Below are 72,089 nucleotides of genomic sequence, written 5' to 3'. Positions count from 1 at the left end.
CCTCTTTTTCCACTCTTACATGTGTTTTGGCATGTGTATTTCTACTTTTTGTGTGATATTGGGCTCTGGAGCCACACCACTCCATGAGCCCCCCTTTTATGCGTGTGTTACACAGGGTTGTCTTTGAGACTTTTGCTCTCTTAACATTTAGACTTGGCTGGTGGTAGTGGTATCTACCTTAACCTTTCTACCGCAATTACACTATATAAACATGGTACCGTTTAGGCTATTGTACTAGCCTCAAACGTAAACCCGCTTGCCCAAATACTTTTTATTTTGGCTCCGGTCAGGTTTAATCGCCATTTCTTTTTGTTAAAGTCCTTCTTGTGTTTTACTTTTTGCACCAAACCAGGTTTGCCTTCTTTGTTTGCCGACCTTTGGCGGGCTTCTGTCCAGAAGCCCTCCTTTGGCGTCTGGGTGTCTAGGTGGGCTGAATGTGAGGGAGGGGTTTAGTCACCCCTACACAGGGTCTCCTTGGAGACCCAAGTCGCACTTTGTGTCAATTGGCTAAGGTGGTTTTCCGGGCCAGACAACCCCCATGCTGAGTGATTGACAGCCAGGCTATGTGAATGGGAGATTTTGGCATAAAAGGCAGGACTTTTGGGCTGGAAGTCAGTCGCCACTGGAACTGCAAATAACCGAAGTGAAGCAGAGAAGAAGACGGCTGCTGCAACTCCCGAGTCCCGGTGTATCCCTGCTGCAGTCCTGAGATATCTACCCTTCAATGACAAGAGAAGATCCAGTCCGGAGTCTTCTTCCCTTGAACCTGGTGGGATCAACCAGCTCACCCTGCACAGTCAGATGATCCTCTTTTTGGTTAAAATCGCTGCACACATCTGTAGTGGTCCGGATAGCCATCTGAAGAGCCTCTCCTGTATTAAAGGAGTGCACCTTTTATTCACCGTTGCTTCACTGCTCCTGGCCTCATCCCTGGGTAGTGCAGATTGCTCCAGACGTCCTCCTTCTTGTCCCCACGACTGAAGCTCCAGGAACCATGAGTCTGCAGGAAACTACCAGGAACAACTGCCTTGGCACCAGCTTTCTTCAACAAATAAGGTACTGTGTCCGACTTCGAGGAATTGGGGTGAACCCTTCCTCCTCACCAAAGGCTTGTCCTTTCCTTCCTTCCCTCTTATAACTGTTGCTTCCCTTTGTGACAATATCTAAGAACTCCTGGCAATCTCGAATCGCGACTGTTCAAATCGTGTGATCCTCAGCAACAGGAATCCTGTTCCACTTGACACTGGCGCAGGCCTATTGACTTTTATGCACTTGTTAGAAAGTGTGCTCTGATTCTATCTGCCTTGACAAAAGTATTGCCTATGATTTTTATCCCCAATTCCCTTGTGTTAATTCATGTGCTAAGTGTGTTTGACCTCGGTTATATTTCTTCCCGTGGGTACGCTTATCTTTAATAAGACCGAACTGTCATTACTGTCAAAAAGTGATCGCATATGTACTCCCGGTAACGTCTTTGTTACATAACACCGGTCTGACAAATCCTAAGGTACTTACCTTGAATTGTTCTGCACAAGGGGAATTGGTTGTGTGTAGTATATTTGAAGTGTGGTTTTATTTTACTAGAAGTGAAGTGTTTTGTGAACAGATGTTTTAAAAATAAATGTACTTATATTTTTTAACCAGAAACCTTGAGTCAGTGTTTGCTTGAGTCACAGTGATTGTAGTCCTGTGTGTAATCTCTGCTACTGCTCATTTGCTGTTGAGGTAAGTCTGGCTGCTCAGCCATTGCTACCACTCTTTCTGTGTAGTACCGGCTTGTACCAAAGGTGAAATTGTGTTACCACTTGTAGTCTTAATTGTGTGCAGTGGTCCCTAAGGGCACTGCATATGATTCTGCCTAACACTACTCCCTCTACTCTCTCTCTCCCATCCTACCTTGCTCCATCCATTGTTCTTCACACTCTCTATTTTCTGTCCCTCTGATGTCCACACTCTTTCTGTGTTCTTCATTCCTCGCCCATCTCGTCCAATCTATCTTTCTTGTTGCCGGGGGGGTAGAGACAGGGCAGCAGCCCGTCGTGTCTGGGCCCTAACTCGTCCCGTTCGACCTCCAGCCCAAAGCTGAGAGAAGTCTCTATACCCTTGGCACAGTCGTGCCACTGACCCTGTCATCCACTCTATTGCCTCCTCATATCCCTCTTTCTCCCTATAGCCTCCTTTGCCCTCAATTCTCTCTCAATCTATCCATGGATTCTCTAACTCCTCTTTTTTTCCCCCTTGTGCTTTCTCCACTTCCGAACTCTATCTCTACCCTTTTTCCACTTGTTCTTCTCTTACTTGCAAGTTTTTCTTCCCATCTAATTCTTCCTCTTAATTGCTCCCAGTGCCAGTTTGGTTGCCCTATGTGAGCATTTCCAAGTGGGTTCTCATAAATCAGCAATTACATCAACACAAGTCACTGGTGGGGAGGTGTGTTGAGGCTGCACTTCAGAAGCAGTACCTAGCATGTGCCACACTTTTTTCTCCGCATTTCCCTTTCTTTTTTATCTTCCATACTTCCTTTTTCATCCACCCATTCAGACCATCTCTCATCCACTCATCACCTAAATTTGCTATTCCTCCATCCATCTGTTCACCCGTCCATTTATCCATCCTTCTATCTTTCCACCCCAAATCTTTAATCGCCCAATCCATTCCTTCTGTCTTATTTCCCTTTAATGCATACCTCCATCTCATCTCCCACCATCCAACTCGTTTCCCACCCATCCATGGATTTCCAGCCACCCATCATCCATCAATGCACCCCTCAATAATGTTTTGTAATGCACTAATTATCAGATACCAGTCCCTAAGGGTGGGGCCAGGATTAGAACCTGTGTTGCGCTGCATTGTTTTGCTTCCAAGACAACTGTTTTGCCCCTGAGCTATCCTCCTGGCCACACCTTTTCCTTCAATCCATCCTCCTTTTATTTCCAATCATCCATCCATCACACCTCTTTTCACCAATTCATGCATACACACACACAAATTATACCCTTTTCCACCCAAATGTCCACTTTCCCTTTTCCTACCCACTCATCACGTATTCTCCTTTCTACCTCTTACATAACCATGTATTAACCGATCCATCCATCCATTCTCCCTTTCCATGAATCCAAACCTTCACTTTTCATCCATTCTCTCTCTCCTTCTTTCCTCCCTCCCTCACTCCCTTGCTTCCCTCCCTTCCTCCCTCCCCCTTTCCTCCTCCTCCTCCCCTTTCTTCCCTCCCTCCCTCCCTCCCTCCCTCCCTCCCTCCCTCCCTCCTTCCTTCCTTCCTTCCTTCCTTCCTTCCTTCCTTCCTTCCTTCCTTCCTTCCTTCCTTCCTTCCTTCCTCTTCCCTGTTCTTCCCTTCTTTTTCATTTGTCTTCCTTCCCATCCCCACCCCTTCTTTTCTCCCTTCTTGCTTTCACTTCTCCTGTTTAGTTTTCTTTTATACTTTTTTCTCGCTATCTCACTTGTTTCCTTTGCCCCTACCTCTTTGTATTGCTCTCTTTCCCACGTCTCTCTACATCCTCTCTGTCACGCTCACGTTTATTCCATTACTATCACTTAAACTTTTATTTTTGTTTGCTCCCTATGCTCCCTCGCTCGTGTTTTCCCTCTCTACTTCCCAGGTATACCACACACATCTACACCCTTCTGTGTTTCTCTCGCTTTTTTGTTTTCCACTCTCTGCTTCCTATCTCAGTCTTCACGTCCCCCTGTATCCATCAATGTGTCTTTCTCTTAGCCCTCTTATTTCGCCTGTGCCCTGTTCTTGCTCTACCTTTCCCCCTCTCTCTTTCCTTTAGCTGGACCAATTCGCGTTTTACAGCTCAGAGGCCATCAATCTTTTTTCCTCAGTCCCCATGGCAACAACCGGACACCACAATAACACATATGAACAACCCGTACAAAATCCGCACAGTGGCGATCCCTGCAGCACGAGCCACAGGATTCCTGACTCTAACACTGGCAACAAGTGCCACCCACCCAACGGGTTTGCTTACACAACTATGTTGTTTTTGATTCAACCGCCGCAGCATTATCAGACAAAATGGGCACTGCAGAACACAGATCCTGTCTTCCTCAGAGTTGGAGAGATTTTCCAGAGTTGGACTGGGATATAAAATAGGCCCTGGCACTTATAACAAAGTCCCTCAAATGCAGGCCCGACTCCAGAATGCTTTATCTGGGAGAGCCAGTGTTGCAATCAAGGAGGGCCCAATTGCGTTAGATGCAGCTGTATGAGTAGCCTACCCCCAACCCGCCCCCCCACCCCGGGGGAATATGCTATAGGGGTGCAAAAACGTCCACAATACACATGATATATTCTGTTTGCATACAGACTTTGTTAACAGTACCTCAAACATTATGAGGTTATCAGGTACTTCACGGTCCAAACAAACCACGACAACCTCTGTATTGTATTTAAGTTGGAAGCCCTTAGGTAGGTATGCATGATAGGAAGAGCTGAAAGTGGTATATCAGCTATGGCCTAGTGAGTTTCTCTCTCTCTCTCTCTCTCTCTCTCTCTCTCTCTCTCTATCTCTCTCTCTCCGACTCAATGTAGCATTTTCAATGGAATTACTGCTGCAGTAATTCCGCCAGATTTTGGTGAAAAACTGTCAGATTTACCTCCAGCTCATGCTGGGACTAAGGGGTATGCAACTGCATGACGGAGAGGTGGAGGAACAGGACTCCATTGTGGGACTTTGGGCATGACAATATTGAAAGGGTTTGCTATTATCGGCCACACCACATCGAGTGCATGTCATGCATATAGCCACACCGTAATGTCATGCTTCAAACAGGTTGGATTTTGTCTGTGATTGCTAAAAGTTTTTGAGAGAGGTCTCCCTTTGCGTGGCAGTGTAAAGGCTTAAGTGCTGCTGACGATATATTCGGACATTACTCTAAGATTTGCTTTCAACCATCTGTGCTGCTAATCATGGTTGTTCCTCGAAAGAAAGTATATGAGGCCCTGCCACTCCTGACGTTTCTTCAGTCTGCTGTTCAAACGGTATCACCCATTTACTGCGCATCTCAACATGTCACAATTTTACAACCCAATTTGACAACATATATATGTGAGGGGGTGGGTTCATTTAATAATAAATGTGGGGATACAGATGGAGGCTGCAGGGTCTCCCCCCACATATACATGAGGTGAAAAGGGGCAAAGAAAAAAAAGTAATTCAACTTTTTGGGATGTCCAGTAAAAAATGTGCAGTAATCCCATAGATCCGTTCAAACTACTGGTCAGAGGGCTTGTGTGTTGCTGATGTGTGGGTAACCAGGACATTTTTGTCCCTGATTTTGGCATGTCATTATGGATCATGCATTTAGCTGCTTACCATCCGGAACAAAAGTGCCGTGTTAGTAGAGACAATAAATAGAGAAAACACGATTGGTATTGTTAATGTTTCATGGAAAACATGTATGACCAGTCCTTTAAGTGGGCCAGGGCTATGCAGGGTGGAGCCCGAGCACTCAACAAAAACTGTTCCCGAGCCTGGGCATTGTCGGGTTCCCTGTTAGCCACAAGAAGCCCACATTGTTTTTTCCCATGCACGTTCGGTATGGTTTTCTTATGCACGTTCGGAGTCTCATCCTGAGCTCGCTATCATGTCTCTCTGCCTGATCTCCCTGTCATGTCTCTCAAAAGCTGCCCATGTGGTTATCCATCTCCTCCTGCCAATCCTCAGTGATCTCAAAGTTCATTTCATTGACAGTGACAAGAGAGTGACTAACCAGGACCATTTTAGATTTGATTTTGATACATTTATATAGTGCACTTAACAAACTAAATCATATCTGGGCGCAGAATGGAAGTGGTCCGAAACGAAACAAAACATCCTGCGAAGATGGAAATCAGATCATTACTTAAACAAGTGGGCTTTTAGGGCCTTACAAAACTCAAGGAGAGGTTGAATGGCACACATCTTCAGGTGGAGAGTAGTTCACAATCCTGGTCCTTAGACTCCAAATCTCTATCGTTTAGGCTGTGAGTAGGTTAGACTTCAGCAAGGATTTTTGGACTCTAAATATAAGTTTCACAGTTGCATTTTCTGCTTTTATTCAAGCTATGGAGTTGAGTGAATGGAATACCTGAAAGCAGGCCATTACAATAATCAAGTTGGGAGTTCACCAGCACCCCGACCATAGCTGGATGGTCAGCAACCGGATTGAGTGAGAGAGCGTGTCCCAGGATTCGCAAGGTACCAAAGACTCATTGTACCTTAGTGCTAACCTGGGCTTCGCTCCCCAGATTTTCCTGCTAGGTACATCCCAGTTTTTTTTGTTGTTGCAGCAAACAGATGATTGGAGCCCATGAAGCAGGGAGGGTGTGAACGTCCGCTATGATCGAGAAGATGTTTAGGTCAGAACAGCGCAACCTCTGTTTTACTGACATTCAATTGGAGCCAGTTGGATTACATCCACCTCCTGACTTCCTCCAAACATAGTTCAACCCTCTGGAAGGCCTCATCCACCTTACCAATTGTATTAAACACCTGGGTGTCATCCACATAGGAGTGGGAATTGATCTCATGCATCTTTAATATATCCATCAGCAGGAGCAAATATAAATGAAAGAGAAGGGGGCATAATGAAGATCCCTGACAGACTCTGCAATTCTTTGACATGGAATTTGAAATGAACACTACCAGTCTCACTCGTTGTTGCTGATCTAAAAGGAAAGAGTCAAACCATTTAATGGTTTGATCGGAGATGTTTCCAGTCTCCCTGGGGCTACTAAGAATGATACAACGCCGAAGAGAGATACAACTTGACCAAGAGGGATAGTTCTCCCCGATCAGCCAACACAAGGAGGTTGTTCCACACAGCCATTAACGCTGTCTCCATACCGAACCCCGGCCGGACACCAGACTGGAGAGTGTCCAGTAAGAATTCCCTCTCTACATGGTCCTGCAATTGAGATGTATTGATATTCTCCAGTATCTTGCCCAGCCAAGGTAGTCCTGCCACTGATCGATAATTCTTGAGTTGACCTGGATTAAGATTAGACTTCTTTAATATAGGGGTACCATGGCCTGTTTTAATTCACGGTGTACTGACCCAGATGACAAGGTCCTAATTATAAATGGTGTCATAAATGGCCCAATCTCTGTAGCCAGCCGTTTTGCCACCCTTTCTGGGATAACAAAGAATACATCATTTGTGGCCTTCAGATTTGCCAATAGAGACAGATCAGTATCCTCAGAGACTACAGAGATAACACATGCTCTCTTCTTAGAAGAATTTGAAAATCCTCCACTCCTGGAGGTTCCTTACAAAAGCTTTCTCCATTGCGGTATTGTTGACAACTGTTGTAAACGGTTTCCTGCATCAACTCAATATTTCTTTGAAAAAAAGCATTACATGCACTTGCCTGTTCCATGCAAAATTCCATGGAAGAGAATAAACATTTTGGTTGCACAAAGTTTGATATAACCGATTTCTCTCGGTTGATTTTTTTGCCACTTCTATTTGTGTAATCAAGAAGTCCAAAATGATTCTCAAAATAGCGTTTTTATATTCCTTGTTTGCCTGCTTTGCCCTATCATTAGGGATTACAGTTCTCTGTTTCCTCCACTTCTGTTATACTGCCCTGAGATGCTTAGGCAGTGAAATGAGATTTGGGGTAAACCAGTGTTTGGAAATTCTTCTAGATTTTCTAGACCACAACAGGGCCACTCTGGAACAAATATTGCCCATAATCTCTACCCTCTTGTCAAAAAAAAGTCACAATACTGTGAACGAACTATTTCATCCTGGTCATTTTTTAGCTTATTACTGGAGATGTTATCAACATCTTTTGGCATGCAATACTTAGAGGAGGAGGTATCACTGGTAATAATGGGCCCCGTTGTGGGGTGATCCACAGTGAACAACCTTGCAAAGTGGTCAGACCAAGGAACAGTCAAAGTGTCAATTGGTTTAATCCTTTCACCTCAGCTCAAGATTGAATCTAGACAATTCCCCCCTGACCGCCTACGTGAGAGCAGGACACTTCCAAGGGTTTCAGATCATGGATAAATACAATATCCCAGAGCCCCTTTGTGTCTGCTGTGGAGCGGACATCCATCCAGATGTTGAAGCCCCCAAGGCACAGCAAATCTCTATGCTTACTGCCTATTTCTGTTAGAAACTGACCCAAGTGTTCCAGAATGATTTTGACTGGTCCCAGAGGACAATAACCAAATACAATTTTTAGGAGGAGGTGGGTGACGTCCATACAACAAGATGACCGATCCGTGTGGAGACATCCCACGCTAGCGGCTCCATTTGTGACAGTTTTTGAAATCACTGCCACCCCGCCTATTTTGTTACTACGAGTAATAAGGCATATGGAACAGCCTTCAGGTAGCAGCCAATGAAAAATGGCCTGTGAAGTGTCATTAAACCAAGTTTCTGTAATGAACATGATATCTAGATCATGTTCCTCAATGCAAATCATGTATTTTGTGTGTGTGACACACAGCGGACCTAACATTTAGCATGGCCGCCTTAAGAGGTATATTAACAGATCCTGGTGGCTCCCCACCCTTCAGGTGATTAGGTTTCTCTAGCCCAGGTTGCATATTTTATTTAGGAACTGGAGTGTGATATCTACCCAATTGCTGTTTTGCTCCAACAATACAGAGTTGTCATAAAAAATCTGCATGGCCTCCCCTTTTCAAGGGACAGAAAAATGTAAAGACTCAAAATCAGCCGCACCTACCTTTAAAGTCCCAAAATCCACTCCACTTTGGGCAGGATCCCCCAAGCCCCCTCTGGCCTCAAACAGGATAAACAGGCTTCACATCAGTGCTTCACGCATATTTTAGAGATGACCATGTTGGTCCACTGCATTGATATGCAGACACGGATTACAGCCTGGTTCTTACGCATACTGTTCAGCACACACATTTCAGGGTTAATGGCTTGATCAGCCTGTTGTTCTCCACTCCCTCGGGCCATTATCACCTCATTAACCTCAAGCAAGGCTATTGCAAGTGTTAACAGTCTACAAGAAAAGCAGGATTCAAGACAGCCACCACTGTGGCTCAGCTGTGCTTTGCACACCCAAAGCATTGCTCTTCCGCCTTACTTTACCTATTATTGATACAGAAGCAAGTCCTAAATGATTTATTGCTGCCTGTGCCAGCAGTTGTCAACAATTCTGTTTGGATCTGATGAATTGATCCAATAATGCACCCCGTGCTAATTGCAGTTCATTTGATTTGTGCATTCACTATTGCACAACTTGAATAGAATTATTCTCTTTCCCTGCAGAATATGTTGATCAAATGCAACAAAGGTGCAGGGCGTACTGCTAAGTTTGAGTGCTACCACATTTAAGAAGGTAGCTCAGTGTGTTTAGTAGATGCTGCAGAGATTTGTGTTAATGTGCTTCATCATACCTAATCCTGATGCGGCCAACTCAGACCTTCCTCCGTCTGAGTATATTTTTGTGTATATATATATATATATATATATATATATATATATATATATATATACATATATATGTATATATATATTTGTATGTAAACACTATTGATAGTAACATGTAATGTGAAACAAAGTAACATAGCATGAAACCCTAGAAACATTAATTTGCAATTTGCCGACTGGTTGCCAGCAATGCCATTTCAGAACAAACTAAATGACTCAAGGTATATGCTTGCAGGGTCACGTAGTTTGTTTGCCTAAATCGGTGCCCCACTTCAAGGCCATGAAAATCACTATTTAGGCCACACCCAACATTTAGGCCACACCCCCTGGGTATAGCCCCTCCACAGTTTTGAATCCCATTTACAGCACTGCGTATGACTCCACATTTGCCTTTTTGAGTTTCAATATTGCCTCCATGTCTGTTTCTATCATTGTGATTGGCTGAAAGACAAACATCCTGACTGTGATTTGGTTGCAATTGGTAGACTCTGCTGTAAGATTAATGGCCAGTCAGTCAGTCAGTCAATACAACTTTATTTAGGAGATATAACCCATAAAAGTGCACATATGTAATCTAATGTTGTATATTAGTGCACATGATAAAACAGTATTCCAAAACACGTAATAGAATATTAATCAATAATAATCATAAATCAATATTAATCAATAATGACGATAAACAAAATACACCGATTAATAAGCCATCCTATAATAGACAAACATACTTTTACCCAAGCAGCAGATGTTTAGGGCAACAGTCTGAAAAAACATTCCAGATTAAACAATAAGAACTAATCTGTACAATGAAAAAATGTAAACAGCAAAGCATATAATTTGTAATATATAAATGATATACTTGAGACTTCAGAAAGCTATGCCTAATAATCTTGGGCGTCCTGGGTTGTCACTACGGGTGCACAATGTATTAGATCTATGTCGGCCACCTCTGTGCCATCACGGGGAGCTCCTTTTTTTACAGTACAGGCTCACCATGTCCTTGAGTGCTCCGGGACAGCTGTGGTGCACCTGGAGAGGAGGGGACGCAGGGGGCACCACAACGTCACGTTGCAGGGCAGACAAACGTGCGCGTCTAATTGCACTTGTTGACGCTGATGCTGAGTCCCATTACATGGAAGATTGTTAGAGACATGAAAGCACTTGGAGGTGAACAGGAACTTGAAATGCAGCAGGTATTCAACACTGGGAACTAGTGTGCGAGCCTCACTCACCCTGTTTCTCTACATATTGGTTCAGAAGTCCCGGGCTTTAGAGGCAGCGGTTAGAGGCAGCGGCACCGGGGTCACCATGCCCTACCCAGGAGAGCCATCTCATTGGTTTTCCCCCCTCCGCCCACCAGGAAAGCATTTTGCTTTTGGAGGGGAGTTGGTTCCTGGTTACCAAAAACAGACGACAGCTACACGAATTCCTTGAGACCAATTGAGATTAATTTGTAACACCTGAAAAGACAGCCTCACTGAAGATTGTTAGAGACATGAAAGCGCTTGGAGGAGAACAGCAACTTGAAATGCAGCAGGTATTCAACACTGGGAACTAGAGTGTGCGCCTCACCCACCCTCTGTTTCTCTACATATGAGTCCCATTATATGTTGCAACCACGCAGGACTCGATTCTGAAGTGGGTGTTAAGTACGGAAAAGGTCAGATAAAGCGTTAACAACCTTTTACGTACTTAAGACCTATTCTGAAGGTGGTACATTCCTCCGAAGTCTGAATGAATGCGCCACTTTCGGAATATATGTGGCGGTTGCTAGGATGGTCGGGAAACCACCCTAGCAACCGCCACAGTTGGTAACTGCCATTTAACACCACTATTCCTGTGGCACCTCCTTCACTTTAGAATGTGCCTTAAAGTGGCGCTGATATACAGTACCACTTTTGTGCCGGTTTGTGGAGGAGTGCCACAGGAAGCCACTCACAGTGCAGGTGGGTGGGTAAAAAGGGGGAACAAAAGAATGGACTCATAGTTAACAGTGAGATATTTCTTTACTCCTGGAAGACATGGATTTCCAAAGTGCTGGTCGTTTACAGTGATCTTGCACCTCTGTTTTGCCATAACACTTCCTCGACAGAACCTCTAAAGCAGAATGGAACCAGCAGTCTGTAAAGAAAGAAACACGGACATGGTCTTGAGGTAGCCTAATATGAGAAGACGCACATGTGAATGAAAGAAGGCAATAAGAAATAGTTGCATTAAGTAGCATTCCATAGGTATATCGGATGAAGGGATCAAGAGAACACACAAGTCGTCACTATCATTCAATGAATTTGCCATGCACAATAGGAATGATGAACATAACATGTCAGGATATATTGGGTTTCCCAATAAAGAAAAAAAGGATACAAATACGGGTGCCGCCGTGATCTCGGTAGCACTTTCGGAAAATAAAGATTTTCTCGTTATTTAACAAAAGTGCTGCTGAGATTTGCCCTTCCGCCGTTCTCTCCACAAACAGGCGGAATGCAGGCGGTGTACTGTTGTGCACTCCAAGGGTACCCTGGCCCACTTATGAATAGTGGTAGAGCGTGGGCGTCCACATTTGGTGCAATGAAGCGTGCTCTTTAGCACGCTGACTTCGCCAACATAAGAATCAGGCACGAAGTGTGTCCAGGAGTGACCCGCAGGCAACCCCTTATCCTGCGATTACTCCTTTGTCTCCTTATAAGCAAGACCCCCTTATGCATGTGTTCAGACATTTTACAGTGATGGGACCCTCACAGTAGGTTGTTACCTAGGAAACAGGTGTCAACTTAAAAGTCTTTCAAAGCAACATAAAAAGGCTCCCTTTTTACAAAGGTTAGTCACGCAGAAGACGGGGTTGCATTATATGGATACTGAAATGTTCTTAACATCATGCAAAACAGCAAGCTGGAAGATTGTGAAAAATGTAATCTTTATCAAAGCGACCTTATTACCCAACCATTTTAGTGATCCCTAAACTGATAAATGTACACAGGTGCAAAAAGAAGACATTTTTAAGCTCGCAACATTTTTCATTCTTCTGCTACTTCTTGTTTCCCATTCAGTTACAAAACTCTGGGGGGCCCTTCCCCTGGGCAAGAGCATGGTTCAAATAACCTGTTCTCTGGTATGTATTCCACTCAGGAGGATCTACAGGTTTTCCACTTGGGATGTGGCAAATGAAGGTACAACAATATTCTTTTGGCTTAACATGTTTCCCTATAGATTTACATATTGTACGGTTGCTTTAATGTAGGATATATTTATTTTGCAAGTAAACCCTATCAGATCTCTCAACTTATGGCAACGCGTGAGAAGACCATCCAGTCCTGTTTATCCTACTTTGGAATCTGCGACTTGTATTTTTTTCTTTCCCATTTGAAATCTAGGAAAACTGCAAGTACCAGAAATACAAGCAAAAGTTAGACTGGATCGTTTTAAAATCATTTTTAATTTCAACCTAGCACCTCATTTTATTTTGCTGGACACTATGGTATGACTACCTCATATTTCACAATGAATCAACCTCGTAATATAATGACTTAAACTATGAGTACTAAATCTCATCCTTAATGACGTATCTGGGACAACATGGGGTTGTACTTCCCCTTTAGCAACTATCATCGGGACAAAATGGGGTTGTACTTCCCCTTTAGCAACTATCTGCCAAAAATGCTTTGGTTGTTGGTATCAATTAGTAGCATCAGGAGTTCCCATGTTCACTCTTACAGCTCCTTTTTATTGTCTTGAGTATTAGTAGTCTGTCTCCTCTTCTCAGATATGAAATGAGATCAGTATTGCCTCCTTGGTAGGTCTTAGGACCAAATAGGAGCGCTTTTTCAACTGCAAAAAAGTCCTTGTCAAACCATGGCATACGGTTTACGTTGATAGTCCTTAGCGCTCTCTGAGATATCGTGACATGCGATTTTGCAGGCTTAATCAATTTTCCATACATTATCAGTGGATCATAGTCAATTTGTGGGTTCTCCCGAACACTTTCAGAACAGGCAACTAGTCTGTAAATAAAACGGGAATATCAGTCTCCATAGATAACTTCGCCCAAAGTACTCTCTGATCATTATTTGAAACAGATATTTTATTTGGGGTTTGTAATTCATATAGCCATTCATAATAATTCAATAGCCATTTGGAATTTGAAATTGTTAAAAGCATTCTCTGTGCCTGTTTGGAAGTTTCTAGATTTGCCGCAATTGTTGTGAGAAAATGTTTAAAATGTTTTTTAAAAAAACCTGAAGTGTCAATGAGATTGAGGTTTACACGTCTGGGTTTCCCACACCAGTATGCTAGTCCCTGAGCTATGGAGCCACCTGTACCCCCTTCTACTGGCGTTAGCGAAATTGAGGCAGTATTTGAATGAGCAGAAGGACAGGTGTCACTACATCTGTGGGAGTGGGGAGTCGAACTATCTAGTGTGAGAGAAACTGAAGACGAGGAAGAGAGGGAAGAAGGCATGTTGGCTTCCTTCACAGTCTTGTCACACCCTCTGCTGCTTTTATAATGTAATTCATGTGCAAGCAGCGTGGGTTGCTTATCGTGATGGTGAATTCGTTGAAAAGCTTCCACTTAATGAAATGCAGGCAGCAAAGCGTGCACCTTACAAATGAAAGTACATACAAATGTGAAATTCTACAGTCACAATGCTTTGCTTTATAGCCTAGGACGTATCCCCTCAAGAAAAATAAAAAAACACTCTGGTGCCAGCTCCGAGTAGTTGCAACCCAGACGCATTTCCCATGCAGCGGGCAAGTTTTCCTCAGGAATTACAGAAGGTATATCCGCAACGTTGGTAGGAAGTATGGAGCATAACGAGTATGCAGAAGGGGCGTTCCTACCAGTGATCATTGAACATCTATTTAGCAATTTCTTCATATGATATTAATTCAATACATAATGGCGTCACATCCACAAAACTGAGATTGTTAAGTGCATTATTGGTGTCTTGATTTACTCAAGAGCATTTAATTTTTAGCATTAAGTCTCAATCAAAATACATTTTTGCAAGTAGTCCTAAATCGACCCTGGACTACTTGCAAAAATTAATTTTGTGACTTTTAATCACGTTTGTGTCTTCCAAATTCAGAATTACGAACATACAATGTTGTCTGAAGTATTTTATATCCCAGCACTTACCTCGAGAATATTGTCTGTGTGTAAACATGTGTTGAACTCTTCTAAAAATGATGCGAGATTATTGAGACTTATGCTTAAAATTAAATACTCTTGAGTATTCTCCCACCTATTCCCTGATTTTCCATTCAGGTGGCGAGGGAAGGGCAGTGGCTTCTGGATCCCGACCCTGGGGTTGGACATGCGAGGGAGGATTACCTGGGTGGAAGGTCAGAGGGGATTGAGAGGAGGGTGAGACAGCGTATTCCCCCTTTCCAAATTACACACTAACCCACTCTCCCTCAGTCTTAATGGGGTATTTCCAATCACACCCCATCTCCCCCTCCTCATTTCCAATAAGTACTGTGACAAGGAAGAGCCGATCAGAAGCAATCAGGATTACCCATAGAAACAACATAGGAATACAAAGTGAAGCCTGCCATGTAACACCTTTGCAAATGTCCCACTAAGGTCAACGTTACGGTAGAATATCTGGCAAAGTTCCCCAACAAGGGCATCAGATCAACCTTTTTAAGAGCCAGACTAAACCTGCTAAAAAAAAATGAGATCTTAGCAATAAGAGGAATCACCACAACTGACTCATGTCGCTTTGCAAGAGAGAAGACATTGTGGAAACAGTAAGGCACTTACTTTTGACGTGTAAAGGCACAACTATAAACAGACAGATTCACATGGGCCACCTTTTCAAAGACTCTTTTACCCTCGACGAAACACATTGGTGGAACCAGCTGATGAGCGGCAAATCAACGAAAACAGTAATTGCAGTTGTAAGATATTTCCAAACCCTGGGCTTGGATAGCGTGGCTAATGACACTCCAGATAAGGACCAAGAAAATAGACTTGCAGATGAGTCAGGATATCATTACCAAACAAGAATTGTACTCACTTATTAATTACCAAGAAAAATGTTTCATAAATCTTGTAAAATAAGACAATAATAAAAAAATTAAAAAATTCCACTAATAGAGTCAGGCAAAGTCAGGCACTTTATTCTGACTATTCACACCGACTCCCCTTGACTCTTTGCACCAGTATAAAAGGTGTGGTTCTGCCCAAGAGTATGAGCAAGCTGGAGTTGCTATGGGACCAGGAGAGCCAAGGATTAGGGAGCTGCAGTGGGAGAAGCCTGGAGAGTCTGGAGGAGAGCGGTGTGCCGAGATACTGGCCCAGTGTGTTTGAGGGGCTCCCGCGTGGCTAGGGAGTCATGTCTCAAGAGAGCCGAAGTGAGGTAGACTGCGACCTGTTGGCTGAGCCCAGAGAAATGCTCATTCCCCTGGGATGGGTGTCGGTCCCAAGGATGTCAGAGGGATAGGTGTTTCCCAAGGAGAACGCTCACCAGCGCTGCGCTTCCTGGTGAGTTTCGTGAAAGTGAAGCCTGAAACTCGGGAGCGTGCGGGTGGCTGGAGCGGGAATGGAAGCAGACAAGATTTGTAAGCAGTAAGAAAGGTAAAGAAAGCAGAAAGAAAGAGAGAAGGTAAAGAAAGCGGAAAGCATGAAAAAAAAAAAGCATAAAGAAAGATGCGCAAGCGGCACAGAAGTAAAGAGAAATAAGAGGAAAGTGAACCATAAAGGATATATTGGAAAAGGGTGCGAGTGACCCAACAGACGGAAAGTGAGAAAGCGAGAGAAAGCCAAGTGAGGGTGCAAGCGATCCGAAACAGAAGAGAGGGTGCAAGTAACACGACAGACTGGAAAAGTGAAAGTGAAAGTGAGAGAAAGCAAAGAGAAGGTGTGAGCAACCCAAAAGCAGGAAAGAGGGTGCAAGCAACCTGAAAGCAGGGAAAGAGGGTACAAGGGTCCGAAAGACTGAAAAGGGAAAGTGCAAGAGGCACACAAAGAGAAAGGAAGGTGGAAGGGTGCACAACCACAGGAACAGAGTAACCAAGCCTGCCAGGGCATGAAAAAGACAAGAGAAGTGTGCAAGCAGCACAGTATAGTGAGAAGAGGATGCAGGTGTGCACAGAAAAAGGAAAGAAAGGAGAAAGAGAAGAAAACACCAGAGTGGAAAAGGCACAGGAGGGGAAATGCCAGAAGAAAGATACAAAGTACAGAGCTAGGGGTCAGAATTCAGAGTGGTCGCATGGGGATAGAGCCAAAGTCCAGCGTTTTCTAAAGTCTCGGACATCTAACCGATGGAAAGAACTGCGTATTAAAATGGTGCATCCTGACAAGGTGATGTTATGTTTGAAACTAGAGGGGTTGAGGCTCAGAGAAAGGAAACCTAAGAGGCCCACAAAAGACTTTGTTGAACTTTGTGAAGAGAGGCCTAGACTTGGGGAAGTGAACCCTGAGAGGCCTAACAGGAACTGGGCCTTTTTGATCAGTACTAGAAGGTTCGAAGCTTGGGGAAGTGAACCCCAAAAGTCTCAGAGACATTGTGAACTTTATTGACGCTGCAAGAGCCTTACGTGGAAGGTTCTGAGGGCAAACCTTTTGAGTTGAACTATTTTGAACTGGCAGAAATACTCCTGTTGGTAAGACTACCTGAAACCACTTGCGGTTTACATTTCCTTTTTAACCACCATTTTTCCTTCATGAAGACCCTCCTATCACATTTGGTTTAAGAGTGGGGGCAAGCATAGGTTTGGACACAGAGGAACTTTGGTTTTAGACTTACGGACACTGATGGCCATTAGAAGAATCAGTTGAGGGAACAATCCCCTTAGGGTTAGGGCCAGGTAGGCATTACACCAACCCCACAAAGTTTGATATTAAAAGTTTTCAAACTGTTACTTTTGAGTCTGTGGGCCTCATCACGAGTTCTGCATTATCTGGCCATTATTAATGTTGAGCGTTATTAGTGTTAACGTCGGGATAAGTCACGCAGAAACCACTGTATCATGAGTCAGCGGACATGAGCACACGTTCCTGGTCTTAACGCTAATAACGCTCAACCCAAATAACTCTAAAGCTCGAAATCCCAGCATAAATAGCGCCAGCACCGCTGGCAGTGCACGTTAACATCGCCGTAATCGCACTGCGGTAATAGCGTGCAGGAAATGCATCACCGCCGGAATGGGAAACACTGTGGCGGCCATTTTAGAACCCACAATCCATCAAAATCGTACCTCCTGGAAGCCATCCAGAGCAACTGAACCAACAATAGATCACAGGAGCATACAAGGGCCAAGTCAGCCCAGTGTTGGATCCGCAAACCCACATTTAGTGAGTCTGAGGCACTGTCCTTCTGGAGGAGATGGTAGCCCATTATCTGGAGCTGTATGGTGCCCAATACAAAAAAAAACAAAAAACAACAACCTGAAAGTGCTGCAACAACATCTGGGCGGACATCAGCAAGAAGGAGTCTGCCGTCAGCTGTGTCCCCAGGGATGGGGAAGACTTCAGAAAGCACTACGATGACATGCAGGTCTGGGTCAAGGCCATCCTAGCCCAGCACCAGGCTGACAGCATGGCAACCGGAGGAGGATCACTGCCACCACCACCGGAGCTCATGCCATGGGAGGAGCGGTGCAGCACCATCATGAACATGGCAGGGATAGAGGGAGGAGTCGGAGGATCGGAGTCAGGTACTGCTACCCAGGAGGCCTAAGGTGAGTGAACCCCCCCAATACCAAATGTAATTTGAACAGCCCACCACACCATCCCCCAGTGTATATAACCATGAGCCGGGCATTGTAGTTAGGTGCAGTGTGTGGGAGCCACCACAGGCACCCACAGCAGCACCCATGTGCTAGTACACCTAGGCCACCCCTGTGAGTCCGAACTGTGGGAAAGCCAGCTAAGGGAGACATCCAAGTGACATGTACCACACAGCCATGGCATGGGCACAGCAGTGCAGCATTGCCAGCTGGCCGTGCAAACCAGATGCTTACCAGACAAATGCCCATGCCAACAATCAACCCCTGCCATGTCACAACCGAATCCAGTGCACATGGGAAGCTGTCACATACACAGTGATTGGACTGTGCACTGTTTGCCTGTGGGGCCATCAGATCAGGGGTGGGAGGACTGTGTGCACAGGAGTTGGTGATGGGTGGGGGGTGGTGGGACTGTGTGCATGGGAGGTGGTGATGGGTGGGTGTGGGGGACTATGTGCAGGGGAGTTGGTGGTGGGTGGTGGGTGGCAGGACTGTGTGCAGGAGAGATAGTGGTGGGTGGGGCCCGGGGGCTGGGCTTCACATACAATAAACCCCCTTGAAAACAATCAAAATACAAGGGCATTCATGATTGTGCCCAGGCACTTTGCTAAAATTAATTGTCAATCAGTGCCTGTCTGGCCAGCCTCCTCGCCCTCACCCCATCGTGTGTGCATCAGGCCTGGCCTCAGCCACATGGTCATCATCATCATCAGCCCATTGGGTGTTGCCTGTCTGCATCAGGGGGTAGCGGCACATTCTGTCTGAGGCAGCTGCTGTGCAGCATTGAACATGCCAAGAAGATTTTGTCTACTTTGTCTGGGGCACACATGAGGGCCCATCCAGTGTGATCCATGCATCTGAATCATGCCTTCAAAAGTCCAAAATCACAATCAATGCAGATGCGTGTCCGGCTGTGGGCATGGTTGTAGGCATGGTTCTAGGGTCATGCACAGTAGTCATCAGCCAGTTAAGCTGTAGGTATCCTGAGTTACCTGCATGAGATGGGATGACATCATGGATTTGTACCATGTATGGGCCTGTAGATTCAGTACATTCAGACATAACACACTGTGGATATTCCTGGGAGCAGCAGGGCCATCCAATGTGTGATGGGTGTCCGTCCTTCCAATTTCAAGCCATGCATTATTTGTCCTGTACATGGACCCTGTGTTGTGGAGGTGGAGGTGGCTGTGGTGTGGCAGACGATGGTTGACTGCAAATGGGATGGCTACTGTGGCATTGGTGGACATAGTGCTACAGGTAAGGGGCTGCATGGGAGACTTGTATTCATCATGCACGGGCGTGGACTTACAGTTTGTACCTATAATAGGGTGCAGGAATATTCCCTTGCATTTTCATGCAAGAGACAGTGGGAGCTGTGTGCCCCGGGTTCCACCTGCAACGATCCTTAGATATGGCTGGTTGAATATTGCAGGGCCAGTGGTGCATGAAGTCCCACATGATGGTGCTACTATTATGACTGCCTGATCAGGGGAAGTAGGCATTTGTTTTTTGATGTACCTGTTTCACTCGATGATGGTAAATGTTCATTGCACCAACAATTTGGTTTAACAGTGGATACATGATTTAATGCACTAATGGGTTACTCTTTCTGTGACATTCATGTACATGTTTACTCCTCAATATTAAATTAACACAGTACTTTAGAGAATTGGGAGTGGTATCCTTGAACTTCGGAATCCAATCTGGGGCCCTAGGTGGACTTGCTATTGGGTGATGGGGTGTGTGGTGTGGATCTGCACTGCAGCACATTCCGGGTGCATTATGGTAATTGTAGTGTGATGTGTAGCTGTGTTTGCAGCAATGTGTGTCCATCACCATGTGTGGGTCCAGGTGTGGTGGCTGTGTATATGCACTTTTGGATGCCCCCCGTTAATGGTGCAGGTGCTGCAGAGGTGCTGATGGTGCCTCCTCTTGCTATGCAATGCTCCCTGTGGCGATACCCCCCGTTTTATCAGGGTTAATACTCACCCACTATCCAGGTCCGTGGTCCCCTGTGCCTCCCCATGTAGGCTGGAAGTGTGAAGTTGTGTAGCACCATGGAGTCTTGGGTGGATCCAGGATAACAGGCACAGCAGTGGCAGATTTTTAGGTCAGGCCCACAGGTCTGCACATTTAACCAATCGTAGTGCCTGCAGTCATGGGCCTGGAGCACAACCAATGCAACACAGGTGCCGTTGATGGCTGCAATGACGTTGGGTACTTGTGCAATGTCATAGGACTGTGCCTTGAGGTCATTCACCTGAGCCTAGGTGGTGGGCAGTGCCATGTGCAGGTTTACATGGCGCAGCAGGGCATCCAGCACCTGGCCCAGGACTGCACTGAATGTCGACTGGGTCATGCCATGCATCATGGCCACAGAGTCCTGGAAGGTGCCCGTCCCCACAAGCAGTCTGTGGAACTTCAGTCCAAAGCTTCCAGCAGAGAATGGCAGCATAGTGTTGAAAAGAGTACTTGGGGTCTGAGTGTCTCTTTTGGAGCCCTCTGGTGTGCATAATATGCACCTGTGGCTTTATTCCTGCCACCTGGGTTCATTTAGCTCCAGCTGGAGGCTGGGGGATAAATCCAGCTGTATTATCACTAGTGGTCGAAGTGTACAAAAAGAAGTAGTGGAACTATGTTCCCTAATGGCCTGCACCGCTCCCCACAAACCCCATTGACGCACCCCCTCCCATACACAATACTAACCCCAAAACACATGCGCCTGAAAGTGCAAGTTTCAACTTCTTCCTACACCTTTATTTTAAAACGAAACCATTCCGGAACAGTTTCTTTTTAAAATAAAAGTATAGGAACGGTAAAACCTACTTAAATGAAGTAGAGGAACACCGCTCCCGACTGCTGCCGTCCACTTTGACCACTGATTATCACCGGTTTTCGGTGGTAATACCACTGGAAATGGGGTTGTGTTAGGTCTGTGATAAAACGATGTATTCTCGGCGGTGTTATCGGCGGCTAAAATAACGTTGGCTGCGCTACCCCCGGCTGTATTAACACCGGTCCCTTTTGGGTCCAGCGCTAATTTCCCAGGCTGTAATACCGTTATCGTCGAATTTAAGGGCTACCACCCAACTCGTGATGAAGCTGTATGTAAGCACTATATTTCAGGGGTGTAATCTCCCGGTGGCACCGGGAAGTAAGGCACCAGTAAATATTGCCGGGTCTGGCGGGAACCAGCTGGCAGCACCGGCACGTTTACCGCCAGACCCGTAATGAGGCCCAATATCAACATTTATTGTGTTTGCTGTTCAGATGAAATTGAAAACCCAGAGGATCGCAATGATAGACTGTGTAAGGAATGTCCTTCACTAATGGAGACTAAAAGCGTTAAAGACAATACGGACACCTCGGTTCTCCCCTAGGTTGATATTGTGGCTATTCAGGGTTTTACAACCATATTACCGTAATAAAGATGCAAGTTCAGCACGATATAGAGGAACGCACGTATCAGCTGTGAGAGTAGCATTGTAAAAGGGGAAGGGCTCTTTCTGATACCTCTGAAATAAAATCCTCAATAAAATGAATCCATAAATACAGGGGAACACGTACGTTTAATCATACTTACTGGTAGAACGAAAAGTGGTAAATAAGACTTAAAAGCTTCTTTTTGCTTTAAATGTGTGTTAGCATTTTGTACCCGGCAAAGGCCGTGTGGCTGTTGATTTAGTGCACAGATTGCAATCCCAGGCCAATGCTGAGAGAAGTACACTGTGGTTGTTATTTTTTGAGGTCATAGATTAGAGCTCACTGGTCTCACCAATGAAAAAGCAATACATGATCATTTTATAATTAAAAATAATTTACAAAATACAATTTTCTAATGGAGCCGAAAAGAACCACACTGGTTTCAAATTGCCCCGTACAGCATTTTCCCTGTGAAACGGGTTAGAGTGTCCTCGATCTGCATCATTTGTATAGCAGTATATCTGGGATTCAAGCCTCTGGTAGTGTCATGGTGGAGAGTAATTCTCATGAGAAGCAGGATGAGGCGACCAAGGCAGGTGATTAAAGCTCTGCTGGTCGTCTCAAATGTTTCAATGACTTAACTTTGTGATGTGGGTATTGGGGATGGATTATGATATCACTAGCTGTAATTGAGGGTGGGTGGGAAGGTTTGTAGACCAAATTGATTATTGCAATGTATGCTTTTCTACAAATGTTCAAAGTGCGAAGTCCAATCAGATTTGTGTGGGGAAATTTTTTCATGTTGCACGATCACAAATACTAATTACTTGCATTGTATAAAAGTTCTAACCTTAGGGGCGTTTCTCTCACAGCGCCTGTTCATGCAGTTCTGTTTGGTGATCTGTTTGAATTTGCTGTCCCAGCTGCGTCTGGGGCCCTAAATACAACTGTGTTACTTCTTCAACCGGCGTAAACTCCTCTTTGACTACTTCTGTAATTTTTCGGTGAGTTTTACGAGGTGACCCGATACATTTTTTGAGGCGCCAGCGAGATAACTCTGCCAGGCGACTGAGGCGTGGCTAGTCCAGTTGTACTCCCGGGGAATGCGGATGCGGAACAGCTTCCATTGGCCAGTATTAAGAGCTCAAACAAGGAGAGGTCTGCGGATGCCATTTCCCCAAGATCTGCCAGGTCCGGCGTTCCCTTCACTCCGACTGAAGTGCAGGCCTTTAACGGGAGACTGTGAATTTGGGAGAAGTGAAGAATCTTCTAAATGGATATGTGAATGTACCCGTGCACGAAAGCGCTAAGAGTGGAATGGACAATCTTTTATGGTGTATATGACACACCCTCATTGGTGGTGGAGGATGATTGACTGAAGTAGTATTAGATGTTAGGTCTGCCGTTCCGATGGGGAGCAGGTAGATGGTTGCGTTGTAACTGGCGGACCTTGTTAGACAAGAGATGTGTGTAGTGCAGGTATAGTTGTGTCATTTTATTTTTCTTTGGGGAACAATTCCTTTGGGGTACATGAACGCACATGTTTTGTGAGTAGCAGCAGTTTGTTTTTTAGTGTTGTGGAAAGCGATCAGAAGTGTTAATTTTTTGTGGCTTTGGGAAAAACAGAGCCAGAGCCAAAATAACTAAACAGGGCGAAACCGTGTAGTGCAAGTGACTGATTTTAAAAAAAAAATGTTTTTAATTATTTGTATTGATGCAGTTGAGCGAGGAATAACCACTTTTTCTAATGTACTATCATAGGGCCTTGTGGGCCTGGGGAGAAGGCCATTTCTGTACTAATAAGATATAACAAGGCAGGCCTGTGGAGAACACCATTGTGTGCAAGCATTGAGTGCAAGGTGTGAAAGGGCAGGGCCTGCAGAGAAGGCCAGAGTGAGTGAAACTAGGGCAATTGAGCAAAGTAATACGTATAAAAATTGAGCGAGTGGACTATTTGAAGAGGGAGTGAGAGTTTAAAGGTGTAAAATAATAAGGGGAAGGAAGGGAAAGGAAGAGGAGAGTATTTCAAATAGAAAGGAATAAGGCAGAGATAATGTCCTAATGGATGGATGCTCTTGTTAAAATATATGTGCAAATTATTGCCCAAATATCATGATAAAATAACAAAGTAGCATTTTGAGGGGGTGCACAACACAGCGGGGAAATGTTATAAAGAATGGCCTGGAGAGGGGACATTCTATAAAGACATTGTCGAAAGTATGTATTCTTATTTGGCTGCTACATACAAAAGGGCAAAGCTTAAAAAGAGACAGGACATTCTTGGGCTTCATCAATTGTACGAAGAGAAGGAAAAATAGAGAGAAAGGGAAAGAGGAGGAGGAGCAGGGAAGTGCACCGCCCCCTCCCTAAACAATATACCCGTTATTAAAACCAGCTGCAGAGTATACAAATCCCAGCCAAGTGTCTCAAGACAACGAAGAAACACATAAAAAGAAAGAAGAAGGCGACACAAGCATCATCACCAAGGACAAGAAAGGGAAGAGGAAATATTGAAATGACATAAAAAAGACTGCACAGCAACAACTTGACAATGTGTTCAAGGAAGCAGAAAAAACAATGCAAAGTGAAATAGAGGCAACAGGAAAGGAACACAAGAAGGGAGCCAATGAACAGGGCTGGACAGCAGGACGCATAAAGTTTAAAATAGACAAGTGGGGACCATAGTGAAACTGATACGGCAGTTGAAGGGCACACCAAATGCGGCAGACAAAGGGCAAACCATATCAGACTGGGAAGACAGCAGTGACAGCGATCATGGGAATGATGACATAGAGACACACAGGGCCTCATTACGACCCTGGCGCTCCCGGATTGAAGGGGGCCGGTACAGAACTGGCCCCCTTCATTCCAGGAGCGCTGATTACAAGCTTCCCATTGCGGGACCCAGATCGCATGCCTGGTAAAACCAGGCGTGCTTTCCGGGTCCCGCAAGGGGAAGAGGGAGGCAATAAGGGGCCAGATGTAATCTGCCCATTATTACCCCCCTCCCCATTCCCATTGAGCTCTACGGGGGCTCAAATGGGAATGGGGAAGGGTTCCTGCATGGAGGATTTACCGGGTCCGTCTATCTCGGAGTAACCCGGTAAATCCCCATTGCAGGAACCCGGTAATGGAGCCCGGAACGGTGGCAGCCATGGAGCTAAAAGCTCCATGGCTACCGCCGTTCTCGTAATGAGGCCCACAGTCTGACAGGCAGGATAAGGGAAAGGAGAAGAGATCGGAGAGAAGAGGAGGAAAGAGAAGAATCACTGGGTGACTGGGAAAGTAGGTTCCCTAGCAGGAAAACCAGATTAGCGGTAGCCAAGAGACCACAATGTGGCAATAAATTCAGAGCTTTCACATAAATGCCCATTTTACAGAAAGCGAGGGGCTCGTTCAATACATACCATGTCAGATGATAGACAGGGATAATTTAGTTTACAGTTTACCTTCAATGATGGCGGAAGCGGGTAGGTGGATTTATGTTTTCGAAAAAAAAGAGACAGCAGGAATCCCATTAGCCATAGGAGACATACAAAGGTTATTGGCAGTATTGGCAACAGACCTGGTACATGGGGGTACAATTAAGCTCTAATATACACAATGGAGCACTATTCAACAACTATCAAGCACATGTTTGGAAGGCTCTAATGGAGTCATGAGACGAGAAAATATTTTTGTCCTACCACATTCTAGTGACGGGGCTCTTGCAGATGTGCAGGTCTCTTTAGAAAACATAGTGTTAATCGAGGCAAAGGGGTGGCATGAGATATAGGTGAAAATTGTACACTATGGCAAAAGGAAGCTGGAGAAGGATAAGGAGACAGTTGATAATGCAACCAAAGCGGAAAACAAATTGGTTCAGAAAAAACGGGTGAAAATACGTATGGAGGGAGCAGTACTCACAGGGCCAGTTGTCGTTCCACAAGCTCAGCAAGGAGGGCTTCCAGTGGCCATGGTAATGAAGCCAGGAGGTTATACTCAGATGCCAGCCAACCAGCAGTGGGGAGCGGTACAGATGCAGCCTGCATTCATAAACATGCAGCAACAGCAGCCAGGGGTTATGCAGGCAGGCAGAGGAAATGGTACATGAGACAGTATCAGACCGCGCGAGGATACTACGCATGTGGAATGGGAATGGGATACAGGGGAGTGACCCCATATTTTGGAGTACAATGCTTCACATGTTGGAATTTTGGACATTTTACAGGGACATGCCCACTCACTGCACAGGCAGGGCAGCAACAGCAGACATGCATGCAGCAGACACCTCAACAGTTGCAGGTCATGCCACAGCAACAGCAGACATACATGCAGGAGACTCCTCAACAGGTGCAGGTTGTGTTGCAGCAACAGCAATTACAGATACAGCCCACACAAATGTTAAGACGGATTTCTGAACTCTGCCCTGGTGGCGCAGAAGTTCAGAAGGCCAACCTAATTACTTGGAACAGGGTAACCTCTGGACGAGCCAGACCAATCAAGGTAGCGATCGCGGCGGTCAAGACTAGGTCTCAAGAGGGGTGAGGGAGACTGAAAGCCCGCAATGAGCACACAAAGCAAGATCACTTACAAACTACTCCAAACAGTTGTTATATTAAAAATATATACACATTTATTTCAAGGCCTTTAAAACAATGACCGTAGCGAGAAAATCACAATATAACGATAGTAAACCAACACATACCATATCAACACAATATATATACAAATACAACAAGTCTCAAGCGTTATATGCATGAAATGTGTAGTCCACCTAAAAGGGAGGGAAAACAGGCAGTGCGCAATAATGCTTAGACCCAGTTCGCCTTCAAAGGCACCTAACTAGATGGAAGTCCGAGCCCTGCGAAGAGTGGAGCCTTGTGCTCAAAAGTACCTGCACACGCTGGTGCCAATGGGCAAAAGGAGAAGCTCTTCAAGGGAAATCAGGCAGTTCAGTTTAGTGCACAAAAGAAGAACAAGTTCCGCGACTCAAGCGCAGCCTCCACAGTGGGCAGAAGCAGAGCGCGAGTACGGAAAAGGGTGCTGTTTGACACAGCGGGGAAAAGCAATGGGCTCCTGCAGGAGGGCGACCAGATCCTAGCTATGCTACTCACCGGTCCCTGATGCAAGCAGACCCAGGCTTCTCCGCGTCAGTTTCAGCAGCTGGCAGGTTCAGAAGAGCAGGGAACGCCTCGTCGTCGTGTTGAGTAAAAAGACGTCCCAATCGAAGAAACCTGCACAGTTTGTTACCACAGAAGGGCAACGGAGCGGCCGTGTGTATCTGAGCCAAATGTACTCTACTCACTTCAGACCTGGGAACGCCAAGTGTACGAAGCGTGTGAGAGTGACAAGGACTCGAGATACTACACAACCTGGCGGCGGTTACAGAGCAAGGCTCCCGTGTAAGCTGGTCAGTCAGCTGGATGGTCCAGAGACGCTTCCGAAGGCTTACTGGCAGGAGATGGTGAAGATGCCGAGAATAGCTGTTCCCGCTATTCCAAGGGTCGAAGTACCAGTACAGGCCTTCTGGTTCGATCGAAGGTGAAAAGGGTTTCACAAGGCGACAGCAGTGCAGAGGAGAAGTCCTTCAGCGGGTCACCAGCGATTCCTCGGTCCAGCCTCGTGGTTGCAGGATACTTGGCTCCTGTATTCCTTGGTTCGTGAGAACTCAGGAGATCGACATGGTAGTGGTGTTTCCAGCCCCCTCTTATCCACGGTTCCCTTCACGCCAAAACGGAGGGGACCCAATGGGAGATCCGCTCATCAACACTCACACCATTCATGGACCAATCACGGACCACGGTGGTCCCAGGCATTCACACCACCCTAGACTCTCTGGCACCCAGGATGTGTATTGGGACCAGACATCCCAGCCCACATCCTGGAGGCACACACAAGGCATGTAGAAGCCCGCGAAAGCATCCGTGTTTCGCGGGAAAGTACATGCCCAAATAAGGAAGGCCCCGGGTCGGCTCGACCTGGGGAAGGTGAAGGGAGCAAGACGGTCAGCGGACAGGACAAAGGAGCCTCGTGGTCTGGCCATTTTGGGAGCCAGGCCACCATTTTGGGTTAAGCGCGAGAAACGTGCTTAGAACGCCAAAAGGAGCTCAAAACACAAGAAACGATCGCTGCCACCATTCCCGTCCCTGAATCACTTGCACCGATCAGATACAATCCTAAACAAGTATCTAGGGCCTGTAGAAGGCTAGAGACCCAAGAGAGCTGTAACTTAGCTTACAGTGCCCTCTTGTGTCATGTTCCACGAAAGCCGCAACATGATAAAAGAAACTACGGGAAACAGCGTTCCCCGGTACTGACTGTCTTAAGGGCATGTCAGTTTCCCCGTAAGAAAGGAGCGAAAGCCCAGAGGAGTGCGGCAGAAGGCTGCACTTCTCTGGCAAAGTCAAGAACAAGGTGAAAAACAACAGCAAAAAGTTTAGGGGTTGCCACATGGAAGGAAAATTACCTACAATTACGAAATCTTTCCTAACAACAAACACAAGGTATTGCTACTCAGAGACACGTGCAGGTACAAGGAGGGAAATGGCAGGAACTCAAGGTACAGTTAGCGTACTTCAGGCACCAGTAGAGATACAAATCCCATAAAGGTTAACAATATATGGACAGAATACAGTGCCCCAATACACTACACAGGAGTGACAGTGGTGGGTGGTAACCCATTTGAGTCACTCACAAACACAATTTTCCCAATAGGGGTGACCACAGGGAGTGCATGTGTGTCCTGTGCTAGCAGTAACTGAAGACCCATAGGAGGAACCGGAGGTAGCAGTTTAGATAAGACAGAAGGGGTTTTCCTTTCTTATAGATACTGGAGCAACTAGATCATGCATAAAGGAAGAAGGATTTCCATTATTGAATACACGTTTGGACACACAGGGCTATTCAGGGACAATTTTGAAAGTTCAACTGACAAAAGATTTACCCTTGGCAATAGGGACACAGCACATTGTAGTGCCTTTGCTGTATTCAAAAGACACTCCCATCAATATTCTGGGGAAGGAGCTACTCAGCAAATTGAACACCACAATTTCATTTTCATAGAAAGGGAAGGTGTGCACAACACCAGGAATGTATCCAGCTCTGATTGCAGTACTGATTTAGACATACTATGCACAGAGCACAATGATAGAGAGGGATACCCACACACATAGAAGTGTTTGTATACGGAGTACATATTTTGTTGGGATGGTTGCCAGGGATTGAGGGGAAGGTGTTCTGGCTAAGTAACACATTTTTGTTCAGGCCTCACTGCCCCTCCTCAGTTAGCTCAGTCACATACATTTTACTGTACTTGGAGGAAGTAGTGTTCCAAAAAGTCTTGATTATACTGGTTGCCACTTACGAGAACAACATGGAATGGCATTCAATATTATTTATTGATCCCACATTGACATTGACAGGAGTAAGTGACACAGAGTTGTTTGCAACAAAAGACAATGAAGAAGGAGAGGTAGTGTTCGAACTGAGCATACCTTGCCTAGTACACATAAAATAAAAGGAAGTTCCCAAGATGACCCAGATAACAAAAAATAAAGCACACTATTTGCAGGAAGATTTTGAAAAGGTGTCCAACAAATTGTGGACAACAGAACCCCATGATGTAGGAATACTCAAAGGCGCTGGGGCAGTGCAGATCAAGTTAAAAGAAGGAGCACTGTTGCCTCGAGTAAAGCAGTACCCACTTTCCCGAGAAGCAGATGAGGGCATTTATGTAACGCTCACCTGGTATCCACGCGGATGTCACTCAGCCTGTTCTGACCTCTTACGACCTTGAACCCTTCCCTGGAGTCTACTCGACTGGAGACTGGACCTTGTTTTCTTGGAAAGTGTGCTGTCTGTCTGCTTTCAGCGCAGGGGCGCGTTGATTGATGTGGGCTCGTTGCTGGCTAGTTACTTCACTGGCAAGAGTCTGACAGGTAAGTATAATGAGTCTTTTGAACAGTTCTCTAACTTCATTCCTTTCCTTCCTTAGATGATGGCCGGTGTCCCGGGATGGCGATGTGCTGCTGAGATGAGTAGCACTGAAGGTGAGTGAGAGCGCGATGCGACCCTTTCGTATTTGTATTGAACTGAATTCTTTTTCTGTGTCTTTTAGGTCCCGCAACGTTTTCAGCGTGGATGCCGGTTATGAAGAAGAAATGCGTTGAGTAAGCGCGGTATGAAGCGCCTCTAGATGTTTCCACGCTAACCTTTTTCCCTTTTTCAGATGAACTATACAGGCCTACTGGATACTGATCCGAACACGGTGAGTGTCACGCTGCAGGTGCAGAAAACACAAAGCATGTTTCTCAGCCTGGGCGTGGCTTAAATAGTCTCTGGGTATCCCAGGTTTCTCTGGGCTGAACCACACCCAAAAGACTAGACTGTACATGCAGTTCTGGGAACCAAAATATGAGGGGGCATCCATCTTGTCCCCATCAATGCACTACAAGTCCAATCCCCAATTTTATCCTATGGTAGTGAGTGAGTCTGGTGCCACAAGTGCCAAGTCTGACTCCAAGGGGGTCTTTGGAGGGATGGAGAGGCCCTTGAGGGCCGTGTAGGTGATCGTGGCCTGGCTCCAGCCTGACATCTTGGAGGGCTGGGGACATGAGGGGCAGGAATCATGACAATTTATAAGACACTGCATGCCACATGGTAGGAAGGCATAATACAGTTGAGCTCATCACCCTGCAACACAGCTATTTATCCGATTAAGAAAGCAAATGGAGGGGTGTGGAATTTTGTATAGGATTTACACCGTCTGAATGACATAATTGAGGCAGAGTATCCATTGGTCCCCAACACCGTGATGATTTTTTTCACCATTCCTGCATAGGCACACTATTTCACAGTAGTTGACTTAAAGAATGCCTTTTTCTCCATTGCACTACACCCAGACTACAGGTATATCACTGCCTTTATGTATTGTGGGACCCAGTTCGAACATACCAGAATCCCTCTGGGGTATTATGAAGGGCCTAGCATCTTCAACAGAGTAATACAAATGGACCTGAGTAATTTGCAGGTCGCTAGCACAGTAATACAGTATGCTGATGACTTATTGGTGTTCAGCCAGACATAACAGACGTGGATATGGGACTCAGTCGCACTACTGACTTTGGTAGCAGACAAAGGATACAAAGTGGACAGAGATAAGTTACAATACTATTAAAAAGAGGTGTCTACTTGGGTCAGATTGTGTCAGCAGACAGTAGAAAAATGACACCAGGAAGAGTAGAGGCCATACACAAGACTTCATGATCAAAATCAGTGAAAGAAATGAAGCAGTTTTTGGGCTTCTGCAACTCTTACAGGGCCTGTGTTTTTGATTATTCCATATACACCAGACCATTGATGCAAGCACCAAAAGAAGCACAGAAAAACAAAACACACACAAAATGGACAGTTGAAATGGGCTAAAACACGAGTTAACACAATGCACCAGAGTTGACAACTCCCAATTACAAAGAAAGGTTTCCCCTGTTTTCACATTCAGATGGAAAAGTAATGACAGCAGTACTGACACAGAAAAACTGGCAGGGACCCAAGCCACCTGCACATTACAGTAGGTCACTGGATGCAGTAATGCAGGGACAATTCCCATGTGAGCAGACACTTGCTGCTGCTGCATTCGCTATTGAGAAGGCTTCCACAATAACTATAGGGTGTCCAGTTGTTATGTACATAGAATATGTCTTATTTGCCATGCCGGACAAAACAAAATCAACACTGACAACGCAAAGGTCTTCATGGTATGAGGTAATACTAACCAACCCAGCAATAGTGGTGAGGTGCAGGACAATAAAACCAGCAGAGTTAATTGCAGAGAAAATAGAAGACGGGACTATATACATGACTGTGTAGCATGCATCGACAGGAGCGAAGGTAACCCCCTAGTTAAGTAAGACGACTTCAAAGGTGCGGACATGATTTTTGTTGACTGAAGTTCCACCATTGACCAGACCACAGGGTAAAGGCATACACGGTGCACAGTGATGTGGTATGAAGAAGAGTGCACAAAGGGGAGGAGTCTACCAAACCATTACTCTGCACAAGCAGCAGAGCTAGTGGCCTTGATTGAAGCACTGGACATGTCAGAAGGCCAAGAAGTGAACATATTCTCTGATTGGGCCTATGCCACTTCTACAGTGCTCTCGGGATTACTAAGGTGGGAAAGGAAAGGGTTTAAAAGAGGTGATGGCACCCCCATTCAACATGGAGCATTACTGAGTGAACTACTAGAAATGTTACTGCTTCAAGTAGATCTAAAATTAATAAAGTGCAAAGATCATACAGAAGGGCAAGATTTTATATCACTAGGAAATGAAAGAGCGGACAGAGCAGCAAAAAAAGCCGATTATATGCCAGTGGGATCACATGTGCTGTTCCCTGGCAAAGAGGAACTGATACCACTGATAGCAGTATTGCAAGTGAGCAAAGAAAAAAGATGCAGTGCCAGAAAAAAATAATGCAAAATATTGCTGATAATTGAATTGCACGGAGCAGCATCAGATGCAACAAAAGAGCTGTGGAAGAGGTGAGGATGTTCTCTGCCCCAACTGACTTGGTTTGGCAACATGATAGCACAGGAAAGATTGTCATGCTGAAGAAATTGTTACTATTGCCATTGGAACAGCTTCACTATCTTACCCAAGTATGAAAAGAGCATGTGGCTGCTGGGATAAGTGAAGATTGGTTTGTGCCACATCTGTTTGAACTTGTCACTGAGTATGTAAATAATTGCATGACCTGCCAGAAGTTTCTGCCAGGTCACCCATTGAGAGTTGTACACAGAACATTGCTGTGACCAGAAGGCCCCTTCCAGCACTTGCATTTTGGTTACGTTGATATCCAAGAGAGGTGTACTATGCTTGTTGTGGTGTGTCCATTCTCACGTTGGCCTGAGACAAGTCCCTGTGCCCACAATGATGCCCACTCTGTGGCTAAATTTTGTGTCAGGGAGGTGTTCCCAAGTTGGAGGATTCCAGATGAAATTTGTTCTGATATTGGGCAGCACTTTGTCAACGATTTAATAAAGGAAATAACAACACTCCTGGGGATAAAGCATAAACTATGGACGGTTTACCATCCTCAAGCCAATAGTTTGATAGAGAAGATGAATAGACTGCCTAAAATGTGATTGTCTCTGCTTACGCAAACGCTTGAAAAATCATGTGTGCACTGCTTGCCTTCTGCTTTGTTTGCGCTGATAAACACGCCTTGATCAGGTCACCATTTGACTTCTCATGAGATTGTTAGAGGGTGGAGAATTCATGCACCAATTCTGCCATTGCATACAATCCCTGACTCACACTCTACCTCTGCTATTCAGCAGAGGAATTTGATACTTATCTTAAAGAACTTACCAAGTCCCTTACATATATCTCCTTGCAGAGGAGGACTAAAAACCATTCTGGACAATCAGGTGATCCAAACAGACATTTCCCACAAGCACAACCTCTTTTTCCGGGTGACCACGTTCTTGTGCAGAACCACATCAGGAAGTGGAAAGAGGAGCGTTTCACTTGCCCACATAACACCATCTATTCAACACCAACTGCTGTCAAGCTCAAAGGAAGATGCGGAAGGGTCCACATAACGGACGTTCACAGACACAAAAGTAACGCCTCCCAAAGCACAACATAATGGGAGTATAACTGAATTTTCTTTTCATTTTCTAGCAGCCGTTACAATTTATAAAAAGACAGCAAAAGAGGGAACTGAAGAAGGATATAATGCAAAATGTGTGACAAATAAAAAGACATTTTCAGGTTTTTAGAGTGTAATGGCGTTAATATGTTTTAGTGTAGTTTTAATGTTTTTGTTTGATTTGTTTTTTAAAGAAAAAAGTGAAACACAATTGAAGGTAAAAAAAAAATGGGACAGAGAAACATGATGAGTGGGGAGGGCTTCCACCATGGCACTGAGAAGGAGCATAATTCATTAACAGGAAACATTTGGTATGAAGAGATGATGCATGTGGGAAGACAGAGAGTAAATGGCACATGTTAAGAGTGCTCTCTCTTTCCACACATAGTTGGAATGTCCAAGCTTTTCCTGCCCTATGATGTGTCCTATGAGGAGGCACAATGCCTGATGCACCTGTCTCTCTGTAGAACTAGACGTTTATTTCAGGGGAAAGAATAATCTGTTCACTGGGTGGATGAAGGTTAAAGTGTGTATGAAGACAATTTTGTCAAATTAACACAAATGCTTAAAAATGAGGAAAACCGGCATACGGTGGTGGAGTATGTCACTGAGGGTCCTAAACAAGGGGGAATTACAAAAAAAGAGACCATAGAAGATTGCAATGCATGACTAAAGTACGGCAAAGTGACAACTGGTGTCACACAAGGCTACTGATGAGGATAGAATGAGTAGTGTGGTATGGGGATAAATGGGAGAGGGAATAATGCAGTGTTGTTGGGCTTTGAGCAAAATGTGGCAGCCAAGGTTAATGACAGCTGCCAAGCAACTTGGAGAAAATATGTAAATTCGTTAACTTGGTTACATGAAAAACATCAACCAGTTGACATAAGGAGCTTTACACGATTCCCTTTGTGTTTCAGGTCAAGTGGGTCCATTTTCCTGCGGAAAAATTCAGGATTCATCATGGTGGTGAAAAAATCACTGATGATGTGGGAAACAGCAGCTGTGATGGATTATTGGTGGGCCTGTGGATCCAAAGCATATGCCCAGCTTCTGCCTGACTGGATGTGTGCCCTCATCACCATGCACAGACCTGCACCAGTGATGCCCCAAATTAGCACTGCCATGAAAATTTCACTGCATGGCACAACAAAATGAGCAGCAACAAATTATGAGAAAGAGGAAACGGGAAAGCAATTATTTCTCACGGAAGAGTGCAGCGAACCTGGCTGCTAACACAGATGAGTACCAACTATTCTCCACGGCTGCTACCTTTTTCACTTCTTTGTTCTTTTCAGGAGTACAGGCTGCATCAAATTCAAAAAGGCTGCAGCTGACTCAATATGAGTTATTGCAGCAGGCCAATTTAACAGCAAAAGGTTTGAATGCAATTAAAGAGGAAATGAGGGCCTTGGGCATGGTGGCCATTCAAAATAGATTTGTTTTGGATATCCTAATAGCCATTGAAGGAGGGTTATTTGCTGGGCTCGTGATGAACGCTCGTCTTTTCAACCTACATTGCCTTCCTAAGCCACAATGCGGAAACGCTTCAATATTTGTTGTTGCAACTGCAAGTGACAGGTACCATTATGTTATACATCTCCTTAAAACAAAATTACTAATTGCTCTGCACATGCATTAGTACAATGTCTAATACCCCATACGATCTAAATTTATAGTGGAGCCCGTGAGACCTATCACCATTGAAGCATTAGCGTGTATACTTGATAATGACCATAAAATGGAATTGTCTTTTTTGGATTTCCTTCTTTCCTCAGTTTGCAACTGATTCATACCTCACTGCAGGTAAAAGATTAAACTTCTTGAATAGCCAATTCTAATTGTATGGCCTACCTAGAACTTAAGAGCTAATGAAACCTTTGTTTATTTTTCTTTTCCCTTTCCTTTTTCCCCTCCCTTATCTGATGGCTTCCTAGTATACACATGGTATGGATTTTACTGAATGTACGCTGTTTATGGATGATTAATTTTCCTTGTCTCCTAATTGCTTAACATTTCTGTTCTTGGCACTATGGACTGAATATCTTGCAATTTTGTCTAAATTGTGCCATGAATGACTAATGCAATTGTTCTGTTGTTCACCCCTTTTTTGTTTGCCTTGCTATCTTGGGTCCTCCACATGGACTTTGTTTAATTTATCTGTACTACATCACCCTGCATGTACAAAAATCTTTTAGCCTCAGTGGAAGAGCAAGTGCTCAAAACACGTGTCAGGCTACCCTAGTGTTGATTAAAACTACTATACCAACGTGGTCTTAACTAGTGTTTGTGCGCAGTGTGTTTGCAAAACCTCTGTCTTGTCCTACAAGAGATAAGGACACTCCAGGGAAAGGTGACAAGCAAGGTTAATGGAGTGCAAGCAAAAGATTGTCTGGACAGCATCTTCATATGAGTACCCACCTGCCTTTCCGGATTGTTTTGAGTGACTGTCCCTGTGCTGGTATGATTCTGATCACCTTCCATGTTTTTAAGAATATTTTAAAAGTATACTCTAACAAGCAAAAAGGACATTTGATGTTCCACTTGAGGTTTGACAAAATTGGTTTTGAAATGAAGAGTAGAAACAAAATAGTGGGGAAAGATGAAGAGGAGGCTCCTGATAGGTGGGTTTTACACAGCATGCAGATGTCGATAAATACAAAGAGTTCTGAATTCTATGTCTAAAGGATGGGACAGGGTGTGTATGGGTGGGGGAAGATTCCAATGGTTGGCAGGAGACTGGGGGAGACATGAAACAGTTAGAAAAATTGTGGATACATAAAGATGAAATAGCTAAAAAGGAATGAGAGTGAACTGGAGGCTTCCAGCCCTTTAAGAGGAGATAGCAATACCCTTGAGATGAATGGGGATGCAGCAGTTACTCAAACATCAATAATCGAAACGACTCAGGTAGTTGTCAAAAGGATAACTGTTTAATATCAATTATCTAATGACATCAACCTATGTATTACTAACGTCATCCTACGTGGCAAACTACAAAAACCTATTGAAGATAGCGATTGGACTAGAGGGAACATCTAAGTATACGATCCATACCCGTCTAAAAGAGTGAAGAAAAGTGATAGGTTTCTTAACATCAGGTAGAGCAACTAAGCCCTCCCCTTAAACAGGTCACTATGAACGTCACTAAATACACAACGTCCCATTGGTTACACAAACTATAGGACCCTTAATCACGCGGCCCCCTATCATTGGTTGGCACTCTAACCTCTGTCAGTACTTTTTCACCTATGATTGCAGCACGCAGACTGGACTTCCAGGTGCTGGTGAGCTAGTCTTCAACGATAGCTTCCCACCAATTAGCATATTCATCTTTCATTACCTCAGTGGTCTGCTGTCAACTAAGGCTTTGAGCTTGTCCTTGGGAGTCTTCTTTTGATCTGGAGAATTCAGGAGAGTAAAGGCATGCTCTGCCCTCATGCGTAGGTGTGACCATCGTGTTCATCCAACTTCATCTTTTCATAATTTTATAATTCAAAATCATTTACGAAATACGATTTTCAAATGGAGCCAAAAAAAAACAGAGTGGTTTCTAATTTCAGCGTAGAGCCTTTTCCCTGGAAACGGGTGTGAGTGTCCCTGATATGCAGCCTTTGTGTAGCAGTATGTCCATGGTTCGAGGCTCTGGTGGTGTCATGGTGGAGAGCCATTCTCACGAGAAGCATGATGAGGCAACCAATGCAGGCGATTAAAGTTCTGCTGGTCGTCTCAAATGTTTCAATGACTTAACTTTGTGGTGTGCGAATTGGTGGTGGATTGTGACATCACAAGCTGTAATTGAAGGTGGTCTGCCAAGGTTTGTGGACCCAATTGTTGATTATAATGTTTGCTTTTCTATAAGGGTTCAAAGTGCAAAGTGCAATCAAGTTTGTTTGGGGAGATCTTTTCATCTTGCATGATTATGAATACGTATTACTTGCATTGTATACAAGTTCTAATCTTAGCAGTGTTTCTTTGACAGTGCCTTTTCATGCCGTTCGGTTCCACAATCTGTTTGAATTTGCTTTCCTAGCTGCATTTGGGGACCTGAATAAAACTGTATTACTTCTTGCACCAGCGTTCAATCCTATTTGACTACTTTTGTAATTTTTGAGTGAGTTTTATGAGGAGCCCCCCGATACAGTGCCACAGGCATACAATTGCTGGTCCTCAACAGGATGCTCATGAACGTTTGGAAATATATTTTGCAGATAAAGCACTAGGTAAAATATGTTATGTGTTCAGTTGTAAACGGCTTTTAGAAATGATGGGCTTTATACCACCGCTAACCCGTCTAAGCATTGAGAAAGGGACTGAACAATGCATGACTAAAATAATAGTGGTGGTCGCCGTTTTCACATGCGGTTTAGTTCTTCAAAGCTGTGGTGAATGAAGGGCACTGTAGACTATACAATCAGCAGATAATCACCTTTTGAAAATGGAGGAGTTTAAAAGGAGGTGTCCGATGTCTAAGAAGCACTGTTGAAAAAGTGCTTCTAGAGTGTAGGGGTATAAAAGTATATCTAAATCAGTACGACAGAGCAACGGGCATGGTGCCCCATAAACATGACCTATGAAGATTGAGACTATAGATATTTTCAATGTATTTATGCTTAATTCATAATCAACGCCTATTGGAATGTTGACATGTGCGCTTATCGAAGTAGTGAAAGGAAGTGTGTCTATGAAGTAATTGCACATACTGCAGAATTGATAGAAATCAGCATCATCATCCAGCATCTGACAAATACAAACTGTTTATTGTGAATAAAATTTGAATAAAAATGTATGTTTTAAACATTAATACAAATATGTTATTGATAAAACCTAGTTGTGTCTTTATGTTCAGCGGTTATGGGGTGAACATAGCTGGCGTAAAGCTGTCAAAAAAATTACATCAAAGGGGGTGTTGGTAGTTATAGAGGGGTTGAAAACCTGTGTCAAAAACTGCAAGCCAATGGTAAGAAAGTGTCAAGGGGCGCTGTTGAGACATGGCTTGTGGATCAGGAGGCCTGCATGCTCTCCAAGCCGGCCCATATTTTTATTTCAATGAATGCCCATGGTATTTGTCATCTATCAACAATGGTAGGCAAATATTATAGATTTGAGCCAGTTGCATGGGGACAGCGACGGTTTTTGCTATATTATAGCCATCATCAACCTTCTATCATGATACGCCTATACTGAGGCTTTAAAAAACAAAATGGGTCTTGGTGTAGCAAGGACTTTTCAAGGCATATGTAACAGTGGTTGAGTACCCGCTAAACTAAAAACGGACGCCGGTAAGGAGTTTTTAAATAAAATAGCTACAGAGTCTTCTAGAACAACAAACACATGGTACTTCACTTCATAACACACTCCGAAGTGAAAGCCTCTATTGTAGAACTTTTTATATGCACCTTTAGAACACAGTTCTGTTGTTACTTCATGGCTAAAACACCCATAGATATGTGGAAGTGTTACCCACATTTATAAATGTGTATAACAACATGCATCATAGATCTATTCAAACCACCCCTGTTGCCGTGACACCCAAGAATTCCTTGGATGTCTGGAAAAAACTGTACGGTGAAAGACTTTTTAAAAAGGGGACATGTACTGCCCTTAAAAAGGGGGATCATGTGCAGATCTCGAAACACAAGGCCATCTTTACGAAGAGGTATGAGCAGAACTACAGCAACAAGATCTTTATCATAGACGGAGTTACCAGGGGGTTCATTATATATACAGACTAACTGTTTATTCAGGGGACGCTGTTTAAGGTGTTTATTCCAGGGAGGAGATCCAGAAAGTCAGTAAAGACCAACAACAAGTTTGTAGAATAGAAAAAGTCATAAAGAATAAAGGTTGTGGAGCTAGGAAGCAATATCTAGTCAAATGGTTGTGGTGGCCTAACAAATTCAACAGTTGGGTAGACGCTGGATAGTTAGAGTCCACGGGTGTATAACAGGAGCGGCATGGAACCTACACCTTTTTACAATATGCTACCCAGCAACGCTTCAGCTGAGATTTTCCCAGGGAACAAAATATCCAACTTCACCATGAAGCTGGCCAAAGCATACATTAGAATGGACAATGGACTGTGGCGCTCAATGAAGTTCAGTACATCCGCTCTTGGGAAACTCAATGTGAAGGGGAAGATATGTTTACCATAAAATGAACAAACTCTCAGAGGCTTTCAGTGGGATGGCTCACAGAGGGGTATTAGTCGAATATACACGAACTTGTCAGAGTCATCAACAAAGCCGTATCAATCATATCAAAGTATGGTGATATGACATTATATCTAGACCTGCATCAGCAGAATCTTTTTCTGCAGGGCCCCGATGCATCTTTCAGGTTGTCATCAACAGGGAGACTGCGTAACATACTGGGAACCGTGCAACATGTTAGAAGTGAAGACAAACCATGAGACAATATCTGCGCCAATATTCATGTATTTTTTACAGCTTACTGATTTACAACAATATCGTGGATTATCAAAGGGTGAGGGATAGCTATGCCCAGCTACTTAGAACCATTGAGAGTAGAGGAAACAACGATATTTTGAAAATACAATACAGCAAAACAATTACGTTCCTGTGGCTAAAATCCATTTTGACACCATCAACATTCAGATAAGAGATGATCAAGGACAGTTTCTATCATTTAAATACGGGAAAATCTGGCTGCAGCTACAGTTCAGACCGCTCTGGCTGTAAGACTAATAAAACAGCATTATAATGGCAGTGGTGAAGAACTATGGGGACCCCGGGGCCCCATAATGTATGGAATGGGGCTCGGCGGTATCTTTAGAAATCTCTTCAGGCACACAATGCCCTTCTTTCACCACAGCTTTGAATGAACTAAACCGCATGTGAAAACGGCGACCACCACTATTGCAAAGGGGTCATGGGGAGTGTGGCAATGGCTGTTGCTGAACGTCTCAACTAACAGAAAAAGGAGAGCCAGGACAGATCAAGTCTTGTGCGGTATTATACATAACAGATAGGACTACTTAATAAAGAACCAGTCAATTTTATGAATTGAAAACAAAATGTATATATACAAAAATGCAAAATATCCAATATAGAACGGCAAAACGTAATACATGAACAAGTAATTCAATACCGGAAGGAAAAATGTATATGTGTAAAAGCAATTAAATGCAGAAAAAAACATATACACTGACAGCGGATAACTCTCACTAACCAGACACCCAGCTCGCAGACAACCAACAAGGAGGAGGGACTCGTCTCTGGCCCTGCGTAGATGGTTCGGAGGTATAGACAACAGGAGAATTCGAAAGATGTGAGGGGGTCAAGATCCTTAAGTCACTGGGGTATTGCACCCCGCTTTAGGAATGGGCAAATAGGATTTGTTTATGGGTGTATCTAGAGGGCTGTGTTTTTGTTGTGGGGGCACCGGGGTACCAGTTCTTAGTCACTCCAGAATACGTTATTGGGTGACGTTACCCACAAAAGAGTTCAGGATATTTAAATCAGCGACCGATTGCACAAACTTGTTAGAGCCGCTGGGGGCGTTTATTTTAGAAGTTGGTTGTTGACTCGTAATACCCCATACAAGGTCATGCAGGTTGAAGCCCCTTACAACCCTGCCTCTGTAGATAAATTCCCCCATTGGTCCACGTGGCCACATCCTTTTCATCCCCATTTTATGTAGCAATAGTTCTGCATTAGGTTCACCACATCTGCCACAACCGGGTCGGTGGCGGGCAGAATCTTTAGATCATTAGATTCCTCGGGTGGCATGTTTAAGGTTAGGTTTTTTTCTGTATTGCAGTGCTTGCCGTGATTTAAATATGTATGCTTAATATCTGTGTATATGACCACTTTATCATGCACTTCTAAATCAGATCTGCTTAAAACATCCTTCATTTCCGAGTTGAGACGCATGGTGGCAATGTTCTGTATATCCCAATCTGCCATGGGTGTAGGGGCGGCCAGACTTTCTAACTGGCGCTTGTCCACCAAATACATTTTATGTGCGTGCTCCATCACTGGCCCCTGAGAAATCTGGTGATAAGTGGTAGGGCTAGGCCTATGAGCGATCCTATGAATATACCATCCTGAGAGACCACTTTTCTAATAGACCATATCAATGACACATGACATACCTTTTTAGCGATATAATTGCAGTGTATGGGCTTCCATTCCCAGACTTGCAAAACAATGCTCCACAATTAAAAACTGTGCTGTCCACCAAGACAGCCTGTAGTGTGGCTGTGGGGTCGTCTGACCTGTTAGAAAATGGGCATGAGGGTCCTAGCAAACTCCCTGCCCTCTTGATGAAACATTCCCATGTTGGCAGGTGCCAAGACCCATTGATGAAATATCCCCATGATTTGTTGGTAGTTGGGGTCCTGTTCCAAGACCCAATGCTGCGCTGAGGTAGGAACCAGATTCCATTGGCCCCCGCTGAATAATAAAAAATGCTTGTCTTGGACGTAGGCCCCCAGTCACTGCCTGCCCTGGCCAAAAGCAAATAAACCAATCGGATAAGACGTTGGAGCACCCATTCCAAACACCCTTGGTGAAGTATAAAAACATCCCCATTCAGTGACACATTTGCCACATTCTCAGCATCTGACGGCCATGCAAACCTACGATTGTCATCTAAGGGCAAGCATATATCCATATCTGCAGCGTCTGGCAGTTGCCAGTTCCACATTTCATATCCACAGTGTCTGACAGTGGAGCATTTCCACGGTTAGAATACATGGGGGCTCATTATGAGTGCGTTGGTAAGGGGTTAATTGAGCTGGTAAGTATGCCGGTGCCATTAACCCCTTACCCCTGCATTACGAGGTCCCCTAGCGGGTCCCGCTAAGGGCGACTGGTTTTACAAGCCGGCCTTAGCAGGAGCTGCTAAAGGACCAGAGAGCTAATAACGGGCCTGTTATTAGCTATTTACCACACACCTGCATCCCTTTATTTATGATTCAGGGTTCTGTTCAATTTATAGGGATTTACTACACCCGGAGCTCTGGATAGGTTTTTGAGGTGGATGTATTTTACTCCTTAATATTTAAACTTTGCAAGTAAATTGAACTCCCGCATGAGGCGAGGGGCAATGAGAGACGGGTATACATATCACCAAGCAGAGAAAATGAAACGACTTCCTGCCCCAATTAACTACTCTCTATCCATATTTGGACATTCGAGTGACTACTCTGCTCAAAGAATCGTACCCCAACAGAGTATGAGTAGATTTGACAGCTGGAAGTGTGTGTGTATATATCAATGAAACAACTTAGTTAAGGGGATATTATGGTTATGTTGCACTAATAAAAACATGTGAAATTCAATGGAAAAACGTTGTTACAGGGACTTATTCGCTACAGGTAAAACTGAAAAACCTCAGAAATGCACCAGTTATGGTAAGTTAGGGAACCATAACTCGCGCCACCACCGTGCACTGCTCAGACTAACACCAATGACATCAAAGATGACATCACAAATGTCATTGATGACATCACTGATGACGTCACTTGATGAAAAGTCCCTACAAAGGGGTTGTGTTTATAATGTTGGTAACAAGATGTCAGGGGTGATTGTGCAATGTTAAACATGTAGTAACTAGCTAACAATTCAAGACTTACTACACAATTATGCTACTACAAACAATACAAACAATACATATGAAGACACACAATGCATACAAATCAGAGGCACATACAGGGAAACTAAAGTAAGAAAGAAAGAAACAGCATCATCAGAAAATGTTAATAGCATTAAAGTTTATGTAAACAAATGAAATGTGTGTTTCAGGCCTGCTATTGCCCCATGTATGTGCATCATGAGCTGAGACCAAAACCTAAGAAAAAGTACTTTAAGAACATATGGCAAGGTTAACGTCTAGATATACAGCACCTTTTGTACTTTTCATATTCTGATTGTCAGTGAACAAAACCACCTGGCCTAGATATTTCAGTGAACAAAAATAAGTGGTCCAGCAGATATGTGATGTCATCAGTGATGTCATCAATGGCATTTGTGATGTCATCTTTGATGTCCTGGGTGTTAGAATTAGTAGTGCACGGTGGTGGCGCGAGTTATGTTTCCTTAGCTTACCATAACTGGCGAATTACTGAGGGTTTTCAGTTTTACCTGTAACCATAACGTTGCTGTAACAATGTTTTTCCATTGGATTTCATAGGTTTTTATTAGTGCAACTTAACCATAACGTCCCCTTAACTAAGTTTTATCATTGAATTTCATAGGTTTTTTACTAGTGCAACTTAACCATAATGTCCCTTTAACAAGGTTTTTACATTCAATTTGATAGGTTTTTATTAGTGCAGATTAAGCATAAAGTCCTTTAACAAAGTTTTTTCATTGAATTGTGTAGGTTTTTATTGCTGCAACATAACCATAACGTCTCTTTAACAACGTTTTTTTCAGAGAATTCCATGGGTTTTTACCAGTGCATGCTATTTTCCTACAACTTACTAATATCATACTTACCCCAATATAGTAACGTTTGTGTCCAATTTACAATGTTTCACCTTAAAACTCTGCATTTTGCACCTTCTAGCATAATTTTGAACACTTCTATAATTTTCCCATTGTTTTTGCTTCCATCAACATCCACAAATGTCTGACGTCACTGTGGACCGGACAGTGCCACATGATCATAAATAGGCGTAATAAGTTTTTCCAACATTTCATTAGCATTTTGTGTTATGCTAATGGAAATAATGTGGCGTTCATCCCCCGTGACAAAGACTTGAATGGGGATAATGGCCCGGCAGCCCAAGTTATCAGCCCAAGCGAAGCGTGTCTGTGTGCGCCCTGAGGCCTGAAGGCTTTGGCGCGTTATGAATTTTGTGTTATGCTAATGGGAATAATGTGGCGTTCATCCCCCCGTTCCAAGGACTGGAATGGGGATAATGGCCCGGCAGCCCAAGTTATCAGCTCAAGCGAAGTATGTCTGTGTGCGCCCTGAGGCCTGAAGGCTTCGGCGTGTTATGAATAAATACATTTAAAAAAAATAACAAGGGCCCCAGACCATTATCCTCCAGTGCAGCCCCTGTAATGGAGGATAAAGGGAATTTGCACCCCTGGTTCCCAAAGCAGGAACCCGTGGTGCTAAAAAAAAGATTTTTCTCTCTACAGCGGGACGCCTGTGGCATCCCGCTGTAGGAAGGAAAATCCTTTTCCAAGATGGCCACCATGGAAAGAGAAGTTGAGGCTCAATACTGAGTCCCTCTTCCCTTTCCATGATAGCCTGCAAAAGGCGAAGTCAGAAACCTATGACCATATTACCACAAGCACATTTTTTTCCCTTTCAAACCTATCCTGCTATCGAATAACTTTATCACATAGCCGGTCCCAGGTGGACATGGCCACTTTAATACTATTTTTCATCCCTCGCGGTCAAGGCCAGTAGCCAGATTGTCCGGGTCATGACCTTATACCATGACATGGACAATCTGGCCACTGCCCATGGCCACAGGCTATACCTCAGTCACCAAAGGTATATCACTATTGTTTGTACCTACATTATGACACTTGTCAAAAAATGAAGTGAAGTGTGTCTGTGTGCACCCTGCTGCCTGCGGGCTTCAGCGCGTTATAAATAAATAAAAAATAACAAGTGCTCCAAACCATTATCCTCCTCTGCAGCACCTGCAATGGGGGATAAAGACCATTAGCACTCCGGTTCCCAAAGTGAGAACCCTGAGTGCTAAAAAATTGATTTTTCTTCCTACAGCGGGACGCCTGTGGCATCTCGCTGTAGGAAGGAAAATCCTTTCCAAGATGGCCACCATGGAAAAAGAAGGCAGGGCTCAGTACAGAGCTCCTCTTCCCTTTTCATGACAGTCTTCAGAAGGCGAAGTCACAACCCCATGACCAAATTACCACAAGCACATTTTTTTTCCCTTTCAAACCTATCCTACTTTCGAATAACTTTATCACATAGCTGGTCTCAGGTGGACATAGCCACTTTAACACCATTTTTCATCCCTCGCAGTGAAGGACAGTAGCCAGATTGTCCAGGTCATGAACTTATACCATGACCCGGACAATCTGCCCACTGCCCATGGCCATAGGCTATACCTCAGTCACCAAAGGTATATCATTATTTTGTCTACCTACATTAAGACACTTGTCAAAAATAAAACAAAGGCACATTTGCAAAACCATGCTTTCAGGTCCTTGGCAATGCTCCTTTCATGAGTTTGCTTGAAATCCACCCATGTTTTTATTTTCTCCAAAAGTTTCAAAATGTATGTACATACAATAGTCTTGTAACTTAGCCCCAACTTGACAAAATCCATTCAGACTTTAGACAAACATTCAAGGTTGGGTCTATAATCTTTCTGAAAACATTTCCCCACATTTGTAAAATGGCAACAATGTTATAAGCCATCTAAAAATGTTGAGACGCCCTCTAATTTTACCCCCTCTTGACAGAATCCCACCAAACGTTGCAAGAAAATGTATATCTAGATTTAAAACCGGCTTGGAAACTTTTGTGCATATTCGTCAAATGGCACCACATTTATAAGCCTTTATATTGTTTTGGGACCCCCTCTAATTTCGCCCCCACTTTACAGAATCCCCCCCAAACTTTTCAGAGCCTTTCAGTACCAGGTCTAGAATAGAATTCCAGATTCATGCAGTTTTATTGAGTGGTGTCAAAGTTATAAGCCATCTAAGAACTGCTCCCGAACATCTGAAGTGTCCTAGAACTTTACAGGACTGTTCGTGAACATCCAGACTGTTTGCAGACTTTATGATGAAAAACACACATTTTTTGGCTTCTTGTGGCCATATCCCATCCCATCCACATCACCCCTCACCTCCCCAGAGATTGGTTAATAAGTTTGGCAAGTGTAATGTATTTTTTTTATATGTTTTTACCGCGATGTCCACGGACATCGGCTGAAGTCTGCGAATCCAACATGGCGGGCATTTCCAAAAATCGGACGCACCTCACACTTTTCACCATCCAATCAGGTGGCCCGTCCGATGTCCGCAGACATCAGGTCACCCTCTAGAGCAATCATATGCCTGTCCGCGGACTGAACAGGGAAATGGCTCAGCGGAGAGGAGCCAGATATCACACATTTTTTTACCTACATTTTGCCTGCTTTTAAAAAACCTACTGGACGGATTTTCACCAGATTTACAAAAGCACACTTTCAGGACTAAGTTGCCGCTCCTGCCTCAGATTTGGTGATCCATCCGGCGGATTGGGCTGTAGGCGCGAGCGCCATTTTTTCCATTAAGTCTAATGAAAAATTTATAATTTTGGAACCCCTCTATAACTTTGCCCCCCTTGATGAAACCTCACCAAACTTGCCAAAGAAATTCAGAGCGGGCCATATATTTTTTGTGCAAAGTTTGGTGAGGATTCATCCAGGGAGAGCAAAGTTATAAGCCCACCAAAAAGTGCTATATTCTGTAAGAACACTTTGTTAAAAGGACATTATGGTTAAGTTGCGCAACAAATAACCTATGAAATTCAGAGAAAAAACCTTTGTTAAAGGGACGTTATGGTTCAAGTAAAACCAAAAGAAATCTGAAATTCGCCAGTTATGGTAAGCTAAGCTATCATAACTTGTGCCACCACTGTACACTGCTAAGACTAACACCCAGGACATCAAAGATGACATCACAAATGTCATTGATGACATCACTGATTACATCACATGTGTATTTACTTTTCATGAATTGTCTGTACAAGGGGTTCTCATTGTAATGTTGATATAAAAGTGTCAAGGGTCATTGGAATAAATATCATGAGGTACGTAGTGATGCTGTTGACCCTTATCTTTCGAGGGTCACAGTATTGTGCATGTACTGTGATGGGGGACCCTTCAAAGTGCTTTTGAGGCTGAGGTAAAGGAGTATGAGAAGGAATGCTACCTACCTGAATAAGACCCACTCTACATCTTCCTCTCTCCACCTGCCCTTTCTTATCCCTGTGGTTGGTGTCCCTTCAGTACCCTCCTTTCCCCTCCTTTCCTTGTGTGTTGTGTTTAAAAAAACCCAAAAAAATAAAACAAAAAAAAACAAAAAAGGCTCTTTTGAGAGCCGCCTTTCACAGTTCAAAAACAGAAGTGTCAATGAAATGCCGTAGGGCCCTGTGCATTTTTAGAAGTCCGCGGACTTTTAACATTTTTTGGGTGCTGTCCTATCAGAACCATTGCACTTTTCTCCAGGAGGAAGTGGTGGCTCTGAAAAGAGCCTTTTTGTGTTTCTTTTTGTTTTTCGAAAACTTCAAATCATCAACACCTATTGCAAAATGGATTGCTATGATTCCAAAAAGGGTTACAATGCTTTCTGTATATTTCGCAGAAAAATCTGATTGCCAGCATAAGTATCATCTCTGCGTAAAATGTGTGTGCTACCGAACATAGGGGCCGATTCATGGAACAAATGTGCACTGAAAAATGTGGCACAATATGCGCAAATGTGAAAAAGCAAGCGCAAGCGCACGCGTCAGATTCATGAAAGGCCCTATGTGTGTTTACCCAGGGACGTGCAACAAATTTGCAGGTGGCGCACACGGGCGCACACGTCATTGCAACATCCCGAACGCCATGCGCAGACGCGCACAGCTAAAGCGCACACACCAAAAGGGGGCGGAACACAGGGCGGGACACGCGAAATAATAATAATTTGGCATTTATATAGTGCTAAGAACCCTCAGGTATCTGAGCACTGCTTATTATTACCCACAGTGTGTGGTGCTCATTTATCAACCTCAGAATGATGAAAGGCTGAGTTTGGCCCCGCCGGGATTCGAACCTGCGTCAGCAGGGTCTGCACGGATGTCAAAGCAAGAGCTCTACTCGCTGTGCCACTTGACCGGAATGGGGAACAAAGTGTGAAAATGATGGCGTAACTGGGGAAGTACTGCTGGGAAATACACGGAACGCCCACACGCAAGTGAACTACACGTATTCATGGAATCGAATATGGGAAACCCGTGCATGTCAAAGGACGCGCACAGGCGTCAACACGTCCACCACACGAAAGCAGGTGGAAGCGTACCCGCGCAGTATAAAAGTGCACACAAACAACAAACACGTATATACAGCTACGATGAATGCCCCATTTGTCACATCACTGATCGTGGGACAGCCCAGGAGGAGGAGAATAGCCAGGCCCTGCATTTATTTTCCCAGGACCAGCCTTTTTGGGATGCCTGACGACCAGGTCTATGGCAGATATAGGTTTCCACCTCGTATCATCCTAGACCTGGTCAGGGAGTGGGAAGATGACCTTATATCACCCACCCTGTGCTCCCAAGCATTGAGCCCCTGGGAGAAGGTGCTCAATGTCCTGCATTTTTTGGCCACTGGGTCATTTCAGCAGACAACTGCCATAGTTGGGGGTGTCTCACAGGCCACGCAGTCACGCTGCCTAACCCAGGTGTTGGCAATAATGACTGCAAGCCCCTCAGTGAGCAGGCAAATATACATGCCCAGAACACCCGCAGAAAGGCAGACTGTGGTCTTACGTCCACGTCCACCTAGGGCCACTGAGCACATCTATCGAAACCGCAAGCTCTGGTATTCCATCAACGTGCAGGTTGTATGCAATGCCAAGGGAATCATCACCTCTGTCTATGCAAACTACCCTGGGTCTACCCATGACAGTTTCATATACAGAATGTCTGCCCTGACCCAGGCCCTGGAGGATGGGAAGCATGGCAACACATGGCTCCTAGGTGAGTACAAATGCCTGTGCACATGCATGCATGTCACACGCAGACAAATACACAAACCCAACTAATCACAATCATTATCACCTCCCCAGGGGACAGTGCCTACCCTCTGAGCAACCACATGATGACGCCAATATGGAACCCCACCACACCACCCCAGGTAAGATACAACGCTGCCCATATTGCAACCAGGGGCATAGTGGATTGCAAATTCGGAGTGCTCAAGTCACGCTTCCGCTCGCTTAACCGCTCTGGCGGGCACCTACTATATGCACCCCTAGTAGTGTGCAGGATCATTGTGGCAGCATGTGTCCTGCACAATGTTGCAACACGGCGGGACGTACCGGTGGACATGGTGGTGCCCCCACTTCCCCAACCACAGGCACAGGCACTGTCCATAGGAGGGGAAAGGGCATGTGGCGAGGCAGCCCGGACCCAGCTTGTGGCCACATTTTTCACCTAAACTCCCACCCCTGCAGAGTGCACACAGGTCTGGCACATACCAGATGACAATCTTTGATGACAAAGAGACAGTCAACTGTCACAACCTTACCACCCTGAGAATGTTGCCACGGAAGTGCTACATTGTGTGCATCCCTTGCTACTTAAACATAACCAATCCTTTGTGACCAAAAGGAACACATGCAAGGTGTGTATCACACCACCCCCCTGCAAAACAGGCCATGCCAATCACTGGTATGTCACCCAAACCCTCCCAACCCACATCACCCTTGTCAGCCACACCATGACATGGCATGCAACAGCAAAAGCCCAACACATGACCAATTAGATATGATGTGACATGTGATAAATGGAAAGAGGCCCGAGACAATCACACCTGACATGGAATCAGATGAAATGACTGACCAACAATCTCCCCCACATACAAAGTCATACACAAATGCATGCCACTAGTGGTACCATCAACAAAACACTGAATGCATGTCGCCTATGTGAAAATAGGGACAGGCCCCTCAGAGGCCATCTTGACTGGTAAAAATACCAAATCGCAGAGAACTCCAAGGATCCAAACCCCCAAACCAGGGAAGAAGCCTGTAGCCACAACAAAAAAAACCTGGAAGAGTTTCCAGTAGATGAATAGAAGTCACTGAAAATTTCCAAGTACAAGTCCAAGCAGAATGATAGAAGTTCAACCCAGGTAGCACAGTTCAACAATGGTTCAACACGGTCGGTAGCATTTTCAGTACACAATAATCAATGAGGATGCAACAACTGATGGGTAGTGTCACAGCTCCGGTCTCCAGGCGCAGGAGTGGCACGAACCAACCACCCCCACCGCGGTCTGGGCACCTGCAAGTTAAAACTTACACAGGCTTCTGAGACCCAGGCGGGGAAAGAGGGTTAGGGATCCATTCTTTGAATAGGCATTGGTATTCAAGATAACCGGAAAGAGGGTCAATATATGGGAGGTAGATGAGCAAGGGAAAGTAGGCCAAAGACAAAATACAACTATTGACAATAACACATACTCAATCAGCGAAACCATGTTCTTCATGCACATTGTACAAAATGGGTCAAATGCAAGCCAAAGAAAGACTTATCTCTGGGGTGAGTGCTGACCTCCTGCCTGCGCACTCTCAGGTCCGGTAACAGGAGCAGTTCAATGCTACAAAGAGAGTGTGAGTTACTGTTCTGTGTGTGTTTTCAGCATACACACAACACCATTCATGCCTCAAACTTAGTGACTCCTCCCCAAAGAAACACTCTTGTCTGCTGCTTTGTTCGTATATTTATGCTTGCCACCATGATGGGTCATACACTGTCAATGCGGTAAGGCAGCCGTATGTGGCCCCACGGTAAATGGAAGAGCAATGTGTCAAGGATCACACATGATACAATAGTCCTTGGGTGAGCTGCAAGACGCATGTGGTGAGGTGCGACTTCAGTACAGTCGTGTTCTCGCAGCCGCAAATGTCCATAGGTAGCGCATGTTGCAATTTGCATATGCAAATGACATGCACTGTACTCGAGTCTGTGTGTTGCTGGGTGCCCTCCATGCACTGAATTTGTTTCTGGCTAGGAACGCTACTGGCTAATAACTCAGCTTCTATGGAGCAGGGGGGACTCGAGGATATGGCCGACGCCCCCTTTGTGTGACCCTGACTACTTTGAAAGCTACTTTTTTTAATTTTTTTATTTGATTTAGTTGAAATTAAACAACTTTTCAAATACAAAACATTTTGCAAAGATTTAGTTCATTCATAATTAAAACAGTTAATATTCTCTAAAAGGAAGGAACAATATAAAAATAAAATCGAAAGGAAAATGATTGTGATGAGATGAAACAAAACTAGCACTATGAAGTAAATAAGGACAGAAATTAGTAATTTCATTATTCTTTCACTAGTTTGATTTCCACTGGTAAAATACAATCCAAAAACGGTGTTATAGCTTTCATAAGTGCTAGTCTATCTGTTGAAAATAACACCTGCCAGATTTCATCATCACTTTTGTCACCATACATACAAACCAAGTTCTTGAAGTATATCATTCTCTGTGAAAGTCATTTTGGACACCTTATTATTAGATGTTGCAGCGTTTCTTTAACCGTAGTTATTTGACAAAAACGACAATAATTCAGGTTTGATGGAATTTTCATTCGACGTGTTAGAATTTCTCGTGTAGGTCACAGATTTAGCCTAAACCTTAGAAACATTTGCCTCAGAGTTTTGGAAGGGCATTTTAGCAGGTAGAAAGTCATGGCCCGCAACTTTTGGTGACCAAACCAGTTAGTGTCAAAATCTTTGTAGGTCATACAGATGGATTGATTTTGAATCCAGTCCCACTGATACAATTTCACCTTAGCGCGAGAAGGATTCTCAAGTAATAGAGTCAGAGTTATGTCAGCTTTAGCCATGGTTTCTAGGACATTTACACGCCATTTCTTTGGGAAATTATTCTTTGAAGTTATAAGGTGATGGGCTGTTGTGCTTAGAATATTGTTGTCCTCAAGGCCCAATATACACTTACGAAAGAAATTACACATGTGCCAGCTTAAGCGAGCTGCCATTGACACTAAAGCCAGTTCATGTCGAATTATTGGCAATGGAGTGGAATTGGGTAAATGCAAAATTGTTTTCCAAAAACGGCCTTCAAGAGTATTCCATACTTTTGTATGCGTGTTTAACTTTGATTCTGCTCCATATAGCATTATAGGAATAACTTTCAGCTCGTAAAATAATGCCACATGTTTACAGGTAAACTTACCATATTTGTAATTCAGAATCTTGGCTTGAGATATTAAATTATTCATCTTGATGTTAAGGGTATCATGGTACAACATGTATGAAGGATTATTATAAACATTAATTCCTAAATATTTGTACTCATTGACAACCTTAAGCGGAACATCTTGCAAATGCATACTTAGACTGTCTACGTGAATTCGTATAGACAAGAACCTGTGTTTTTTCCAAGTTAATGATCAAATTATTTGCTTTAACAAAGTCAGTTAGTGCATTTAATAGATTCTGCAAACCAATTGGTGTGTGTGACATTACTATAAGGTCGTCTGCATATAACATCCACGGAATACGCTGGGACCCTAGTTTAGGAGAGTCTGATGTAATTCGAAGAAAAAACAAGCCCATGTCAAGTATGAAGAGATTAAACAATATTGAAGCCAAGATGCATCCTTGTTTTAGGCCACGTAAAGTTCTGAAATCCGCTGATAATAGGCCTTCATGTGTAAGCCTAATTCTCATAGTGGTATTTGTGTGTAATAATCTGATCAAGGTTAGTAAAGACGATTGGCATCCATAAGCTTCTAGTTTGGTATATAGTAGGTTTCTATCAACAGAATTGAAGGCCATTCAGAAGTCGATGAAAGCCAAATATAACGGCTGTTGTCTTATGGCACTTTGATCTTGTATCATGCTTAAAGCAATCATATTGGGCACTGTGCCAAGGCCACTCACAAACCCTGATTGTAGGGGATCTCTCTTCCCTTCGTGTAATGACCATTTATTTAGTTCCTTTAGTATGATGCGCCCAAAGATTTTACTAGGGGCATCAAGAAGTGATATTGGTTGGTAGCTAGCAGGGTTTGCACGATCACCCTTCTTATAAATTGGTAAGGTGATTGAGCCATTCCAAGAATCGGGGATGTGCTGAGTAAGTAGTATGTTGACAAACATGATTTTAAGAATGTCGGCCCAAATATCTGGATGTTTTTTCAAATTTGCATTGGATAATCCATCAGGGCCAGGGGCCCTGGAGTGGCTGCTTTTATTTATGTAATATAAAATGTCATCATGATCATAACTGAGCTCAAAGGTTCTTTCCTCTGTTTGAGTTCTCTGGAAAGTGACAAAGACTGGAAGACTGTATATTTTTTTTATAATAGTCAATCTAGTCTTGTTCTTTAATCATATTCGCTTGAACTGCCACCTGTGATCCAGAAGTTGTTTGATTTATCAGCACCCAAGTTTGAGATGCATTTTTACTAGATAGATTTCTAAGCATTTGGTTCCCATCCTCTTGGTATAGCTTGAATTGTGTACCTTTTATCCAATTTTTATAATTTGTATTAATCCTTGTAAGAGCTTTGGCTCGCTCCTCAATAGGTAACTCATGGCTTTGCTTTTAAGGTATCTCGCGTATGTTTTCATTCAAGGCCTTTTGAGTTTCCTCATTCCAGACATATGGAACTCCTTTTTTCAAAAGATTGGTTAAAGGCTGAGTAAGGGCCGAGAAATTTGGGATAAACCGACGATAAAAATTTGAGAATCCCACAAAACGTTGACTCTCCTTAATAGATCGAGGATTAGCCCAATTCTGGACTGCCTTTACCTTGTCTGGATCCATTGCGATGCCTTGTGCTGAAAGGATATAACCCAGATAGATCACCTGGGACTGGTGGAAGAAACATTTCTCCAAATTGCAGAACAAGTGATTGTTCTGGAGTCTGTATAACACTTCTCGGACATGGGTTTGATGTTCAGAGGATTCCTTAGAGAAGATCAGAATAACATCTAGGTAGACGATGACAGTGTGTAATAATAGATCCGAAAATAGGTGGTCCATAAATCGCTGGAAAACGGCCGGGGCATTGGACAATCCAAAGGGCATAACTTGATATTGAAAATGGCCAAAAGGTGTCCGGAAAGCCGTCTTCCATTCGTCTCCCTTTCTAATCCGGATCAGATGATAAGCGCCCTTTAAATCCAACTTTGTATAAATGCGGGCTCCTTTTACAGCCTCTAGGATATCAGGAATTAAGGGCATCGGATATCTGTCCGGAATAGTGATCTTGTTCAATCCCCTGAAATCTATACAGGGTCTGAGTTCTGAAGTGTTCTTCTTGGGCACAAAGAATAGTGAAGCGGCCGCTGGAGATGTAGATTCAGTAATGAGTCCGTTTCGTAAATTGAGTTCAAGGTATTCCCTAAGAGCAAGCTTCTCTGAAGAGGAAAGTATGTACATCCTTCCGAAGGGTAAAGGCTGGTCTGGGATAAGATCAATTACACAATCGTCTCTACGATGAGGAGGAAGTAAGGAGAAATCGGAGGAGGAAAAGACCTCAGAAAATTCTTGCTACTCGAGGGGAAGACCGATTACAGACCCGATAATAGTGACTTGTCTTTTCTCCTCTAGTTGTGTATGACATATCGTGCTAGTTCTTCCCAAACAGTTATGGAGGCAAAACTCAGAACCCAAAAAGAGTGAACCTGCTGCCCAATTAATATAGGGATTATGTCTCCGCAACCAAGGTAGTCCTAGGATAACAGGGTAATGGGCAGTTCGTATCACATCCATGGTAATGACTTCCTTGTGTGTAGCGATAGACATAGCTAACGGACAGGTTTGGTTGACAATTGGCCCGGAAGTTAGCGGGCTACCATCTACACTCTCCACCGGGATAGCTTTGCCTTTTGAAACTAAAGGTAACTGATGTTGTCTAGCCCAAATTTCATCAACAAAGTTACCGGCTGCGCCGCTGTCTATAAGTACCGGAATCTCGGTCAACTTCTGGGAACCAAATGAAAAAGTGATATGTAGAACCAACATTAGAGAGTGAGAATTCTGGCTCCCTTGTGAAGCTGGTATGTTTAAAGAGGAACCTAAAGATACATTAGAATCCCGGACCGTGAATCCTCCTACGACCGGGAGTTGGCGTTTCCCGACCGCCTCGGGGGAGTGATAGGACACTCCTGGACCGTGTGGGTATTTGAGCCACAATACATACACAATCCCTGAGTTCTTCTACAGGATCTCTCTTCAGAAGATAAAGGCCCTCGGGTAGCTGTCCCCAACTGCATAGGTTCTTCATTAGAGCTTCCTCTTTGTGTAGGAGGGGCAGAGGAAAATGGACGAGTTGTGGGCTTTCCTTTGCGCCGTTCACTGCTCCGTTCCTTTATCCTATAGTCAATCTGCATGACTAAGGCGATAAATTCAGTCAAGGACGTGGGGCGAGGCACCCTAGACACTTCATCCTTTAGATCTTCAGAAAAACCTCTCCGAAAAAGAGTAACCTGGGCATCATCTGACCACGTAGATTCGCTGGCAATCTGTTTGAATCTAGTGATGTAGGTCAAGATGTCCTGATTACCTTGTCTGAGATCTAGTAGTTGTTCTTGAGCTGCTATTCGAATCTCCTGCCTACCAAACATAGATCTGATGCTGTTACAGAAGGCAGTATGTGAGTCTAATATGGCGTTATTGGTTGTGACCAAAGGAGTGGCCCAGGCTAAAGCGGGTCCCACCATCTGCGAAATCATATACCCTACTCTGTCCCGATCAGTATGAAAGAAGGCTGCTTTAAACACGAATTGAACTGCGCAGGCATCTAGAAATTCTTTTATTTTATGGGGATTGCCATCAAATTGAGCCCCTGGAAGGGGACCAGGGGGGACTTCTGAGCAATGTGGAACCCTGCTGGCTGTTGCCTGTTGGGAATCCAGCTGCGCAGTCTGTTGCTGAGATTGCTGTTGAGCCTGCCGAAGGTTAGCATTCTCTTGTTTCAGATTTTGTACCTCTGAGGTCAGAGATTGCACAGCATCTATAAGTTGCTGGATCTGTTGTTCCATAACAGAGGTAGTCCTTCACAAATGCCAGAGATAAGGATGATTATCAAGGTCAGCTAGGCGTTGCTTACTGTAATAACTTTAAAAAAATAATGCTCTAGAAAGCAGATTATCCTTTGGCAATTGTGAATGACACCTACCTTCTCTTCAGTCAGCCCTCTCGGGATAGAAGCCAGAGGGAATTACCTGGAAACCCCTCTCAAACCCAGCCAAGAGGCTAGGCTGAAGTGGAGTCCCCAGTGGAAACCCCAAAGGAAAAAAACCCTGCGATGAGCTGCTGGGGAGCGAGGATTCCTGCAACGGCTATTGAAGGTTTACGCCTGTTGGAAAGTAGTCTTTAGTCTTGTCAGGTAGAATTCTGGGGGAAAAGAGTAAAGGTAAGGTAAGTATGGTTCCAGAGATCCAATATCGAAAGAGAGGAGTAAGAGAAGAAGGCTTACCCTGACAGACCTAATCTCATTTAGACTTTGGTATTAAACTCTGAAGGGAAAATGCAGACCTGGAGCCTATAGTCAAATATAACAGATTAGGGAACGTTTAAGATTCAGCTCAGAAAAGAAATCGTAAGAAAGGGAAAGAATCTTACCCACAGGAATTAGCCCCAGGGAGATATGGGTGAACACTGAATAAGAGGCTATGACAAGTAGAAACCGGAGGCAGAATGGAAGGTCTGAGATTGCGTCCTAATGGGCGTAAATACAAAGAACAAGATTAGAAGAGAGAGAGACCTCCGCGAGAATACCGGGCTCAAGGCTAGAAGATGGCGAATAACTACCGGTGGATGTGGCTGTGACAACAGGAAGGTATCGTCTACAGGATGAGGATAGCAACGGAGATTTCTAGGAGCCAGAGCAAAGAATAACATAACAAAGAATAAGTAAGTGAAAGGTGGAATAGTAGTCAGGCTAACATTGATAGCTGAATTAGAAGGTAGAAGAGAGCGAACTCACGATGCGCAGCGCGACTCTAAGGAGAGGAGCAACACGTAGGACTGAAGCTCCAGCTGCCGGATATTCCATCCCGGAAGTCGGGGGCAGGGATACCCACGCGGTCCGGTGAACGCGAACAACTGGTGCGTTGCTCGCAGTCTCGGGTACCTCCATGTTGGAAGTCCTGATCCTGAGTCGGAACTCGGGAAGTGCAACCCGGCGAAGAGGAGCAGCGGTGTCCAAGTGGACAGCTGTAACAGGAAGACACTTGAGGAGGCTCTTTAAGTATTTGGATTTCAGAGGAAGAAAGGGATGATGATATTTCAAAACCCAGTTCGAAAAGTTGGGATTTAACCATCCATATGGTGTTAAGGACAACTTTGGAGTTCATCCATAAAATGACAGCCGTTCTCTTTAATGGATTTATAAATTCGACCAGCTCCAAGTCGACAGTACTAATATCGTCCAGAGCCGGTAGTTCACTGAAGATCTGTAAAACAGAGGTTCTATTCAGACTATATTGAGTACATGGAGCTGGGCAACATTTTAGGACAAGAGAGTGAATAGCTGGTCTTTTGACCGTTTGTTTTGGTTTATTTTGATGATCTGTATTCATTGGGAAGGGCGACTTTATCTGGCTTTTTGGGATGCTCATTTCTTCCATCAGCTGTGAGACGGTTGTTTTAATGAGCAGTTTCAAGTGTAACTCTGTTGCTACTTTGCTTTTCGGAGGTTCAGAGTTTAATTTAGGAGGTTGATTATTGATTAGTTGCTCGCATACTGACACATGCACTGCTGTACTCTGCACGTCAGGTCGCAGGTTTGAGTCGGTTTTAGGAAGAGATGAAAGTTCTTTTACTCTTTGTGCATCAGCTACTTTATTTGAGATGCAACAATCCGTATCATGTTGGGTGAAAATTAAATCTTTTTCCACAGGGTGATTGCTCATATATGCCTCAACTGCTTGACGAATTTCACTTTGTCGTGACCTGCAATTGTTAATTTCCGCCATTGAGGAATTGGGATCAGGAAAGGATGTTTGATTCAATTCCGATGTTACCGGTAAAGCAGCGACTAGGTCATCTAATGGTTGGTAGTGCTGGGCTAATCTTTTAGACTCAGTTGGATGTAAATAATTCTTTAAGGAAGCTTGTAATTTGTATTTTTCTGTAATGACTTTGCAAGCGGTCGATACAACAGATTTGGGTTGAGACAAATTCTTTATAAAACGTTTAGCTTGTGAAGATTATGTTTTTTTGATGTTTTTAACATTCTCAGATTTCTTTTTTAATTTTAATGGAGATTCTTTTTTGTTTGGCTTATTTGTCATTTCTGTTGTTTTTTCACAGGGGGCTAAAAACACTGCATAGTTTGCATTTGTATTTTGTTTCATGTTTGTTTGATTCTTAGGTAAATCATGTGCCAGGATCTGTGGTTTGGATTTAGGAATGTTTTCTGTTTGCTCAATAATTATAGCAGGTATTAGAGGTACAGCATGACAATTTAGTCCCGTATGATTTGAGTCTAGAGATTCTTGTGGTAGCACAGATGTCACTTTGTTCTGTGGTGTTATTTGTACAGGTGACTTAGGGTTGTTTTGTGCTTGTGTTTGGAAGAGTGAATGCAAGTGTTGCCAGTTCAGAATTTTCCCAAGTTGATCGGCTTGGGAGGCAAGCCTGGTGTCAAGTGTTTGAAAAAGTTTCACTAGGGATTGTATTGCAAGATTTATTGCTGTTAAAGTTATTTCTGTGAGACCATTCGAAGAGTGTGGTATTGCCTCCTCATTAATTGAAGAGACAGACAATGTATCTACGGAGGGAGGAGAAGGAACAAAGGGTTTCGTTCTGCGTGGGGTAGGAGCAGCAAAAGATAGTTCCTTCACAGACTGTGAAATACTCGAATTTATAAAAAAAGTCAGGTGAACCAGATAGATGTTCTGGCAAGGTGTGAGATGAGAATTCAGTGGCATTAGAATCTAAATCAATAGCAGCTGGATCATCAGACATACACACACCTGGTTTGCAGATGGGGATAACCCCACCTCCAGTCAATACACTGCGACAAGGAGACATTTTCTTTAGCAAAGACAACAGAAGAGGAAGCATTAGCAGGAAAATGTACATTTAAGTTAGCTTCAGTAGCATATTGATCTGTACCCATTTGATGTTTTCTCTCCTCACAAGGTGGGAGTTTTGCTGAATCAGTCACGGAGAGGCAGTAAATTCTGTTGTTGGTAAATGGGGGACATTTTTCGCTTGTGCATTTTCATGTGCAGTGTTTTCTTGGCAAAAGGAGTGGATATCCGCAGATTTTAGATCGTTCTTCCTGCGGGCGCCTTTAGTTTGCACAGTGCCAACCAGCGGGGTGGATGAGGAGCGAGCACTTTTCAATGGCCGCTCAGGAGAAACAAAAACAGCCCCATTTATGGTGTTCCTTTGAATTTCAGTTTGTGAAGGCATTCCTGTTTTCAGCGAGGAAATTGTTTGTTTCATTTAAAGAAAGAGGGTCAGGACCTCAGTAGAGGGGGAAGGGAGCAGGAAGAGAGAAGATGTTTTGCCGGGCAAGTAGCCGGAAGCACATCTCAAGGACACTTAAGCAACAGCGTAACAAGCGCGGCAAAGCAGGCAAGCGGTACTTCCAGGTACTTGCTTCGGTGCGCGCGTGCGCAGTGCGGTGCGCGCGGGTCCTGGGCTTTATAGTCCCGCCCTCAGAAGGTAAGAGCAAAGCCTGTAAAGATTAGAGGCTTTGAGTACGTGCTTGTATATATTGTAGTAAATAATATATATATCCCTTGCAGTAAATGTCACCTTGTGGATGCAGTAGTCCAAGGATCTGGATGCTGGAAGAAAAGCACAATGAAAGCACGGTCAGCAGAGTATCGCGGCCAAGCAGTACTTCCAGGTACTTGCTTCGGTGTGCGTGCGGTGCGCGTGGGTCCTGGGTTTTATAGTTCCGCCCTATGAAGGTAAGAGCAAAGCCTTGTGGATGTAGTAGACCAAGGTACTGGATGCAGAAACACAGAGAATGGAACTGCAGGCAGCATGCGTATCCAGCGAATAGCAGGCAGAGATGAACCTATAAACTCCGGATGATCAGCCCCATCAAAGCTACCTGACATTTGGTCCTCAACGCGGCTTAGCTGTACTGTGCACATCTTCCCCAATGCCTGGCCAACCTCCCCAGCACTGGCGATACTTAGCATGCATGTGTGAGGGGCCTGGAGGAAGGTCGTCTGGGGTGTGGCCCCTCATGCTGCTCACCTTGCTTGGAGCTCCTGAAAACATGTCAGCTTCTGTCGGACGTCTGAGCACAAGATGCTTGTGCATGCATGCGCACGTGTGCATCACCGAACGTGGCCAGGGTTTTCTAATTCTTGGCTCTGTGTCTGCTGGGAAAGGCAGTCTGGAGGCTCAATTTCCTGCAGAAAGGGCATAAAAGCTTTTCATAAGGCTGGAAATGTTCCTGTGTGTGTGTGTTCATGCTGGTTGTCACTGGGCCATGTCTGAGACCTACATCCGACCTCCTCACACCATCAGTGTGACTTTGACAGCCAAAGGGTGCAGGCTACTGTCTACAGCATGAAGTGCATCAAGCACATATACAGGCAAGAAAAGAACATACATAAACATCAATAAATGGACATATCAATAATCTACTCACCAAAATTGATTGCATACATGCCGTGGAGAAAGCATCCAAAATCCCCACTTAGGGTGTTAACACAATTAGTACAGCAGCAGACAGCCCACAGATATGACGAAAGTCCAATGCCCTTGTGTAAATGGTTGTAACACCGCACCATCCTTGCAAGCTCATGGATAGGGGAAGCAGGAGTGGTGCTACTTCTGCCTCAGCACCAGCCTATCCCCTCTCCCCCCCACCACCAACATCTTCCCAAGGGCCTGGAGAGGGGAACAGGAGTGGAGATATAGGGAGGGATGAAGAGGAAGACAAGGATGAGGTAGTGGAAGTCCCCACTACTGCTGGCAAGCATGAGTCTTGGGCGTGGAAGATCTTTGCCTCCATTGGAAGGGTACCCATGGCATATGCAAACAAGGTGTGCTGCACTGAGTGCAACATGGAGTTCAGTTGTGGCAAACCTTGTTTGTATAACTACAGGACCACTTCCATGCGACGACGCCGGAGGTCGTACCACAAGGCTGCAGTTTGGAGGGTCGTCCCCGAACAAAGTAGTAGGTTAAGTTCCTCTACAACATCCTCCAAATCTGCTCCTGCCACAAGAGACACTCCTGTGGGGCAGCGCAACCCTGAACCTGAATTGCAATCCTTACGTGACGCAGTAGACCCTTACCTTTCGAGGGTCACTGTATTGTGTATGTACTGCGACATGGTACTCTGCAGGGGGGAACAATTTCGGAGTGCTTTCAAGGCTTCAGTCTGGGAGCATGAGAAAGATTGCCACCTACCCAAGTGAAGGCCACCCAACATCTTCTTCTCTCCACTTGCCCTTTCTTATCCTTGTGGTTGTTGGCCCTCCCCTACCTTCCCGTCCTTTCCTTATGTGTCATGTCTGAAAAACCAAAAAAACTACAAAAGAAATGAAAAACAAAAAAAGGCTCTTTTCAGAGCCACCTTTCATAGTTTAAAAATAGAAGTGCCAATGAAATGGTGCAGGGCCCTGGGCATTCTGAGAAGTCCGCGGACAGTCTGCGGACATTCAACATTTTTGGGTGGTGCACTCTTCTCCGGGAGGAAGTGGTGGCTCTGAAAGAGCCCTTTTGTAGTGTTTTTTTTGTGTTTCAAAAGGCACAAGTGGCCAACATCTACTGGAAAAAAGCTGCAAAGCATTTTGTATATTTCACAGAAAAATCTGATTCCCAGCATTAGTAAGATGGACTCCATCTGGGCGAAAAATGTTTGTTCTATGAAACATAATATTTTCATTGTGGAAAGAGGACATGCCAACATCTCTCAAAAAAGTGCAAACAGCATTGTTGACATTGCGCCTCGCTTTCTCCATTTGCGGACCAAATGAAGAAGAACGCAGCCGCATTTGTCTCTGCGCAATATGATGAAAAATTACTCAGGAGTTTGGAAACATGTCCATGACTTTCCCAAGTCCTTCTTTCATTGCAAACTGCAAGGAGATTCCAGTAATATGTCCTAAACTGTTCCCTCCACATCCACTTAATTCTGTGCACTCCATACCAGTGCACATTGACAAGAAATCCAAGATGTGCAGCCACTCCACGGCGCTCTGCATGCACCTCCAACCAATTTATCCAGGAGTCACCCAAAATCCAGACACTCTGCCTCCTGAAAAACACAGCCATTGCGATCTGCTCTCCTCTTAGCAAACAGACCTTCTGCCAAAGTCTCTCCTTACACATCACACCCAGTAAACCTTATTGACCAATCCCCTGGCCTGCACAGTCCCATTTCCATGCCTACCAGCCTCAAAATCCCCAGATGTGACACGTGCGCTCCGCAGACTATTGCAGTGTCTGTGGACATATTGTGCAATCTCTGAGGGTGTGGAAAGAAATTGCAACCAGGGTACTCCATTTCATCTTTGATGTTGACTGTGAAAAGAGCCTTTTTTTAAAGGTGCTTCTAAAGAAACACCTTTCATTTTATATTTTATTTTGTTTTTTCACACATTTTCCACAGATTTCTTTACATTATCCTCTGTGAAGCATTCCTTATATTTTGAAATAACATGGCATTTCCCAGTATGGATAAAGAAATGTCAACTGCTTTGAAATAATGAACATTAACAGAATCAATATTCTCATTATTACAAGAGAACATCCCCTTTCTAAACAAGAAAACAGACATGCTTTTGTTAACCAAACACCTTGCACCATTTTGCTGGGGACAAAAACCATTACAATTGTCCCATGCTACCATATGTAGCATTTCAGAAAAAATAACCTTGGCACTTGGCAGAGCCACCATCACTGCCTGAACCAATTGTTCAAGAGCACTCAACAAAGTAGGAGCACTGATGTATCCCAAATGGACAACCCCCCAGTGCAGTACCACTACATCTGGACTGTTCCAAATGGACATACTCTTACAAACTCCAACAACTGCCTGCATATTGGAGCCAGGCACAGTCGACCATAAAACCTCCAAACCACTTCTTCAAAACCTTAGACTTAGCATACCTCTCTAAAACATTTACAAACAGATCTGCAACTGCAAATACCCTCACTTTCCTCAACTCTGCCATCTTCACTACACACAGCCTCTTTTCCTACAAAGCCCAACTTCAACACCTGATTGGCTAATCCCGACAGTCCCCTTTCCATGCCAGACACGCTGAGAAGCCCCAGATGTGGCACGCCCTGTCCGTGAACTACCGTAGTGTCCGCAATCCCCGTAACACAGGGGCTGCCCTTTTTCCCTTTTGACATCACTCTCTGCACCACTGCCTCATTGGATACACATAAGCAGTCATACAACCATCCACCAATCACATCCAAGAACTCTACATCTAGATCTGTCATCACAGTTCAGCACTTTAGAATGTACAAGTCTCCTGTGATTGTAAAACACCTACATTAAAAACAACTGTAAAACTTTCTAGGATTTCTCCTTTGAGATTAAACTACATCTGCATGCATCAACACAAACTACAGGTATGAATATTGTGTGTACAGTATATATGAAACTCTTTTATAAATACATGTGAACAGGGTACCTGCCACTTACCCTGCATAATATGCAAATAAAGCATACTGTCATTGCTCCCATCTCCTGTCATCAAATTTACTTGCAAATCTGTCTGCTTTCCAAGTTTTCCTATATCACTTATTGTAATGTGAAACTGTTATTCTTGTATTTCCTTCTGTCATTTTCACAACCACTTCCCCCTTAACACACTATTATGAAATTCCTAGAATGCACACAGAACAGGAAACCAGCTTGTATCTTACCAAAGCATTGCAAGTACATACATTGCATGCATGCCACTTACCATTCTTGCAAAACCAAACACATACATATGTGCATTCAGAACAGTGCCATTAGAAATGTGGATAAATAAATCAAATAACTGAAAGGTTTCCTCCACTCATGTAGCAAGCATCTATGCACAGAAAAATTAATGGAATTCCACACACAAAAACATTTTCCTTTTCAATCTGTATATCTTTCCAAGCTTTTTTCTCACCCTACTACAACTTCCACTCATCCATTTCCAAACTAAATAGTGCAACAGCAACACAAACACTTTCAAAAGTACACCTCATAGGACACACTTATAAATACTCCACTAATCCCCTTAGCAATGATGCTGATGTTCCAGTACCTCTTCCTGGAAAGAAATCCTTCTGCAAATGTAACTAATCTATTCTTCAAGTGAAATTACTGTGCCATTAACACACATGTACTAACTTCCTTCTTTCGCAATTGCAGTGAAGCCCACACTCCTCATAGCCAGTGGCGTCTCAAGTACAAAACAGAACCCAGAAGAAACCTACTCTTTGCATGCAACAATGTTGTAGTGTTCTCACTGTTGCTCAAACAGTGTAGTGTTATTGTATTTTAGAACAAATTATTGTATCAATCCTACAGCATTAAATTCAGTATTACTGATTGCACCTCAGAAGGTACACACTTTGTATTGTCATCTGAAAACCAGTATAGTAACACACAGATACAAGTACAGCCTTCCCAACCTGAAGTAACAGCCCATTTCACAAAAACACACCTCTACATGTATGCCTACCCTCATACTCAGGCACTCATGCACAGTGCACACATACATTGCACAACCTCCCAACTCACACTTTCTTTTTTCTCCAACAGACACCAAAGAATGCCTACCAAAAAGCAACTCCGTAGAAAGCAACGCATAAATAGAGCAAATCAAACTAAAAGTGTACAAAATAGGTATCTGCCTCCAGCAGAATTCATACATAAAGTTCAAACAATAGAGCTAATATAGTCACTAAGCCAGACTAAAGCAGCTTGCAGGAAAGAAACTTTGACTCCTCTTTCAAAATGTAAAACTAAACAGAAAGGTATTAAGAAGACTGCAAATACCACTAGTGCTAACACTGCACCTATACATCTTGATGTAGCCACAAGTAAGCATACCAAAAAAGTTATTTAACAAAATATGTTCCACCACAGAGTCCTTCAGAACCTTATAAAAACAGGGGACAAATCATGCTCAACCCTTAAAACCTACCACCTACCACAGAAAACTAATCCTGCAAGCTCTCATAGACAGTGCAATCCTTCTCAAAAGGAAATTATTTATATTAGTTTTAAAGAGAATGAAACCACTAACAAAACGAATTACTAAACTACAAGGACTTTGCAACAGATGGAATATCAACAAAGATAGCTTTGCAAACATATGTGCAGGTGAGTGGAGTCACACCACCAGCACAGAGACATATTTCAATGAAGAAGCATACAAAGAAAAGCAAACAAACCCAATTGCCATACATAGCAGTGGATGAGGGTATGATAAAGTTAACAATAACATCATGGAACAAGAAACGTTGCTCACTAAAATATCCCCAGCAAATTTAGCACCAGCTCTCCATTCCACCAAACCAATATGTCTAGTCTACAAATGGCTGTGCACATCAATGTGTAACATACGCACAAAGTCTTTCACATCTTTACACCAATTCCTCAATCAGTATGTGAAAGGCAAAGACAAATTAAAAATAAAACTAATACAAACTATGGACTCCTCTCCAGTGCGCAAATACACAGGACTATTAGGACATTCATTAGCCTGCATTTCTGGACCTACTTGCAAAAGCACCTTGCACCATACTAAAATGTTAGCAACACACCATTCAACTGTAAGAAATCTTGCTCGTAAACTGTACTATGCAAAAAGTCCTGCTTTAGCACTGGACCATTTAAATAACATTCTTCTACATGGCATAGCCAAAGAACAAGTCAAAGAAATAGAGCACATCCAAAGCAAATATTTTGGAAGTGAAACCCACTTACAAAATTCAATATCTTTAGAACAGAGTAGCAACAACCTTACAGATGTCAAACTTCTATTACACACATACAAAAAAGAAATACTAACGTTTAAAAGCACATCTGCTGAAGTACCAAACCATGTGTGTGTGTGTGTTGCTGCAGAACTTTTCATAAAAAGAGCACAACAACTGTAGACATAATGTACCAAATAGAAGACAATGAGGAATCCAAGTGGTTCCAATTAGCTCTCTATCTCATAGCAGAACACAAATACGAATGTATTAACCCCTCAATACTTTGCAGATACTGCACTGCAAAACTTGAGAACAACCAGATACCTTCAAGTGCTATAACTAATAACTTGGAAATATTCCCACTGCCAAAACCACTCCACAACTTAACTTGTATGAGGGCATTATAATTCAAACAGTTCACCCATTTCAAGCAATAATACGCCTTCTACCAAAAACAGCAAAACTACCTCCCTCTGAATTACTGAAAGGCATTTGTGTCAAAGTAGTTTATTTGTCATTAGATCTCAAAGAAAATGTAGACACTCTGGGAGTTCAATGGCCAATAGATCAATCTTTGATTATCCTAGTGAATGGCGTACCTAAAAAAGAAGAAATACATTGGCAGCAACTAGTGGACTTACATAAAGTTAGAGAAGCCCTGAAATATCTAAAGACAACAATGAATACTACAAAGAAATAAAAATTGAAGAAAACCTGAGGGAAACCACCAACATACTTCAAGTCTCATCAGGAACTAGCCAATTTCAACTTCTAGATCCTACTACAGCATCCAATATTTTAGACCATTATACAATTAACCCACTGCACTCCAAAGACACCATAGATGATGCACTGGAAACTTATCAAATGCGGCACGCCAAAGGATCTCCAATCAGCATATGGGAAAAAAGTGTAAAAGCACAAACCTTTCCTCTACTCTTTCCTACTGGAAAAGGAAGAAGGTATGATGAAAGACCCACACAAATAACAGCATCAGAATACCGCTCTTTACGAATGCATTCTGAAGACCCCCAGATTCAGACAAGACATTGAATACATATTCCACCTTCCTTTTGAAAAAGAACTAGGAAGTCAATGCTATGGAGTTGCACAAACATTGAAAACAGGTACCAATTTTCAAAATATATCTGCTACGCCATTACTACAAAAAGTGGAAGAAAAAGAAGAAGTTTTACAGTGAAGTATTACAAATCTTTTAGCAACCATGTGTTCTACGAATGAATACTGGTTCAGAACTCATGCAGAAGTACGCTGTATGATGGGAAACCTTGGCCCACCTATATGGCTTGTGACATTAAGTTGTGGATAGTATGCATGGGAAGACTTGCAAGATTTCCTATGCATAGCAAACAAAAACAAAACAAATATAGACAGACAAACACCAGGAGAAGTCTGCTCTCTTGATCCTGTAACTGTATCAGGATACTTCCATCATTGCTTTATTGCCATGCTGCACTTCATTTGTAATAAAAACAGTTCCTCCCCTCTCAAAAGTACAACACTTCTTCTGAGAAAAGAATACCAAGCCAGAGGAGCCGCACACATCCACATGCTTTTGTGAATTAAAGATGCTCCTAAATTTGGTCACAACATTGATGCCACATTTTTGCAGTTCATTCCCAAATATGTCACTTGTGAAATCCCTTCACAAACTACACATAGCGACCTACATGCACAAATATTACAATTTCAAAGACACAAGTGTGGCAATTATTGTCGGCGCAAATATAAAAAAAGGGACATACTACACCAAATGCTGCTTTGGTTTCCCTAGACCAGTTTCAGCAACAGGACAAGTGAACAACTTCATGTCTTCAGTTAGACATAGTGTCAAAGGCAAATCACCTAAGAACACATACTGCATAAAAAGAAAAGAAGGATCAAAGTACATCAATGATTACAATACAATCATTCCCCTTCTTTGGAATGCAAATACAGATATGAAATACATTTCAGATAATTCCACTGCAGTTGCACGATATGTCACAGCCTACTTAACCAAAACAGAGAAAACATAGCTGAAAGAACTCTGGGACAACATATCATCTGACAAAACAATGTCACAGACATTGTACAGCTTTGGCATTAAAATGCTCTCCCGTAGAGAATGTGGCTGCTACGATGCCGCAGACATTTAACAGGCACTGCCTTGTATGGGAAATCTGAAAACATAGTATGGCTAAACCTTGGTCCTGCTAAATCCAGAAAAAGAGTTCTCAAATCATATGAAGACAGAAACAATAGCCGCAAATGATCCCAACAGCCAGGACATTTATATGAAAACCATGTGTCTATACCACATAGCCCAAAATTTCACATACAAAAATAATTTTATACCAGTTGAGAAAAAAAATATATATATAGTCAAAGGTTGCAAGGGCAGCCTAGTTTAACTTACCAAACACAGCCTAATTAACCATATGCAACTATCATTAGAAAGCCCTCAACATAAAGAACTGTATTACATGCCCTACGTCAACCTTTTACACCATGGAGAAAAGAAGAAGATTTATTAGATACCCATGTCTCCTATGAAGATGCTTTCAAAGCAAATGAAAGCACTATAACAGATATAAATGTAACACAGTACAAAACTATGTAAGACAATAAACACCAAAAACACCAAGAAGAAGAAGAACTCCAGGCACAATTAAGTATAGACAGTCCTGACAGCAGTCAACCTTCTGTAACAGGAAGCCTAGAACCACTTGGACAGCCACTCATAGCAAATGAGGCAGAATAAGCCATGACTGAAGTAGAAAGCACCATGTGCCAGTATGAAGGATCTACAGAAGACTTTGCTATACTCAAATCACAATTAAACAATGAACAGTGTAGCATTTTCCTAGAAGTAACTAAACAAATTGAACATGCAGCACGAAACTAAAACTTGTACCTGTCAAGACTACAAACCTATACTGCTATATGTAAGTGGTAAAGCTGGTTCAGGGAAAACATTCTTACTAAAAAGCATCAGCAAGTTCCTTCAACAATTGACAAACAACAAACTGTCAGCTGTTGTAACTGCCTCCACAGGTTTAGCTGCCTACAACATAGGCAGTGTCACTTTACACTGATAGCTACTCCTTCCAGAAGAACACCAAAACAACTTAGACTACTGCATACTTTCAGCAGAAGCTGCTATGGAACTACCCAGAGCTTTGAAACAAATGAACATGCTCCTAATAGATAAGGTGAGCATGGTCTCCAACCTGATGTTGGCTTTGATTCACCTCAGATTACAAGAGGTCCTCAAAACGGACTACAAAGAACTCTTTGGAGGAACACACATTATTGTTTTTGGAGATCTTCAATTAACAGCAGTTAAAGGTGAACCTATTTTTAAAACCTTAGGGCACAAACTATGCCATAAAACTCTTGTCAGGATAGGAAATATAATTCTTTGGCAACATTTCCAATGCAAAGAACTAACTGAAAACATGTGTCAGTCTGCAGACCTCACCTACGCCAACATTTTGAAAGTATTAGAGTTGGTGTACTATCTAAAGAAGCACAATGTATATTAAATACCAGACACATCCATGCGCTCTACGGGCATAACTCATGTGCTACTGATGTCATGGAACAATTAGCACAAAAACATGTAAACTGTATGTCCTTGATGCCAACTCTTGCAAGCTGTGCACAATTCAATGAAAACAATGCTGAAAAAAGAAATGCAACCCATAGTTCAAAATTACTCCACAGACAAACTGGACGTGCACGGTTTGACACTACATTTGACGGTTTGACCTTTGACAGCATGACTAAATACCTTAGAAAACTCTATCTCTAACACAGATGGTTTACGGAAAATATCAACATTGTCTTTAAACTGTGAGTGATGCTAAAGCGTAACCTTGATGTGGAACAAAGATTAGTTAATGGAGCATGTGGTACAATTGTTGGCTTTCAAACATACCCACGTGACAACCTTTTTCAGTTTGTCAATATTCACTTTGACAAACTTTCAGAAGTTCAAAGACTAGTACACTCAATAGCCCGAGTCCTTCTTTTCAAAGACATGTATGTACGCAGGGAACAATTTTCTCTATCTCTAGCATACGCAGTCACCATTCTTAAATCACAAGGTCTTACCCTATATCAGGCATTGATAGATATTGGCAGCACAGTGTTTAAAGAAAGCATGAGCTACGTAGCACTGTCAAGCCTACATACACTTGAAGGGCTATTTCTAGTCAATTTTGATGCAAGTAAAGTAAACATGATATTCCTTGCATTGTAGAGTACAATAGACTATGTGCACTCTACGTACCCCATCTCAAAACCTACCCTATTCCTCAAAAAGTAAAACTTTGTAAAAGAAAATTAGTGCAGTCTCAACTTACGCAGGATCTTCAACAATATCTCCAAAGAAATTAAAAACGGCTGGTACTTCAATTACCACAACCAAAGAAGGATTTACTGGAAAAAAAAATGCATACCTAACTGCACAAAAAAAACAACTACCTCTTCAAAGAAACAATGTGCACTTCCATCAAATAACTCAGACACAGAACTGTCTGGTCCATTCAAATTTTCCAATACAACTGGTGTAAATTGCTTTGCAAATGTAGCAATCAATATTCTTTTCCAATTCCGACCAATTGTTGAAAACATTTACTTAAACGGGACAGGCCAATTATGTTTGCCATTGTTAGTCCTTCACAGAAATGCAACGAAGAATCCTGACATTACTTACAGGGGGTAATTCTCTGCGCCAGTCGCGTGCGCTAAAATCCATTTCTGTGCACAGCGTATTCATAGATTTTAGCTACCAAAACCGGTTGTGGCACACAGTGGCGCAGCGACCCTGCAGCAGCGCCAGCTACGCCCCCAAGAACGCTCCTCGCGCAAGGAAAAGCCATCAAAATCCACCATCCAGCGCAAAGGGCTGTGCTAACCCTGTACCAGAATACAGGGCCGCCACAGAGCACACGGCAAGCGGGGAACGTGTATCACTGGGGTTCGCGGGAAGTTTCACATGTGATCGGAGCATGGTACGTGTATTTCGGGTGTGGGCGGGAAGTTTCACATGCGATCGGAGCGGGGTACGTGTAATTCGGCGGTGCGCAGGAAGTTTAACACGCGATAGGCCATGTGCAAGTGGGGTGCGTGTATTCCTGGGGTGCGCGGGAGGGTTCACATGAGATCGGAGTGGGGTACTTGTAAGGCGGGGGTGTGCGGGAAGTTTCACACGCGATTGGCCCTGAGCGAGTGGGGTACGTGTATAATTGGGGTACGCGGGAAGTTACACACGCGATTGGCCCTGTGCGAGTGGGGTACGTGTATAACTGGGGTGCGCTGGAAGTTTCACATGTGATTTTGCTGTCAGAGCGGGGTACGTGAATTTCGCGGGTACGCGGGGAGTCCTACCTGTGAATTGGCAGTGTGGGTCCTCCCAGGTGTTCCCTCTACACCCTCCACGGCCCCTGCAGGCAGCCCACACCACAGGGGACTACCCTGCACCCCAGGTCATGTCCCGCAGGCAGCCCATCCACCATGGGCATGCCCCCCAGCCAAGCCACATGTCACCTTGCACTACTCATCACCAACTCATGTCCCCAGAACCCCCACCCCCCAGCAGTGAGGGTCACCTGCCAGCAGGCCCCCACTCATGTCCCACTCATGTCCCACTGCACCCCCACCCCCCAGCAGTCAGGGGCACCTGCCAGCAGGCCCCTACTCATGTCCCCCTGCACCACCACCCCCCAGCAGTCGGGGGCACCTGCCAGCAGGCCCCCACTCATGTCCCCCTGCACCCCCACCCCCCCCAGCAGTCAGGGGTACCTGCCAGCAGGCCCCCACTCATGTCCCACACATGTCCCCCAGCACCCCCACCCCCCAGCAGTCAGGGGCACCTGCCAGCAGGCTCCCACTCATGTCCCCCAGCACCCACACCCCCCAGAAGTCGGGGACACCTGCCAGCAGGCCCCCACTCATGTCCCACACATGTCCCCCAGCACCCCCGACCCCCAGCAGTCAGGGTCACCTGCCAGCAGGCCCCCACTCATGTCCCCCTGCACCCCTACCCCCCAGCAGTATGGGGCACCTGCCAGCAGGCCCCCACTCATGTCCCACACATGTCCCCCAGCACCCCCGACCCCCAGCAGTCAGGGTCACCTGCCAGCAGGCCCCCACTCATGTCCCCCTGCACCCCTACCCCCCCAGCAGTATGGGGCACCTGCCAGCAGGCCCCCACTCATGTCCCCCAGCAACCCCAACCCCCAGCAGTGAGGGTCACCTGCCAGCAGGCCCCCA

This window comes from Ambystoma mexicanum, chromosome 2q (assembly GCF_040938575.1).
Source record: "Ambystoma mexicanum isolate Mex_15411 chromosome 2q, UKY_AmexF1_1, whole genome shotgun sequence".
Lineage (NCBI taxonomy): Eukaryota > Metazoa > Chordata > Amphibia > Caudata > Ambystomatidae > Ambystoma > Ambystoma mexicanum.
Note: the sequence above shows the minus strand (reverse complement) of the source record.